The 72,089-nt window shown below is 44.7% G+C and overlaps 1 protein-coding gene across 1 annotated transcript; it reads right to left on the bottom strand.

Annotated features, from left to right (window-relative positions):
• Positions 1-40,184: 40,184 nt before the first annotated feature.
• CCNE1 (cyclin E1) lies at positions 40,185-50,352 on the bottom strand. Its single transcript, XM_079119707.1, has 12 exons — positions 50,134-50,352; positions 49,608-49,659; positions 49,411-49,498; positions 49,132-49,200; positions 45,809-45,954; positions 45,557-45,692; positions 42,778-42,924; positions 42,111-42,206; positions 41,643-41,777; positions 41,419-41,530; positions 41,164-41,321; positions 40,185-40,859 (listed from the first exon to the last, which is right to left on the bottom strand). The coding sequence occupies exons 2-12, from the start codon at positions 49,628-49,630 to the stop codon at positions 40,737-40,739; spliced, it is 1,233 nt and encodes a 410-aa protein (XP_078975833.1). The 5' UTR covers positions 49,631-49,659; positions 50,134-50,352; the 3' UTR covers positions 40,185-40,736.
• Between the last annotated feature and the right edge of the window lie 21,737 nt (positions 50,353-72,089).

Below are 72,089 nucleotides of genomic sequence, written 5' to 3'. Positions count from 1 at the left end.
CCGGCCCAAGTGCTGGAAATGATGCGCTTGGCCAAGTGTGGGTGCAGGCCCCATGAGCGGTCATGGGCACATTCTGAGCTAATTTGGGTGGATTCTGTGGAGGTCTGGGATGCAGAAAAAGAAAGCGAAAGCCAGGCTCCCACCTAGAGCAGCTGGAGATCTGACCATTTGCCATCCACAGCAATGCACTGCGGAGACAGAACTGACCTGGGGCTAGGGGAAAATGATCCTCTGAGACAGGGAACCGGGGCCGAGAAGTCAGGGGTGCCTGGGACCCTCTAACCCGACTCCATTATACAGATCGGAGAAACTGAAGCCAAGAGAAGCCACAAGCACTCTGGGAGTCCACGCAGAAGGCAGAGGCAAGCCAGAGAAAGTGAGCAAATGAGGCGGGGCAGCTTTTGCTCTAACCTTTAAGGAGTTAAAACATAAAGTGCCTCAAAGTTAGCTTACAAAAACCATTAATAAGAAGACCGCCTCAGGTCATGCCATTGAAAGCCCACCTGGCCTTGTGCACTAGTGCCCAGTTCTTGCCTCTCTTCGCTGCCCTCAGCCTGCAGTCAAGGCTGCACAGGGATCCCTTGGAAGACACCAAAGAACCATGTCCCATCAGCACCAGCAGCTGCCACATCCCACCAGACTTCAGGGCTGTCCCAGTTTGGCCCATCAGCCCAAGACCTAGAATCAGAAGCTAAGGCTTCACTGGTAGCCCATACTGGGATCCTATTGTGTGAATTCTGCAGTTAAACACATTTATTCTCTAGTCCTTAGCAAAGAATAAACAATGAAGTACAATGCAATGGGCTCTCAGTATCTTTTAGTTCATCCGTGAATTCAACCAACTGCAGGTGGAAAATATTCCCCCCCAACTTCATCTGTACTGAACCTATACTTTTTTTTCTTATCATATTCCCCTAAATAATAAGTAGAGAAACCATTTACATTGCATTTACATTGTATTTGGTATCAGAAATTATCTAGAGATGATTTAAAGTATAGGAGAGGAGGTACAAAGGTTATAGGCAGACACTGCACCATTATATAAGGAATTTGGGGAATTTATTTAAGGGATCTTGACATCCCAGGATGGTCCTGGAACCAATCCTTCACAAATACTGAAGGACCATTGTATAATGAAACAATACAAAAGACAGTGAGGTGGAGTCATCTGGCTCTGTCATTGCTCTTCTGCACTGGGTCACTTTGCCTCTCTGGGTTTCCCTGGACCACTGGTTAAACAGTAATGTTAATACACATTCACGGGACTAGGGTGGGTCTGAAAAGAGAGGAAGCAGGGTGTGGGAAGATAAAGGGCATGGGTTTTCAGAATCTCAGCCCCATTAGGGTCCTGCCCCAGGGCATGGCTGCCTTTAGCTTATATTTTTTTCAATTCACTAGCATTTTACTTTTTATTGTATTTTATTGTGCTTATTTCATTGTTTTTACTTTTTCTGAGCACCCAACCATAATTCTGACCCCCATCCTACACAGTCCTGCTCTCCCATGCCCAAATCTTGAACAGTCCTCAGTTTGTGGGACCCTGAGCCCTTGGTTCTTTCAGTCAATCTAATCTGCCCCTTGTTTCAGGAAGGACCCAAAAACTCTATCCTTACTCATTTGCTCAGCCTCACTTACAGACCTCCTTGATTAATAAACAAAGGGCCTCCCACAAAAGAAAAAGAAAATGCCCAATAGAAAAAAAAAAACAAAAAACGGGGGGCCTAGATAGGACCAGAAATTCATAGAAGGTGAGCTGCAGATGTCCTATAAGTATGTGAAAAAACCCTTGACATCTCTAAGTGTCAGGAATATTCAAATGAAGACAGCACCCACAACTATAATAAAAATTCAAAAGAGCAAGGATGTTTGGGGCTAGTGGGGTTATAGGGAAGTAGACAGTTACCCCAGTCATTGTTGATAGGAAGGTAAATCGTTTCATATTTCGCACAGTAACTGCATGTTACTTATTATAATTAAAAAACATGATAGGGGACAGCTGGGGTTGTAGCTCAGTGGTACAGCACTTGCCTAGCATATGTGAGGCACTGTGTTTGATCCTCATCATCACATATAAATAAATAAGGCAAAGGTATTGTGTCCATCTACAACTAAAAATATTAAAAAAAAAATGGCAGGAGAATTTTGCATGTTAACTCAGGTTTTCTTTTCCCCCACCTGTTATTTTCCCATCCCCATTCTCTCTTACTCTCCCCAAATGCAGGCAGGTAGGTCATTTCTTGATCATCATCTCAGGAAAGAAGCCAGAGGGGGAAGGTATATTACTCAGGGTTCTCTAGAGGAACAGAATCAACAGGAAGTATGATCATAAAAAGGGGATTTATTAGATTGGCTTACATGACCAGAAAGAAGCTGGATAGTCCATAACAGCCATCTGCAGGCTGGAGAGCTGGAGGAACAAGTAGCTGTGCAGTCTAAGAGGCAGAAGCCCCAGAATAATAGTGCTACCCTAGGGTGAGACCAAGGCTTCTGGAAACTATCTGGAGAATCACTGGCAGAGTCCACTTTGGAAGAGTGAAGAAGTGAGAATCCGATATCCTCAGACAATTGAAGCAGCAATCAAGAACCCATTCAAGAAGAGTGGAACTTATATTTGTATCTGCTTCTTTGTTCTTCCAACTTTAATTCCATCCAAGCCACCATCCTGTTGGGTGGTGCTGCCCATGCTTAGGGGGCTCTCCGCTTCATTCACTATCCCACATTCCAATCATTCCTGGACACGCCCGCATGGACACACCCAGAATCCTCTTGATCATTGGCATCTCTTAATCCAATCAAGTTGATAATTCAAATTAACCATTACAGAAGGCTGCAAGTATTTTTCTAGCTTTAGAAAATCCAAGCCCTTAAGTGAAGAGAGAAAATGATTTGGGGAAACTTTATTTTTTTTAATTTAGTTTATTTCTATTTAAAACTTTTTTTTTTTTTTTAGTTTTAGGTGGACACAATACCTTTATTTTATTTATATGCGGTGCTGAGGATTGAACTCGGAGCCTCACAGGTATTAGGCAAGCGCTCTACTGCTGAGGCACAATCCCATCCCTGGGGAAACTTTAGACAAGCAGGAAGAGATTTAAGGAGAAGGAAGCTCCCTTCCTACCCTTCAGAGATTTCCCTGACCTGGGATCTAGATGAGATGCTTGCAGGGGGAGAGAGAAATGCCATAGGACGTGTCAGGGGCCATGACACTGGCCCAGCGTGAGCAGAGAAGTGATGCTGGGTGCCTGTGCCTTTCTGTAGTGGCATTATCTCTCCCTGAAATGCTGGGCTATGGCTGCGGGGTGGCAAGAAGGCCTCTGGACCATCTCCCTAACCAGGCTCCCAAACCTCTTCATTCCTGCATCACACAGAGCCAGGAGCCAGCTGTACTGCTGAAGTCCAAAGGACCCGTGATGGAGAACCACACATTCCCTCCTACACTGCAAAGCCTGGGCATTTTTGAGGACCTGAGGTTAGACTTAATGCAGAAGAACAGAAACCCTAAACTAATTTTGGTTAGCTAATTAAAATTAATCATTTATGAAATTGAAATAAAGTTTGATTGGAAAGATATTTTTCTCTTTTGTGCACCTGAGGGTCCCAGCCACAGCACCGATCATGCCCTGACCCAATAATTTCACTTTCCAGACTCCATTGAAAGTATCAGCTTACAAAAATATTGATGGAAGAATATTTCCTGAAGAAGTATGTGTCTGGAACCAACTACTTAAACATCAATATGAGAAAATAAATTAAGGCTCTGTGAAGCTACAGAGAATTATCTTTGCATGTAGATGCTACAGGTAAAACAAATGAACAACACACAAAGTCCCCACAAAACTGTTAAATACAAAGAAATTTTGATAAAGTTCTTACGTTCTAGCTATAACCAGGCCCAAATCAATGACTTTTCTCAATGTCCACAATAAATGACTAGAAATGGAAATGAAGAAAAATCCAAGCACAATGTTCACAAAATCTAGAAAACTGTAAAGAATTAATTTAGGGGATAGGGATATGGCTCAGTTGGTAGAGTGCTTGCCTTGCAAGCACAAGGCCCTGGGTTCCAATCCCCAGCACTGCAAAAAAAAAAAAAAAAAAAAAAAAAAATTAATTTAATAAGAAGAGCTTGGCATTTAAAAGGAGACCAGTGTTAGATTTTATTAAAGAAAATCAGAGGCATTGTTTTCAAGATAAAACATATTTCTGGCTAGGAAGACTTACTATAATAAAATATCAATTCTTCCCAAAATTATATTCAGAGTGATTGGAATCCTATTTGTCTCCTCCTTTTTAAACATAAAGCCACGTTTCATTTTCTTCTCTTATTGCATTAGCAGGTTTTCTGAAACAATGTGGAATAAGCCATCCTTCTAAAGGGCAGGTTAACTCTTCTATGGTACTTGATCTGTTAACACATGTTTCTGCCTATTATTGAGTCAACCTGTGTAATGTGTATTTTTCTAGAAATTATCCTTTTTCTTTTTTGGTTCTGAGGATTGAACCAGGGTCTTGCACTTCCTAAGCACATGCGCTACCACTGATCTACAACCCCAGCCCCTGTAGCTACTGTCTTATTTCTAATAATGTTTTTGCTTTTTTCCTTTTCTTTAAAAAAAAAAAAAAAAAAAAATCACCCTTGAGAGGAGTCCATGTAATTTTTTTTTTTTTAAAGCACCATATTTGGGTTCATTTATATTTTGTTTTCTGTCTCATTATTTGCAACATTTATCAATTCCCTCCTACTGTGTGTGTACTTTTGTATTATACTATTTCTAATTTCCAAAATACATAAGTGGGCTTTTCCCATTTTTTTTAATGACAATATAATTTATGTACTGTAAATATTCCTCTGATTCCAGCTTTACCTATGTTCCTTAGGTTTTGATCTGGAATGTTCTCCTTAATTCATTTTGTGATTTAATGTTAAGAAAGAGGTTGTTTAACTTCATAGTACTATAGAAATGTTTCCTTAATGATTTGAGGGAAGATTGTTTTTCAAAAACTGTTGCCTTCTGTTTTTGCTGGGATATGATAGGAGAATGTGACATGTAAAATCTTGATTTCACTGAGATCATGTAAGGTTTTGCTTGTGGACAAGAACATGCTTGATGTCTGGGAACATAAGAGAAGAATGGATATTCTCTGTTTACAGAATAAAACCTATAACAATTAAACTAAGCTCCTAACTCTACTGTTCAAATTTTGTCTACTAAGATCTTCTATTTTCTGGGAGTTATAGGACATCATCATTATCCAAGAACACTTGTACTAGAAGAAAAAAAAAAAAAAAACATTATAATGAATCCACTGAGGGAAGGGCAAAATTTCATTCATAATGCAAAAAGGCTTTATTTGTATTATATGCTGAGTAGCAAAACTAAATATTATAAAAAGCAATTATTCAATATTACTGAAATTCAGTATAAATGTAAAAATGTAACAATTTTTAAAACAAATATAAATTCAGTATACTTTCCCATATGTAGGTCATACTTTTTATTTTTAAGTTTTTACTTTGCATAAAAGCAATAAATCTCAGCTGGAAACAGTGGTAAACACCTGTAAGCCCAGCAACTCAGGAGCCTGAGGCAGGAGGATAACAAGTTCAAGGCCAAACTCAGTAACTCAGTGAGGCCCTAAACAATTTAGCAAGACCCTGTCTCAAAGTAAAAATAAAAAGGGTTGGGGATGTGGCTCAGTGGTTACATGCCCCTGGGTTCAGTCCCCAGTATCAAAGACAACAACAACAACAACAAAACAATAAACCTCATACTGACTTTCTGAAGTATAATGTATCTTATAAAATTATATGATAACATGACAACCCTCAGTTCACATTTGACTTTTGCAACACTATTATGTTTTGCAAAACAGAATTTATGGTTTTAGCTATTGTCTTAAGGGCCTCTCAATCCTTTGCAGTCAGGATTGCATTTGACAGAAACCCAATTTAGAAACTTAAACAAGATAAGAGCTTATTTTTCACATATGACAAAAAAAAATTTGAAAGCAAACAGATGAGCCAGTGCTGTTGCTTATGGAAAGAATTACAAATTCAGCTCCTCTGGGTCCTGGCTCTGTTCTCCTCACCTTCTCAAGATGGCTGCTGTACCTCCAGACATCATATCCACATTCTGATTCAAAGAAGCAGGCAGGACCCCAGAAAAAAAAAGTTCAATCCAGCTTAGCCTCCCCCTCACTTATTATGCTAAGTGAAATAAGCCAATTCCAAAAACAAAGACCGAATGATGAATGATTTCTCTAATAAGTGGTTGATGATACCTAATGGGGGTGGGGGAAGGTAAGGGAAGAATGGAAGAAGGATGTTGTGTAGATGGAAATGAGGGGTGGGGAGGCAGCGGGGGAAGGAAAGATAATAGAATGAGTCAAACATCATTACCCTATGTACATGTATGAAGACGCAAATGGTATGATTCTACTTCATGTACAACCAGAGAAACCAACGTTACACTGTTTGTGTACAATGATCAAAATAAAAATTAGAAAAAGAAAAAAAAAAAAAAAAGAAAGAAAGCCATAAGTTTCACAGACGCCCCACAGTAGACTTTTAAATCTATCTCATTGGTCAAAACATGTCCCATGGCTATCCTAACTGCAAAGGAGTTTGGGAGGTGAGAATTTTTAACTGAGCACATCATCACCCTGAGCAAAAATGGGTTCTAGTCGGAAAGAAGAGAATGAATTTTGGATAGTAATTACAACTTCTGTCATAATAATAAAGCCATTTAAAAATATTCCCTTTATATTTCTGGTAAGAATTCTCTGTTGTTTACTAATCTCTCTTGATCAGTAGTTTTGCATGTGACCTAGCGATTCTCCAATATATCTCTTTAAAACATCCTAAAATACTATTTTCAAATTTCATGGTTTCATTTGCAATTAACTTAGATTATTATACATTATGTTGTTATTTCTATAACCTATGAGGGACTGGCTGATCATCAAAAGTATCGATGCATTTGCTTGGGATAGACAAGTAACCTGGAGGGATGTTTGAGCAGACAATAGTTTTGTAAAAGATCAGTTTATTGGTACCTGGATTCAGACTATGGCTAAACCTCTTACTAGCTCTGAAAATTCAATTTTCAACCTTTCTATGTCTGTCTGTTTCTTCATTTGCAAAATGGGAGGAGGGCTTGTCAGTCCTCTATTTCTGCAAAAGAAACCACTCCCAAAATTTTAAACAACCACTACTTTATTTTCTTATGATTTTATGACTCAACAATTTGGACTGAGCTCTGCTAGTCTCCATGCAGTCACAGTGGTCTGGAACTCAACCAGGGCTGGCTGGTCTAAGATGGCTCACTCACCCATGACTGATGTTTGGTCACAAGTCTTCAAAAGGCTGATCCCACCTTCTTCACATGATGGTGGAAATTTTTAAGTGTTCTAAGCAAGAATGCAAGCTGCAAAGTCCCTTGAGACCTAGCTCAGAAGTCACAAAAAGTAGCTTCTACTACATTCCATCATCAAAGCAAGTCTCAAAGCAAGACAAGATTCACAGGATGGAAAAATAGATTTCTCCTCTTAAGAGGATAAGTGGTCAAGTCACATTGCAAAGGGTAGTGTGCGCAAGGATGGAAAGAATGATGATTATAGTCATTTTGTCGGAGACGGTAACAATCATGACACATAGTTTGTGGCAAGGACTGCAAGAATTAATACATGTAAAGTGCTTAGAACCTTGATGGGCACATTCTAAGTGCACAATGTTTGTTATCCTTTATTATCATTGTCATTGCCATTGTTATTGTACTAGTTTTGCTTTATGTGTTTGCTTACAAAATTGTTTGGTACATACCTGTTTATGAAGGATTTTACTTTCTCTATGAATTGTCCTTCCAAGTTTTACAATTTCCCTCTTTGTCCTGTTCAGTACTTCACCCCTTGGATTCCATATTGACTGATAAACTGCCACCACACTTGCTTTTTGACTGCTTTTTTCTGGTATCTCTTTGCTCGACAATTAATTTTCAACCTTTTTTGTATCTTTGTTTTTGATGCATCTTCTGTAAACACAATCTACTTGAATTTTCTTTTTCTAATTTGATAGAAGAATTTATAATTTTATTTATTTATCTATTTCACTACTGGAGATTGAACCCAGGGGCACTCTACCACTGAGCTCCACCCCTTTTGATTTTTTTATTTTGAGACAGGGTTTCACTAAGTTGCTGAGGTGGCCTCAAACTTGGAATCTTCCTGCCTTAGCCTCCATAGTTGCTGTGTTACTGGCATATGCCACCATGCCAGTCAGAAGATGCTCAATTTATTATGGTAGATGACATATATTAGGTTAAACTACATTAATCTTATTTTATGTTTACTAATTTTAGTATATATTTTCTATATTATGTTTACTAAATTATTTTATTAGTTTTTTCTTTTCCATTTACCTCCCTCTGTTGGCTGCCTCGGGTTTCTTGCTACTCTTTGCTTTTATTTATTTAAAAATCTCATTATACTTTCACTCCCAAAATAGTTACCTTTCTATCCCTAACAAGTGTAGAAAGCTCTATTTCTTTACAGATCATATTATCTATTTCTTTTTAAAAAATTTTTTATTTGGTCTTTTTAGTTATACATGACAGGAGAACGTATTTTGACATATTATAGATACATGGAGTATAACTTCCCATTCTTGTGGTCGTACATTATGTGGACTTACAGTGGTCGTATATTCATATATGAACATAGGAAAGGTATGTCCAATTCATCCTGTCTCTCCCATTCCCATCCCCTTTCTTCCCTTCCCCTTTGTCTAATCCAATGAACTTCTATTCTTCCCTCCACCCCCGCCCCCAACCCCTGCCCATTGTGAGTCAGTATCTGCATATCAGAGAGAAATTCCGGGTCTTTGAGGATGGCTTATTTCACTTAGCATGGCAGTCTCCAGTTCCATCCATTTACCTGCAAATGCTATAATTTCATTCTTCTTTATGGCTGAGTACCTATTTTCTATTTCTGTGTAACATATTATCCCAAAACTTTCTAATAAAAGTTTTGGTGTCCCAGAGCAGCTCACCTGAGTACTCCTGGCTCAGGGTCTCCCATTGGTCTACAATCAAGTGTCCCCCAAAGCTGTGGCCATCAGAGGCTTGACTGGGACTGCAGGGTCCTTTTCTGAGCTCACTCAAGTAGCTGTTGGCAAGAGGCTACTGTTCCTTGTCCCATGGACCTCCCTCCACAGGGCTGCATAGAGCACGGATCAAGTGACGAGGGAGAAAGAAGAGAGAGGTCTTGGTGACTCATGCCTACTCTTGTTCACACTCCATTACCCTCTTAGATTCTCTTGGTTAGAAGTGGGTTCCTAGGTCCACCTCACACTCCTAAGAAAGGGAAATTAAGGTCCATCTCCTGTAGAGAAGACCATCAAAGAATTTGGGGACCTATTTCTTAAACCATCACATAGATATACAGATTTCAAATAGCTGCCCTCCCATCTGGATGCTTTTCATGCCTTTCGCCAAGACAGCAGCCCTCCTGCCTCTCTTCCCTGCTCTCTTCCCGACACCGTGCTCTGCCCATCCTTCACTCCCAGTATCTGCATCACTCCAGGTTCCGCCTCCAGGTCATTACTTGGTTTCTCTTATTGCGCCCCGATTCAACTGGGTTTTGGCTATGGCATTTCTCCAGTCTTTTCCTCAGAAATGATAGAAGACTTTGCCTGCTCTGAAATCCCTTGCCATTGCCCTGATATGTAAATGATAACCTGTGTGGAAATAGGATTCTGGGGTCACTGTCCTTGTCCTTCCAGATTTTAAAACCACTGTCCACTCTCAGGTCTTCCATTTTCCAATACAGGAGACAAGAAAGTCAATACTAACCTGATTTTTTTTTTTTTCCTTTATAAGGAACTTCCTTTTTGTCTGGAAGTTTATAATTCAGGAATTACACCAGGGTCTGTCTATGTCTTTTTTTAATTAATCCTTCCTGGAACTCTATCAGCCTCTTTAATCAAGGCTTTCTTCAGCTCAGAAAATGTTCTTTAATTAATTGTTCAATTATTGTTTTCCCTTTTATATGTTCTTCTTCTTCTTCTTCTTTTTTTTTTTTTTTTTTTTTCTTTTTTCTTTTTCTAAACGCCCTCTCCTTTGAATGCTAGATCCCTGGATTTGTCCTCCAAATCTCTTTCTGGTTTTGCACTGTGGTGAGATTTTTCTTCCACTTTAATTCTCAGGGCATCGACTTATTTCCTGCTGTGATCATTCTCTTTCTGAGTTCATTGGCTAAACTTTTTAAATTGAGAAAAGCTTTTTCAGGTTCTGACAATCCTCTCCCACCACCAGTTCATCTCCCTGAGAATTCTTTTTTGCTAAAGTTCTCTTCGCTCCTCAGTAGTGCCCACTCTTCTGGCTTTTCAGCTTGGACTTCCTCCCTCAGGTTCCCGGGTTCTCAGATGGGATGCTAGTTACCTGGCTGGGGATTACCTGGACAACCTTGCAGGGTAGGCTGCAGGTATTCCCTGGGCAGTGACAAACCAGTATGCCGTTTCAGGCAGTTTGAGCCCTTATTGGCTGAGCAGTGAGCAAACTGGTAAACGTCCCCCTTCTGCTGAGGGCTAGTGGTATCCTGAGATTTCCCAAGGCCAGCAGTGATCCACTGACTGCCAAGTTTCTTTTTCCAGGAGGGAGAGGCACAGGACAGAGAGAGGACCCTGCATGGTAGGAGCCATGAGGAAAGCCTGCTCCTTCTCCAGCACTCACTGCAAGTTGGTCTCACTGCACTTTGCAGGCAGAGGGCCATTTAGGAGAGGAAATCAAGGGAAGGGCTGTGGCCTGCACTTCAGGATGTGCGAGGGTGGAGCCACGAGCAGACCAGGAATTCTTCAGGGGCTGGAAATCTGAACCAGAAGGCTTTGGGGCATATTAGAATTGCCTGCGAGCTTCTAAAATAGATTAAACACAGGCCACATTCCAGACCAATTAAGTCGGAATCTCTGGAGATGGCGCTTCAGCATCAGCATTTTAAAAGCTCTATGACAGGTGGATTCTACTGGACAGCTCGAATAGAACCACTGGTGTAAGATTGTTTGAACCAGTCTTACCTAAATCTTGAAGGTGGTGTGTTCCACCCCCTCCCAATTTGCTGATTGTATTTACCAGTTGCCATGGTTTTTAAGATGGTTTGTCTCCACCAAAAAACTCACATTGAGACTTAATTCCTCAGTGCAACGGGGTTAGAATGTGGGGCCTCATGAAAGGCGTTTGGGTGGTGGGGACAGAACCCTCATGACTAGATTAAATCCCTCAGGTGAGAGTGATATCTTGCTTTTGTGGAACTGGAACGGTTACCTCAAGAGCAGATTGTTGTAAAACAAGAGTACCCCTTAAGTTTTGGCTCTTCTGGACGGGCCTGTTTGTCCTCCCCCTTTACTGCCATGCAAGGAGCAGCACAGGTTCTCACCGGAAGCCAGCCAGATGCAAATGAACTTGGACTTCACAGCCTTCAATACAAGCCCTTTTTTTTTTTTTTTTTAATGACTCAGTTTCAGGCAGGCATTCTATTAACAGCAAGAGAAAATGGACTAAGCCACCTGTCTATGTGTCCGTGAAGGTACTATTTCTTCCTGTGTCCCAGCACCTAGCACAGTGCCTGACACATAGCATCAAATGTAAAAATGAATGAATAAATCTGTAACTTAACATGACTGTAAAACTAAATCACTAAAAATGCCCTTCCAGCCCATTCAGTCAACAAGACTCATGTACAATGTTTAGTTAGAAAAGTTTAAGCCAAGGGAGGAGGAGTCAGAATTGCCAAAGCACAGAAGCCAGGGCTAGAGGTCTCCAGGAAATTGATCTTTGCTTCTCTAATTTTTGGTCTCTTTTGTGTCTCTAGAAGGCTGTGTATATGTGCAGAGAGGTTGGAAAGCATAGTTATCACACTCCAATTCCCTCTTTACAAATTCTGTTTCATGTCTGTGTTCCAGGAATGGGTCTGAATATAAACCGAATATTGGCAAAATTAGCCTGACCCATTTAACAAATATTTACTGAATATATATCTGTGCCAGGAACTGTTCCAGTATTAACTTTGGTGATATATCAGTGACTAAGAAGAAGAAAAATCCTTACCCTTATGGGGTTACTCTAGTGGGGTGTAGTAAATGAATTCCAAAGATGGCAGTCAACAACCCTACCTCACCTACTTGTTTATGATGTTCCTTCCATCAAGAGGTGGACTCTAATTTCCTCCCCCTTGAATTTGAGCTGACTTTGAACAACGAAATATCACAGAAGTGAGGCTGTGCCAGTTTGGGGCCTATCCCTTAAGAGAACTGGTGGCTTCTGATTTGGGTCTCCTGAAGCCCAGACTGCAATATAAGGAGTATAAAACCTGCCCAGAAAGAGACCCATGCAATGATCAGTCAGTCAGTCACCCCAGTTGAGGCATCAGACACGAGAGCAATATGACCTTGATATTCCAGCTCAGCCAAGCCCCAAGTTGAATGCAGCCATCTGAATGACCTCAGCCAACATCAATGGAATGGAGCTTCCCAGAAGAGCCCAGCCATCTACGTAGTCATTAGCGATAATAAATCACTGTTGCTTTAAACCACTAACTTATGGGACAGTAGTACTAATAGGAAACTGAAACATTAGGATATTCAGACAATAATAAGCATAGTAGGTATTATTTACTATCACCCATATGATTTGTTATCAATTATCAGTGACTCCCAATTCTTTGGCTGAGATCCATGAATATTTTCCTTCCCTTCTCTTTGAGGTAAATATCCCCATACTCAGAACCTTCCCCACAAATCTCCTTCTGTGGGGGCATGGTCAAGTGTCTGAACTGTCACTCTAGGAAGTCTGCCCCAAATCTCTCAAGAGTGTGTGCCTGGTATACAGTAAGTGCTTTCTCAATAAGTTGGGCTGGTTCTATGAGAATCCCCCCCCCCCCATCACCTCAATTCAGGCCCAGACAGAAGTGGTTCCCAACAGGGGAAAAATAAATAATGATATCCCCAATGTTTCTCCAGTCTGGAACACAAGTCCAAGCTTGCCCAAAATTCCTCCTCTCCTGAGCCAGCCTCACCTCTACTTCCCTTGCTCAGAGGGTGCCCTCTGCAGGGTAAAACTTCCAGGGTAGAAAGGTTCTTACAGAGTGTCACTGTGGTCACCTGCTCCCCCTTTCTGCTCCCATCCACTCAATATCCCTCTGGGAAAAACACTGTGGCCTTTCTGGGTGGGAAAACTTCCTCGACCCGGTACAATTTACTCCACACCATCACCCCTGCAGACACACTCCTCCACTGAGTCTATTTATGTATTCCAACCATAGCCACAGTGATTGGTTCAGGAATGGCACATAACCAAAGTTCATCCAATCAGAGTTGATCCTAGAATTTCTGGGCTTCCAATAGGAAGAAAACGTCCTTCTTCCACTGGAATTTCTTTTTGTAAGGATAATGTAAACTTGAAGCTGCTGGAGCTGTAACAGAAGGAAGCTTTGTTGGAGAATGAAATCAACATAGAAAAAGCAGAGCCAAAGTTCAGACAGTGACATCATTTGAGCCCCTGGATCCAGCAGTTCCAGGAGCATGCTGATCTCATTAGCAAGAGATGTCAGGGGGACTCATTCTTTCAGGCTCAGATGCTGTCTTTATTCTGAAAGACAAAGGACATATTCAAGGACCCTAAACATACTTTACCAGCAAGTATCTAAGCTACTAACAAATATCATGTACAGTTACATAATTAAGTCGTTTTTATCAGCACATAAGCTACTTGATTGCAATGGGGGTGTGTATATTGATCAAACCTCTTTGGTTGCAAGTGACAAGAAACTGATTCAATTGGCTTAAACACACAGGGAATTTATTGACTCACCTATCCTACCATAGAAAAAAACAGGGTAATTCTATCTTTTGGAACAGCTGGATGCAGAGATCAGAGCACCATGGGACTGTCTTGGGCTTTCTCTTTTCTCTTTGCATGTCAGATTCACTATATATTAAGACTGACTTTCTCCTAGTGGCAGGAAACATGGCCTCAGGCAGTCCTAGCATACATCCTCAGAGCCAGAGAGAACAAAAATCTTACCCCTCTAACTGCAGTTACAAAAATCCTGGGGAAGGTCTCTGATTGGCCTAGACTGGGTCACACATTTACCTGTGTGACCTAAGGCCCAAATCTGTCATCACAGGCAGGAAGACCAATGCCAATCTGGCCTCCAAAGGGGCCCAGCAGCAAGTCTTACTTGTGTCTACTTGAGGAACAGAGGAAAAGAGAAAAAAAGAGAGGATAACTCTTTGGGTGGCCCCGGGTCGGGGGGGAGGGGGGAACGTGTCTACAGCACAGTCAGTCTGATGTCTAATCAAACAACAGTGTCCAGGACATGGGATATCCTGAGTCCCAGAATTCAGTTCCAGAGTGAGTTTCCTTCTTGCCATGCAGGAGGACTGATAGTACTGTTAGGAGGAGGGTGAGGAGCATAGAGAGAAGGCTGGCTTGCCTTTGAATTATGCAAAGTGGAGTGTCATGGTAGCTTTGATGGTGTTTAATTAAATATTTGGCACATTTAATTAATTAAATATTTAAACGTTAAATACAGAATCGGATGTGACTTAGTGGACATTATATCTCAATAGCCATTAGTCATTCAACAGCTCTCTGAATAGAGCCTCTGTGGCCTCAGCCTCCCTCCCCTGCATGAAGAAGGACTCTGGGAGATACTTGGGGGGCATCATTAATTAATTAATGATTGAGGCTGCACTGGGCTTTGCTGTTTTTAGAATATCATGTGTCACTCTGGCAGGGGTCTCTCCTGTTGGGTCTCAGGGCCAGGTACAGGAAGGTGGAATAGGCCAGAAGCCTATGGGTGGCAAATGAGCCCATGCCTCTGGGCTGAAAAATCTATGCCCAATTTACACATACACAAGTACAAACTGTTTCCTTGGTTCCCAGCCATGTCCCCTTCCTTGACCTGCCACCTACAAGGAGGGTTGTGGGCTCCTTAACAGTCACAAAAGGGGGAATGCTGCCCCCATGTGGGAGAACATTCTCCCTCCAAATGGTCCAGGATGAAGTAGGAAGTCTTCGACTTGCCTTTGTGTAGTGCTTCAGGATCCTCTGAGGCACCTATACCCACCAAAGCAATGGGAGTGGTTCTGCAGACACTCTCTTCTGGAAACTTCCTTGGGAATGGCTGCACTTTGCTCTCCTTGGAACTAGAGAATGTGCAGTTCCTCTCTGCCCATTTGAGGTGGGAGGCATGGATATGTCAGTGGATGGAGGATGGGGAATTGAGGTCAGTGATCTTTCCAGAGAGTAAAAAGACAACTGCCCTTAAGACAAAGTCCAGACTCCACTGAGGGAGCCCTGGTCCAGCTGCTCTCAGGAGCAACAAGAATCGTCTTGACTCACCAGTCCCTCTCCTATCCCTATTCTACATTCCAGACCTACCAGTGTCCTGTCTTGAAGGAACCAGGGTCTGGGTTCTCTGGATCCTAGTATATTCTGTTCCCTTTGACTGAAATCCTTTATCATCTTTCAGGTCTCACTTCAGATGGAACCCTGAAAGGATTCTGAAACCTGGGTCCACATGTTCCTTGTACAGATTTAAGATGCCGACTCCTTCAGGAAGCCCACCTGCCTTTAGCGCAGAAACAGGGATGGGAGGGGTAGGCGAGGCAGTCTCAGGAAGGGGCAACTACATGACCAAGAGCTTCCAGACACATCCTAGGGACTGGATGTCAGAAGCTTCCTGCAAGCACCTGAGACTCTGTGGTGGTGACTTGAAGGGATGGGGGACTTGAGAGGAAGAAGGGTGACCAAGAGGAAAGCTCAGAACTGCCACCTACTGGCCACTGAGAGAAATGGTCTGGAAATGCTCCGGAAACGGCCCACCTAAATAATTCGTGGATCCCTTCTCCCGGCTCCTACCTGGGCTCCTGTAGGGCACGGGAAAGGAGAAGCCCATCCACACTGAGGTTTCCAGGATATGTAAAAAGAGTTCAGGAAAAAAAAAAAAAAAGCCAAAACAGGGTCACAAACACCATAGCCTATTTTAAATGAACAATTTAACAGTGTTTACACCAAAATATATACAGTACAATGCAAGTAGGATTCTCATGAAATAAATGAAGGATTTAATCTAAGAAATATTTACTCATGAACCAGTACAGGTGTTTGGGAAAGGCAGTCACACCTCTAAAGTAATTGGATGGATGCCAATTACTCCCTCCTTTTCCTCTGACAATGTGTAACTCCATTTGTAGATGGCAGTCCCTTTGGGACCCTGAAAACTGAGTCCACACGCTCCTTGTATAGATTTGAAAACCAAGGCTCAGTACAGGGAAGAGCTAGCCCAAATGGGGCCTCGCAGAACAGCCTGTCCCCCGCCCCAGCAGTTCTTTCCCTCCAGGCTCCACAGAACTCTGCACCCCACTCTGAGCCTGCAACCTGGCACAAACCTGACTTTTCAGGCTACGGGGTCTGGCCACGCTGCCCACCTCCCCGGGCGCTTCACCATCCGGTGTCCTCTGCCTCATTTCCCTGCCCTTTATAAATATGCATTGGTCTGAGGGATGGGGGGAGGACTCTTTTTGAGGGAAAATTAGGCACAATGACAAACTTAGTTATTCATGCAAACCATCAGCCTGTTATCCCTGATTATGCAGGATGCAAACTGTGAGTATCTGAGTGACTGAGCGTGTTCATCAAAGGCGCCACCGGGCAGCAGGGCTGCTCCCAGCCCAGCCCACCTTGCCCGCCGCCTGCCTTTGTACTCTCTTCTCAGCCCTGGTGCAAGCCAACCGGCCGCCTCCCTCTGACAGCGCGCGTTCCTGACGCAGGGACCCCTCCGCGCTCTATTTTAAAGGATTAATTAACCTTGTGAGATTGGCGGGGAAAACTCCACCTGGCTATCTACTGCATGAAAGCATCCGCTCACTAGAGTATTTTAAGCTCACAGTGCAGACCATATGGTATTTCAAAGAACAGAAGTTGAAAGTACAGTACATATTTATTCCTTCCACAGAGAGCATTAAAGGGGTTTAAGTATTTTATTAAAGCCTATATGTGCGGGCATGTGTGTGTGCGTCTGTGTGTGTGCAAGTGTGTGCGTGTGTGTGTGTGTGTGTGTGTGTGTGCGCGCGTGCTCGCGGTGAAGCAAGCGGAAATATATTTGACGCATGGAAAAAATAAATTACACAGATTTATTTTCATCTCTCTGCCAACCCACCCCATAGCAACAGTGAAAACTTGGTCTATGTAAACTCGAGAAAACAAGAAATATTTTATCAAGTCGTCTCAACTCATGGCTATTGCCAATTTTCCCTCTTTTTTGAAACACCAGCAGTCTGCTAGTGTCAGCATGGGAGGCAGAGGGAAATAAGTGGGGGTGGCGGGTGAAAGACACTAAAAGAAGCCATGGACTGGGTCAGGTCCTTTCTTCAGGAGAAAGGAAGTTCAAACCTGGGACCACCAGACTCATGACAAGATTCTAATTTCTCTGAACCCCCAATGCCCTTATCTCAAGCAACACTGATCTCACAGGGTTCTTGTGTGAATAAAATTAGAACTATATATAAGGCGCTGAGCACAGTGCCAGACGACCTAATTCTAGAATGTACAATGATGATTGTATCCTGTCTTCCTTCTCTTGATAACAAGAGCCCCACCATTGTCCTTGAGGAAGTCCTTTTTCTGTCCAAGTGAGGGGGTTGGAACCAACTCCATCCCTAAGGGGAAAGCTATGACCACAGTTGGTCAATCAGTGCCATGTGCCTCCCTGATTGGCTCAGGGATGATCATATGATTCATGTCAGACCAATGAGGCTCAATCCTGAGACACACTGGAATTATTGAGACAGGCTTTCTCCCCAACAGACTTGCTAAGCTGGAAGTTTAGAACTCCGTATTATCCTAGTCTAGAGGGGAAAACTACCGATAGGAGAATCTAGAGCAGAAATTTTAAAGGGAAAAACAAGGTAGGGTAGGTAAGCTGGTCAGATTCAACAGCCCAGGCCCTGATGTTCTCTCCTGACAAAGTCACAGCCTGCAGAGAAAAGAGATCTGCAGAGTGCCAAGCTACTCCACCTTCCGCAGTTGGGGCTCTGCCTACAAACCCAAACACCTCTGATGGGGAAGCAGCCCAGTCAATGGGAACTGAGACCTGAGAGAGGTGGGGCCTCAGGAGCAGGCGCCTGAGGAGGGGTATACAGTTTAGAATGGAATCTCGGGCTCTGAGACTTCCTGATATACACCGCTTTTCACTCTGTCAAGGCAGAGTTTGTGGCCTCAGAAGTTCATTAAAAGCACATAGTAGCTGGGCACAATGGTGCATGCCTGTAATCCCAGCTATTCAGGAGGCCCAGGCAGAGGATCACAAGTTCAAGTTCAGAATTTGCAACTTAGCAAGACCCTGTCTCAAAATAAAACATAAAAAGTGCTGGGGATGTAGCTCAGTTGTAGAGAGCCCTGGGCTCAATTCCAGTAGAGGGGGAAAATTACAAAGGAACTTAGCAGAACTTTCTCATTTCTTTCTGCAGTTGTTTTCCAACTTTATAAAAAGGCAGACATATCAGGCGTGGTGGAACATATCTATAATCCCAACAACTCGAGAGGCTGATGCAGAAGGAATGTGATGGAGCCCAGCCTCCGCAACTTAGTGAGACCCTGTCTCAAAACAAAAAATAAAAAGGGTTGAGTATATAGCTCAGTGGTAAAAAACCCCAGGTTCAATCCCCAGTACCAAACAAAAACAAAGACCCCACATAGCACAGGCTTCAGGGCATAAACTTTGAAATCTTCTAGACCTTCCCTTCCCCTACCATTCTACTGAAGAAGAAAACAGTGGCAAGTCTCTCCCCAACCCTACACTTATCATCCTCTTTGACTTCATACAGTATAGGAGAGAAAGTATGTTCAGAACACTAGATGTAGATGGAAAATGCAATTTTCTTTATTATGCTACAACTAAAAATTGAACCTCCATTTTACATGGTGGCAGAAGTTAAACTAATCAGTTCCAGGTTTTCTCAGGCACTTTGCACTTTGTTCAGGCATGTCAGATTTAAGCTCAGTCAGGTTAGAATTTCCTTTCCACCCCTTATTCCTTCCGAGTTTCAGAGGCTTACAGCCATGGCACTGGTGACATTGGCAAGGGGGGAGTTGTTCTCAGCCATCCACTGTCATTCCTTGGAGGTCTTGCTGTAGTCATGGTCAAGTAACAAACATCTGATCAACCCTTCTGTAGATAACAACCATAAATTCTAATACCAACAGAAGGCACCTAACTGTGGATGAAAGGAAGATTCTGGGAGAGAGTCAATAACTTTTGGGGAAAGAACAACTTTAGGGCACTTTCCCTTTTTATGGGCTTAAGCCTGAGGGCAGGTTCCAGTCTACTCCACAGAGGACCCAGATAGAAAGCCTTAGTAATGAACTACAGAAATGATTCCTGAAACTAAAGTCTTCTTAGGCAGAAAACCTGAAGTAGAAAAGTCTTAATAGCTTGAAGAACTGAGGTCAGGGTAATTGCAGCACCTGAAAAGTGACTGGAGATATGCAAAAAGAGAGAAAGACATCAAAGAGGAGTTCTAAAACTTATGTAAAAAAATGCTGAAATCTCTTGCTGACCTCAGAATCTTGCATGAGTGAGGCACTCACCAAGTAGTACAGCTAAGGCTACAAGAACTTAATTGAAATTTCAACTATAGTACTCTATAGAGGAGGAGTCTACAGTTGTGAGTTCAGCCAAGTTTATTGTCTACTTAAATAAAAACCAATACTCTTCATATTTGAAAATTTCTGAGAGACTACATGTTCTTAACATACACATACAATAAATATAGATACATTGATTAGCTTGATTTAGTCTTTTTACAAAGTATACATATACCAAAACATTGTTTGATCCCCTGTAAATAAATATGATTTTTTTGTCGATTATATCTTTTTTTTTCCATTATATCTTAATAAAGCTGGGGGAGGGGAATCAGTACTCCTGAGAGGAATATAAAGAATCCAGTGTCAGCAAGGCATAGTGGTGCACACCTATAATCCCTGCAGCTTGGTAGGCTGAGGCAGGAGGATCACAAGTTCAAAACCAGCCTCAGCAACTTAGTAAGGTTCTAAGCAATTCAGTGAGACACTTGCTCTAAATAAAATATAAAAAGGGGTAGGGATGTGGTTCAGTGGTTGGGTTCAATCCCCAGTACAAAAGAAAGAATCCAGTTGTTATGGTTTGGATGTGAGTTGACCACAAAAACTCATGTGTAAGACAATGCAAGAAGGTTTAGAGGAGAAATGAATGGGTTATGGGAGCCTTAATCCAATCAGTGAATTCATCTTCTGATGGAATTAACTGAGTGGTAACTGAAGGTGGGTAGGGTGTGGCTGGAGGAGGTAGGCATCAGGGGCATGGCTTTGGGGGAATATTTTCTACCTGGTGAATAGAGTCTCTCTTTGCTTTCTGGTCATCATGTGAGCTGCTTCCCTCTACCACACTCTCCATGATGTTCTGCCTCATCTCAAGCCCTGAGGAATGGATCCTGCTGCCTATGGATTGAGACCTCTGAAACTGTGAGCTCCCCAAAAAACTTTTCCTCCTCTAGTTGTTCTGTTTGGGTCTTTTAGTCACATCAGCAAAAGCACTGATGAAAACACCAGGGTCTTTATAATGTATTATCACAACATCTAGAATAAAATCCAAAATTACCTGACACGTGAAAACAGGAAAATATGACCCAAACTCTAGACTAAAAAAAAAAAAAAAAATGGATACAAACATAAACTGACTTTAATTATGGAAGTATCCAACAATCATTTTAAGGCAGCTATTCATGATGAATACCCCTTACCTGAAATACGTGGAATCAGATATGTTTGGAATTTTAAAAAATATTTGCATATATATAATGAAGATATCTTGGAGAACCAATCCAAATCTGAACACGAAATTCATTTATGTTTCCTATACGTTATACATAGAGCTTGAATGTAATTTTACATGGTTTTTTTTTTTTTTTTTTTTTTTGGGTGCTGGGGATTGAACCCAGGGCCTTGTGCTTACAAGGCAAGCACTCTACCTACTGAGCTATTTCCCCAGCCCCTTACATGATATTTTTAATGTGTGTTTTGACTGCAAACTCTCATATGTGGTCAGGTGTGGAACTTTTCACTTGTGGCATCATGTTACTGCTCAAAAAATTTCAGATATTGGAGCATTTCAGATTTCATAATAGGCATGCTCCATCTGTATAAGTATGCATAGGAACACAAGGGAAAATCTGATTTTTATAATTTGAAAGATAAATATTCTCAGAGAAGCAGAAATGATAGGCAATTTTTAAATGATGTGACCCTTCTAGTGAAATCCACTGGTTGTTAGTGAGACATCTACACCTGCAGGTATCAGCTTCTGAGAAAGAAGAAAGATTCTCTACCCAGCTCAGAGTTATCTGGGTTAGACCACACTAGTCCCTGTTCAGTATCTTCTTTTAGAATAGGAGGAACCATACAGTCTATAAATCTTCTATTGAGAAACACTTTAACCTTCTTTTAGGCTCAGGAAAATGTGACTGCTGCCCATAAAACCTGGGCCAAAGAAGAAACCAGAGGGCTGGGTGTGGTGATGCATGCCTGTAATCTTAGCTATCCCAGAGGCTGAGGCAGAAGGGTCACAAGTTTGAGTTCAGTCTGGGCAACTTAGCGGGACCCTGTCTTAAAATAAAACTAAAAAGGGCTGGGGATGTAGCTCAGTGTCTTGGGTGCAATTTCTATTACACAAAAGAAAAATAAAAGGTGGGGGGAACGGGGAAGTATCTCATGGTAGAGTGTTTGCCTAGTGTGCACAAGCCCCTGGGTTCAATCCCCAGTACTGGAAGGCAGGTAGGTAAACTTACTGATGATGAAAGGATCATGTGATCAAGAGGATACAAGCAACAATAGGTGTTGGAGAGGATGTGGGGAAAAAGGTACACTCATACATTGCTGGTGGGGCTGCAAATTAGTGCAGCCACTCTGGAAAGCAGTGTGGAGATTCCTTAGAAAACTTGGAATGGACCCACCATTTGATCCCACTCCTCGGCCTATACCCAAAGGACTTAAAATCAGCATACCACAGAGATAACAGCCACATCAATGTTAATAGCTGCTCAATTCACAATAGCCAGACTGTGAAACCAACCTAGATGCCCTTCAATTGATGAATGGATAAAGAAACTGTGATATATATATATATATATATATATATATATATACACACACACACACATATATATATACATATATACACATACACACACACACACTGGAATATTACTCAGCTATAAAGAATAATAAAATTATGGCATTTGCAGGCAAATGGATGAAATTGGAGAATATCATGTTAAGTGAGATAAGCCAATCTCAAAAATCCAAAAGACGAATGATCTCACTGATAAGCGGATGATGACACATAATGGGGGGTGGGAGGGGGGCAAGAATGGAGGAAGGAGGGACTGTATAGAGGGAAAAGAGAGGTGGGAGGGGTGGGGGGGAAGGAAAAAAATAACAGAAATGAATCAAACATCATTACCCTATGTAAATGTATGATTATGCAAATGGTATGCTGTTACTCCATGTACAAACAGAAACAACATGTATCCCATTTGTTTACAATAAAAATAAATTTAAAAAGAGGATACAAAAATTATAATGCTTACAATACAAAAAGAGAGCATCAAAATACATGAAACCATCAAAACCAAAAAACTAAAGGAAAAGTATAAAAATCCATATTTATAGTTGGAGATCTCAATATTCCTCTCTCAGTAATTGATAGAATAAGTAGAAAGAATACAGAGCACTTGAACAAAATCACCAAATAACTCAAATTAACTGACATTTATAGAGCACTACACTGAGTAACAACAGAATAACACATTTCTTTCAATTGCATATGGAATGTGTAATAAGTCAATGTGATAGGCCATAAACCAAGGCTCAATGAATTTAAAAGGGTTGAAATCAAAAGAATATACTCACTGATTGTAATGAAATTAATTTAGAAATCACTAATAAAAACATATCTAAAAAATCTCCAAATATTTGAAAAATTAAGTAACATACTTCTAATTAAATTAAACAGACTCCTAATAGATCAATATGAAATGATAAAAGATACTGAAATATTTTGAAATGAATGGAAAGGAAAAGAAAACATATCAAAATTCATGGGATGCAGCTAAATATAGTACTTTCAAAGAATTTATGGCTTTGAATTCTCACAGAAGAAAATAAAGGTCTAAAATCAATTCTAAAAGTTGCTAGTCTGAGAAGTTAGAAAAATAAGAGAAATTTTAACCTACAGCAAGTAAAATAAGAGTGAAAATAAATAAAACAAAATAGGTAATTTATTAAATGCACAAAACTAGGCTTTTTCTTTGAATATATGAAAATATTTGGAGAAATTTCACTACCTGATTTCAAGACTTATTATAAAGTTACAATAATCAAAATAGTATGGTATTGGTGGATGGATACATATAAGATTAATGGAAAGAACAGAGTTAAAAAAAAAACCCACATGAACATGGTCAACTGATTTTTAACAAATATGCAAAGGGAAACAGATAGTCTCTTGAAAAAACGGTGTTGAAACAGTTGGAGATCCAGATGGGAAAACACTATACTCTGACTCTTAATTCAAACCATTAAAAAATTATCTTAAAGTAGTTCATAGAATAAACATTTTTAAAAAAAAAAACCATAAAACTACTAAAAGAAAATACCTGAGACCTTGGAGTAGTCAAATAATGTAAAAATAGGTCACAAAAAGCATGAACCACTAAATTAAAGAAAAAAATGATCAACTGGTTGCCAAAATTAAAAACTGCTCTTCAAAACTTATGGTTAAAAAAGAACAGGCAAACCATGGTGGAGAGAAAATAGTGTGTGTGTGTGTGTGTCTGATGAAGGACTTATATATAACTCTGACCACCAGTGAGGATGAACCTTTCTGCACAACTTGGCAGTTCTGACTTCTCTTCCTGTAAATGACCTTTATCATTACTTTTAAAATCAGAGTTCCTTTCTTTTTTGTGCTGATTTTCAGCAGTTCCTTGATTTTTCCAGATATAGTCTGTGGTTTTTTTTTTTTTTTTTAAGATATGGAAAAAAAATCTTCTCTCAGTTTATTATTTGTTAATTTTTGTCTATTGTAAAGCAACATTTTTCATTTTGTTGCCTTCAAAACTCATCATTTCTCATCTTATGGATTATGCTTTGGAGATGATGAGAAATCCTTACTTATCACATATATATTATCTGTGTTAATTTATCAGCTTTATGCTTTCAACTTTAATAACTAGATATTTAATCTATTTGAAGTATATGGTATGAGGTAGAGATCCAATTTTGCTTTTTATACATTACAGAAGGCTCCCAGAGTCATTTACTAAATAATGTGGGCTTTCTATAATGATGTGTGATTTTATCTCACATCACAATATTTATAACATCACATATATAATTGAGTTGATTCTGGATTCTCCAAACTATTCCACTTATTTATTTCTGTACTAATATCATATTATTTTAGTTACTATGCTTTTGAAATTTGTTTTTAGGCCTGTAGAGCAAGACCTTCCCTTTGTTCTTCTTTTTCAAAATTTTCTTAAAAGACTGTAGACCTTTATTCTTCCATAAATATTGTAGAACCAGTTTCTCAAGTTCCAGTACAACCGAGTTGGAATTTTTACTGGAATTGCATCGAAAACATAGATCATCTGGTGGGAAAGTTACATTCTTCCAAAGTTAAAACATTATCCCATTATTTGTCCATTCAAGTCTTTAAAAAAGCCTACATATTAGAGTTCTAGATTTTTTTCCTTACAGATCTTATGTATTTTTATGTTGAATCCATAAACACCTCCATACTATGCAGGATAGCTTATTTTTATTACATTTTCAAGGACTGTATTGGGGTTGGGGCTGAGGCTCATTTGTAGAGCTCTTGCCCAGCATGTGTGAGGCACTAGGTTCAAGGCTTAGCACCACATAAAATTAAATAAATATTGTGTCCACATATAACTAAAATAAATTTAAAAAAAAGAAATGTATTTTTATTGCAGGGGACAACTCTCTTATTAGGTTACTTAATTTGTCAATTATCTTGTTTTCTATACTGAGAAACACTTGACAATAATAATGTTGGCTTTTTGCTTCCAATCTTTACATCACTCAATTTTCTCACCTTCTTGCATTGGCCAGGACTTTCAAGTGCTTGACCCTCCATATTTGCAGGTTCCACATCTGCAGCTTCAACCAACCTAGAATCAAAAGTATTAGGGAAAAATAAAATGTCATAGGTGCTGAACAATATGTACATTTTCTTGTTACATTCTAAATAATATAGTAAAAAAGCTATACAACATTTACATTGTATTAGTAATTCCAAAGATTAAAGTATGCACGAGGATGTTCGTAAATTATAAGTAAATAATGTCATTCTCTATAAAGGACTTCAGTGTTTTCAGATTTTGGTAACTTTGGGAGGATTCTGGAATCAAGGAATGACTGTATCATGATAGCTAGAGGCCGAGCCAGAAGGCATCTTTATCTTCCTTCTGACTTAAAAGGATGAAAAGATTTGAGTTTCGGTCTAGTATTTATAAGAAAAAATGCAATCATTCAGAAATCTTTGGAAAAAAAAATCCCTGCAATTGGACAGTATAGGCTGAACTTGAGAGTGAGACACTAGGCTGAAAGATGACTCTTCTACCAGTCCAGGTAAAACATAACACACGAAACATGTAGGGTCATGGAGATGAGTGTAGCAGAGAACTTGGTGTCGGGGGAGAAACTGATAGGATTCTGGGACAGATTAGATTCGGGAAACTGAGTCAAGATTGATGCTCCATTTGAGACCTGGCTGCTAGGCTGGATGGATGGCAATGCCATTCACTGAAGAGATCAAGGGAAAAACAGTTTTGGGGGAAGGAACGTGGGTTCCACTTCACATATGTTGGCCCAGAGAAACTCATGGAACATCCAGTGAGGAATCTACAGTAGTATGAACCGAAGAACATGGAGTTCAGAGCAGGGTATCTGGGTGGGAGAATGGGGATTAGGTGTAATGAGTCCAGATGACATCAGTTAATGTTCACAAAGCACCTGGCATGAAGATACACGGGCTATCTGCCGTTAGAACTACCAGGATTATTCGCATACAGATAAGAATTAAAACAAGGGCATGGAGACCTTTCAGGAACAGCCCAGGATTCAAGGAGGATGAGGCATAAAGCATGGCTACGCTAATCCAGGCCGGGCAGAAGAGAAATAGCAGGAAGGGTGGGTGCCAACAAGTCAAGGAACGAGTAAAAGGAGTGCACGGCTCTTCAGCACAGCGAACACAGTGAAATGTGGAAGTCAATGCACCTTTCCGAGTTTTATCCGGTTCTGTCTCCTGAGAGCACCGGCTGGGCAAGGTAAACCTCGCACCTGCCTAGAGCTGCTCTGGGACGTGCCAGACATCAAAGGCGCCGGAGCGCCTGCGCACGCCCGGCCTCGCCCCTTAGCGGTGTGCAACCCGCAAGAGGACCTGAACGCCACATGACTCCGCCCCTACAGCTCCGGCCACGCCCCTTCACCGTGAGCATGGCGCAGACTCTCTGCACACTGACCAGCCGCTCCGGTCTGGGCACTGCGGAGCTCCCGCTACCAGCTTGCCCGGGAAATAAGCGACCAGCTCCAGTTTACCCGGCAGACGTCTCAGTGGCACAATTCCGTGTTCTGTACGGCAGCGCCGTACAACCGGAACGGCCAAGTTGAACTGCGCAGTCGCAGCCGACGTGGGGCGGGACGGGGGCGGGGCGGGGCCGAACCGGAGGCGGGGACTGTGGGACGGGTCTATGTCACGTGGGTAAACACACCGCACGTGGAGCGCAGCCTGAGCAAGTTGGGCGGTGCTGGCTGGCTGCTCCTGGGAGGAGGCGGGCCGGCTGCAGAGTGCGCCCGCGCTGGGAGGCCCAGGGCAGGCGGGTGGGCGGGGGCCCTGGCCGGAGCCTCAGTTCCTTCATTCTGCTGAAACCATGGCAAACACTGACTTTGGCTCAGCCGGCCCAGGCCCTACTCTAGGGAACGTAATGAACCCGGGATAACCCTATGAAGTAGGCGCTCTCCCATTTTACGTATGGGTTTAAGAAACTTGCCTAAAGCCACGTGGCTAGAAAGTGGCGCAACCAAGATCCGACCTCGGTTAGCCGGCACCTTTAGTGCTTGGACTGTTACGTTATAGGACCTCTGGGTCCTGTTCTTGCCATTATGCGCTTGTACCTCGAGGTGGTGTGTAATCTTGGGTTCCTCGGTGAAGCCTATTTCTCTGTTTGTGCAGTGGGGTAACAGAGATGCCCGTTCCAGAAGAGACTTATAAGAGGCTCTCTCCAAACCGTCGCGATAGTTTCCGTTGGGGTGTGGCGGGACGGAGTGGGCCGAGACCTCTGGCCCCACGTTGCCTCTCGCTGAACAGCCCCTCCTCCAGCACATTCCCTCCACACGGCGGTTTGCTCCCCGAGCCGAGAATGGGCAGCGCCCCCTGCAGGGGCGGCGCCCATGGCACTACTGGGCTCCTTCCAGAAGCTGACTTCTACCCTAGCCGGCCTCCTTTCTCTCCCCTCCTCCTCCTCCACCGTCCTCTCCGCGTGACCAGGGGAAGGCGCAGCACACGGAGTCGGCCGGCCTGGGGCTCAGCCAAGCTGTCAGCCCGGATTGGCGGGGGTTGCAGGAGGCCTAGGAGGGGGACAGGAGTGCTCAGGATTGGAAGGAAGAGAATGTTCCAGGCGGAAGAGCAGAGTTGCAGGCTCCAGGGGAGTTCCGAACACCTTTCCAGGCCTAGGCAGCCAAGGCCACCCTAGAGACCCCATACTCAAAAGGTGATACCTATGAGCCGGTCAATTGGACGTCTTAAATCAACCCAACTTTCCCATGCAGTGCAGTGTGGCAGGGGCCCCTGAAAACATCTTTGTGTCTCAGTTTCCCTTTCTCTTAATAGGGTCAATGTTATACCCACCCCATAGAATTGCAGGATGATTAAAATGAGTAAACAGGAGTCACGAATTGACAGCAGTGCACTACCCTTTGAGGACAACTCATTTCTAGGGAGGAGTCCCATGTGGCTGGGAACTGTGCACTTTCCTGCTGTCTCAATTCAAGCCCCTGGTCTTAGTTCTTTCCTCAAGGTTTATTTTATGATACTTCCCATACAAGCTTATTCAAACAGCAACTTGCTAATGAAGTCACTGTAACACATTAGAACGGTGACGTAAAACTGCGTGATGACCCATGAACTGAATCCTCATGTTTGACTCCTCCCAGTTCACTTAAATCCTGGCTCCCTTAGCATGGCTCTCTCTGATAATGCTCCTTTCTTTGCCCACCCCCAACCCCTGCATCCCCAGGACCATCAGCTGAACGTTTGACCTCGTATATTCCAACCTTCCTGAACTACAATGTGATATTGGGCTAGGCACCCTCACTCACTTCAAGGGGTCAAGACTACCCTGATTGGATTTCTGGGGGGGGCAACGGAAGCATGAAAAGCCTTGTCTTAGGCTTTGGCTAGTGCAGATCCTGCTGTTTCTCTCCTGAAAATTAGGTTGGGGATTTTTTGGGTACTGTCCCAAGGAAAAGGAAGGTGGAAGCCCAAACACACAGAGACTTAGGGCATGCCAGAAAAGAAAACTGGGGAACTTGGGGATAAGGCAGACCGCAATTGTGATCAGTCCCTGCTAGGACGAGTCCTCTCCTGAAGCCAGATGGTGGGCAGGCTTCCCCACAGGGTGTCCAGAACCTTCCTTATATCTCATGCCTGGCACAGAGACCAGTACTGTGGAATTAGGAAATCTAAGAGGATGAATGACAGCCACACAACTGCAGCAAGAGGAATCCTGCTGTCAGAAGCAGGGTGTTTGCAGCTGTTTCAGAGCATGCTCACATCTCTACTGTCACCCATTATTTAGGAAGGTCTTTGTTGTTGTTTCTTTATTTACTGCTTTTGCCATGCCAGCATCCCTTTCCCTTTGTGGTGGAGTCAGGTAGTTCAGATGGTCTGACTCCAGTCCTGCCCCAGAGACTGACACATGCCACCCAGAGCTCTGCATTCCTCTGTCAACAGCGATTAGTGACCCAGGCTAGACCAAAGAGAATCATCCCCAGGACTTTTGCTAGAGATCCTGGGAAAGAGGTGCTTGCTGGCAGGAATGTCAGCTTGGAGATACTAGCAAGTGTACCACATGAAGTCAGCACACGACAAAGCAGAGTTGAACAAAGTCAAGAGCCAGATTCCTGAGAGTAGCATATAAACACCAAGATCCAGCCATGCCTGAAACTAGATATACACCTTAGCTAGTCATCTGAATCCATAAGCTCATATGAATTCATAAATTCCTTTTTTTTCTCCTGGCAATTTGAATCATATTTTACTTACAACTGAACTCTTTCTTATCTGACCTTCTGTTGGACCAAAGACCACAGTCACAATTTTTGGTTGAGACTTGCAGCTCCATGTCACATGTCTCATCAGAAGTGGAATTTACCTGTAAGTGTCTCTGGTGGTGGCTTCAGCCTGCTTGGGCTATCCTCTGGGTGACTCCTCTGGCCTCCTGACTATGAAGTTTGTGGCCACCCAGCCTACGGTTGGCCTTGATTTTGTGTTCTTTGGGCATCTGCTTTCTGGGTTGGTCTTGTCCATACCTATATGCTTAGGACTTGAAATAGAGGTTCTTGGCAAACATTAGTGGGAAGAGTTCATGAGACATTGGGGCTTCTGTGACTGGTTGGGATTTGTGAAGGGTTCAAAAAATTAGAATCCCCTAGTGCTGCTTCCCCACCCCGCCACCTGCCCTTGGTATGTGCTGGTCCTAGCATCCCATCCCCTCACCTCCCACTTCTGCTGATCACGTTACCCTCTTCCAACTATTCAGCCATCTCCCAGATGACAGTATGGCCAGCCTTGGGTAGTAGAGTGAGGAATGAGTTTTCAACACTAACATACTCCTCTGGATTGCCCTACCACACTCTAAAGGCTCAGGTACTCTGGACACTTCCAAGAACACACTCCAAAAGACCACAGCTGCTACCCACCAGGAAGCCAGAAGGGGGGAATGAAAGCGCACAGGAGGAGGGAGTTTGCTGCTGGGACCCAGACGGTGCGCCTCCCAAAATGTGCAGTCGGCACATCTGCCTAGAGAAAAAGGGAGGCCCAGAATCACAAGCTTTGTTATTTTTACTTTTTGGTGAGAGGGGCCATCTGTGCAGGTTTGAGCTTGTCTGGAGGAAACTAGGATTTGTAGATGAAATTCAAATGCAGGATTACTTTGCAGGCTGTCATGCTGAGACTTTCTCCAGGAGCTGGGGTGGCAGCGCTGATATTTTTATAGCAGCAGAGCATGCCAGAGTCCAGCAGCTGTTCAGGGTAAGTGTGCACACAGGACCTGTACCAGAGTGCTGTCAGCTGCCTCAGCAATGGTCTTCTCAGTGTTGGCTCCACCAAGGATGCCCTGACCACCAGCTGTGTAAACTTGGCCCCAACTGCCTGGAAGGAGGAGGTCTGGAGGGCAGAAAATCTGGTAGTGGGAGGAGGTTGGCATTTTTCAGAGATGGGGGTTGGGAAGGCTCTGACACCCTCCATTACTACCATGGGTCCTTCCCAAACTACCTCAATGTGCATGCAATTGCAGACCCGTGCTTAGGATGTGGCCATTGCCTCATTTTCAATTATGGGTCACCCTTCTGCTCCCTGAATGGGAATTCAAGAACTGCCCTATCTGAGCTGCAGGTGGAGATGTCCAAGTTGGGGGCCCCCTCTAGCATCTTCTGACAAACCAGGCTTCCTGGGGGAAGGGAGGACATTGAAACGCAGGGCCTGGAAAGCCCATCCAATCTCCTTTTGACATCATCAGTGAGAGTCTTGACATCATTAGTGAGAGTCCTGCTTAGGGCCTCCTTGTAACAGCTGCTGCCGCCTGGGTACCAACCCACACATCACAAGCTGATGAAGTTTGTATTCAAATAATAACATAGGTGTCAGCTGTGAACACTTGTCTCTCATTTGTAGCAGAAAACATTGGATGTAGGCTGGATGCTTTCCTCAGAGCTTCTCTCCTGGGCCAGCTGTGTCACATCTCCTTAAAGTGGATACCAGGAGGAAGGGGAGAGAAGGACATGAGATTCAGCAGATTTAAGTTTAGAGACTCTTTGATGCTGTTCCTGACAACATGTCCCAGGTCCTGGGTGGGAGGGTGGTGAGAGAAGAGGGCAAATGATCTGTGACTCACCCAGTCATTGCTGTGCCCCTGAACAGTGCTGCCTTTTTCTAACTTGTCCCATTAATTCAATCTAATAATAAGCAGGGGCTGTAGGAGACTTTTTCTTTCTTCCAAAGGAACCCTTAAGTGAAGAGTGGGATTTGAAGTACATCAAGAGGGGTCTCCAGGTCAGAAATACTGCCCCAATACACGTATATACGCAACATATGTACACACACAATGTCACTCCATCCCAATGTGACAGCACCTATGTGTGGGACCACAGCAGAGCAGAGTGGAGGAAGTTGAGAGCAGGCACTAGGGACATAGTGGCAGATACTACCAGGCAGGACCTCTTTGCCAGAGAAAGCAAGGAGCTCAGATAAGGGCTTCCAAAGCCTCACTGGACTCCAGGTTATGCTGGGGCTGACTAGCTTGGGCAGACAGACTGTTTTTTTTTTTTTTTTTTTTTTTTTCACCCAACAGAAACAAAGATGAAATCATTAGCATCAATTGGGCACATTCAGTGTAGATTACTGACATGCCATTGTTATGAGGATAAAAGAAATATAATTAATGGACCCCACCCCGCCTGCCTTTTGTGCTTTCATGAATTCCGTATTGACATCTGCATCTATCTCATCCCACAGATGAGCCATCCCTTTCAGCTGGTCTGGACATTGCTAAAATGAACAGTGCCGAAAATCACTCCCGGGATCTGTAAACCCATCTTTCTAAGATGCAGTTTGTCTTCTGGCACAATTTTCTCCCTCTCAGGGACAGAAGCAAGAGAGGGTTTCCCAGCAGCACAGTGCAGGTTCCATTCCAGGAAGAACAAAGCCTGCCATGGCAGAGGAATTCTGAGGGACACCCAAATTTCTTCCCACCTAGCATTTTTCTTCAGGGCCACCCTGCAGGGCAGCTGGTGACCTTTCATGCACTAGTCTTTGGTAGGTGTTGGAATCTCACCTGCCTTACCTCTGGCCTTGACATGCCTTAGATGGAACGAGGGTTAAAGGTCACCCTGGGGATCTCTGGGAGGCCAGGGGATTTGGGGACCCACTTGCTCACCAGTTTGACTTCTGCCCTGTGTACTGTCACCCTCACCCGACTGTGGCATCTAGAGAAATGAAACCTTTGCATGAAAGGAAGCAGGGGAAGTCTCTGAAGTGTGATTGCAAACCTGAAAACACAAAACTAGTCTTGCCTCACCATCTGGAAGACAAGAGTTTGAGGAGAAACAGAAAGCAACTTTTAACCCCTGAGAGGCTGGACTTACACACTGGGAGGACATTCTGTTTCCTTCTTGCCCCTGAACCGAACTGCTGGCTGGAGGCTTGCACTCTCCCCCCGGGCTGATGAGGAGACAGAGGCCCAGAGTAGGTAAGCAACAAGCAGAATGATGTTAGAGCCAAGACACTTCAGTAAATATAGCAATCGTGAGCTCAGATGTCTTTGGAAACCAGGCAGGTGAAAGAACATGTTTCTGGACACTGAGACATTTTGTACTAAAAGTTAACCATGGCCAAATAGTCTGCTTTTCCAGGGAAAAATAGGCTTTCTCTGCCATTTGTCTTGAAATACTCCACCTTCCTGATCTATACTGTTTTCTCCCTTTTAATGGTCACAGATATATTCTATTCCAAGAAGATGTGCAGTGTGTATGTGAAGATAAACAGCAATGGAGTCAGAGACTTCAGTGTGGGGTACCGTAGGGAGTGGTGGGGACTTGGGCACATTTCAGATGACTTTATTCTGTCTATAGGGCAGCCCAGAGCTGGGGAGCCCTATCTGAATGGGAATACTCCCAAGCTTTAAATGTTGGTTTAAAGGTGATTTTAAACCCCTTAACAGCCCAAACCCAACAAAAACTCTTGGCTGCTTCTGACTGCCAGCTCTCATGTGAAGCCTCTGCATTAGCCCGGATGGCACCACAGTCTGGGGCAGAAATAGAGGATCCAGGACTTCAGAGGAGTGCTTCAGACCAAGTCACCATCTTTGCAGAGATTGAATACTCATTTCTTGTCTATAACAAGAGAACTGCTGGTTAGGGGCTTAGCAAGAGGGATGCAGAGAAGGTTCTGAATGACTCAAGTTGTGACCACTAGAATAGATTAACTTTGGACCTTGTTTCTTTTAAAAGGATAGTACCACTAGGAGAGTTCAATCACTATTCTTCCCAAATGGAGCTGGGTTCCTGTATGTCATCTCATCCTTGCAGTTTTCTGGGATTGGGGCAGGGACTTGACTCATTCCTGTAAATGTCTTGCTTTTCAATCTTAATTTTGGTCCTTTGGAAGTAGAGGACAGTCTGTATTCTTCTGGCCATGAAAAAGTAAGAAGTATACCAAAAGTGGCTATCTGTGTAAGAATCCATTCATCTATTCATTCATTCCTGGAATAAATATTTAATGAGCACCCATTTTGTACCCCATGTGAGGCAATGAAATCAATTGGTAGGCAATCACTGAAAAATAAAAACAAAGGGAGTGACTTTGCGTGTGCATTTTCTTTTACTTATTTTTTATTCAAGTGGGATCTCTATTGCCCAAGGTAGCCTTGAATATCTGAGCTCAGGCAATCCTGCCTCAGCCTCCAAGTAGCTGAGGCTACAGGTGTCCTGCACCATATCCTAACCCTAATCCTAAACTACTTAGAGATGATACAATGAAAAGAAACAGTTGGGGAAAAAAGCAAATCGTTTTATTTATTTATATCTAAGTGTAAAAAAAAATTCTGGAGCAAGGTACACGTTTTTAATACCAATATTGTTAAAAATGGCATCTCTGGGGAATTTTTGCTTACTATGTGGTATGAGTTTGTAGTATTCTAACTTATTATAACAAGCTTTACTTTCATAACCAGAGTAAAACCAATAAAGTTAAATAATAGCAATTTTAATGGGAAGAAAAGTCAGCAACACTGAGTGTTGAACAGATGTGAGGAGCTGGGAACTCTCACCCTCCCTGGCTCAGAGTGTAAATTGGTGCAATTTGGGAGAGGAGATGATTACCTTTAGAAAGATGCAAAGGCACATGCCCTTTGACATGGCAATTCCATGTCTAGCAATGTGCCCTGGAGGAATTCACATGGGTGGTACACATGTGCACAAGATGTCAATTGTTACACCATTTGTGATGGTGAAAAAAAAATGGAAATCTATTTGTGGACCAGGATGGGAGGGAATATAAATATCTACCACAGTGACTCTACTGGTATCAACATGGACAAAGTTAAAAGTAATGTGGAAAAAAATAGCAAGTGACATGATATGAAGGGTTTGGTTTCATTGATGTAATTTTTTAAAAACCCAGAGTGGTGTTTGCTGTATTTATTGCTAATGAAACCACATGTAAATGATAAAAATCTAAACATAAATGGAGAAATCATACATGTCCACCCCTGGTAGTTGTTTCCTCTGAGAGGAAAAAACCATGAGACTGGGGAGGGACACCAGGGAAACTTCACTTGTGCCTGTCATATTGTATTTATTTTAAAAAAGGATGTGGCCCACACACTGGTGCGTGCTTGCAATCACAGCTACTCAAGAGGCTAAGGTAAAAGGATCACAAGTTTGAGGCAAGTCTGGGCAACTTAGCGAGACCCTGTCTCAAAATACAGAACAAAAAGGGCTGGGGATATAACTCAGTGGTAAAGTGCCCCTGGGTTCAATCTGCAGTACTTAAAAAAAAAAAAAGAAAGAAAGAAAGAAAGAAAGAAAGGAGAAGCAGCAGCTAACATCGCAAATCTGGGTGATGGGTCCACAAGATGTCATTTGTATTATTCTCTGCACTTTAAAATCTTTGCCAATCTGATGGTGTGAACTGATCTTGTTTTATTTTGCATTTCTCTGATCACTTGTGCTTTGAGCAGTTTTCTTGGGCTTATGTGTATTGCCAGGTCCCATTTTTCACAATAATATTCACAGTGAATGGTCAAGTGAGTGTTGCTGTGGTGAGAGGGAAGGTGGAAGTAACTTTTGGACAGGTGGCCATTCAGGTTTAAGTCAGGTGGAGCCTGGTTGGGGTGGAGATGCAAAGGGAGGTGTCATAAGTTTTGGAGTGGTGAACTTGCCCAGGGACAGAGTGTCAAGGGGTAGTGGTGACCCAGAAGGGCCCTATGGCTCCTTCAATTTTTGTTGGAACAGAGAGAGGGACCTGGGAGGAATGGTACCAGGCATGTGGTTGGAAGGTACACAGCCACAGAAGCTGAAGAAAGATGGAGAATTTCTAAGGGGAAGGTGAAGTCAGCAAAGCTAAGTGTGGCAGAGATGAGGCTGAAAAGCACTGTGAAATTTGTCACGTGGATATTATGTTAGCTTTCTATTACTATAATACCTGAAATGATTAGTATATAAAGAGGAGAGGTTTGGTTTGATTCACAGTTTTGGAGTTTCAAGTCCATGCTTAAATGGGCACATTGCTTTTAGGTCTGTGGTGGAGCGTAGCACATAATGGCAGTAGCATGGGCAGAGCAGAACTACTGCACTCATGGCCGTGTAGTAAAGAAAAGGAAGATGAAGGGGCTGGGGTCCTACTGTCCCCTTCACAGGCATGCCCCTAATGATTCAAAACCTCACACTGGAATCTGTCTTCTCAATAGTGTCAAGCTGAGGCCCAAACCTTTAACACATGAGCCTTTGGGGGACATTCCAGATCCAAACTATAGCAGGGGTCTTAGATGGCTGCATATGTCCAGCTGGAGGGTGCTGCAGGTGGAGTGACAGTGGGTATAGCTAACACTTTCAAGGGGGCTGCTTAGGAAGGGAGGAGGGAGGTAGGGATGATGTCTGAGGAAGAGGAGGCAGGCTGGAGGGAGGAGACTAATTGCTAAGAACACATCAGAGCAAACTGCCAGGTATTTCTGGGGCCCCCTCTTCTCTCAAGGGAGCTGTGTGGGGCACACAGAAAATCCAAACCATCCCACCCTCAGCACTGTCTCCCAGGGATGCAGGGCGAGGACATGTCCTCAGTTCTAAAGCATTCACAGCAGTTTTTATGAATCGGAGATCATATAACACCACCACATCCAGCAGTGGCAGAATCAGGGATGGCAACCACCATTTATTATTTCTCTTTAATGTGCTATGCACTAGGATAAACATTTCCTATGCATTCTCTCCTTTCATTTCCCCTCAGTTCTATGGGATAAAAACCATTGTTGTCATCCTTAATCCTTATTTCATAACTAAGGGACACTGAACTCAGAGAGGTTAAGCCCAGTTCACCATAGGAAGTGGCAGAGCTGAGTCCCAGTTCAAGGTGACTGCCTCCAGAGTCCAATAAAGAAATGACGCCAGTGGGGGTCAAAGACAGGGCCGACTCACTGAGGAAGTGAGGTTCAAGCTGGCCTTGGGCAGGTTGGCAGGCAGATGCCTGCACAGAGGTGCAGGGCAGAAATGACTGTGGCCTGAGGGAGTTGGGGGCAGTCATTTAGAAATTAGTGTTGATGCAGATGACTTTTACAGATGTTCCCATTGCCTCCCTGCTTGCAGCACAGTCACTTTCTTATGGTGCAAAGAGGCGTAACTCTGGGTTGTTTCCTTCACCTCTGCCTCCAGACTGGCTCTGAGCATGTCACTCTCACCCCTTTCCTCCTTATCAAACCCAACTTCCTGCTGCTGGGGAGACGACACCCACCTTCTATTTGATGTGCAAAAGTTCCTTGTGACATGGTCTCTGTCACCTCTTCTGCCTCATTTTCTTCTTCCTCCTGTTATACCTCTATCCTCTAATTCTCATTTGTGCCCACTTGTGAGTGCTTTTTGCAAACTGTACCTCTGAAACAGAGCAGAAGTGCTGTTCCTGCCTTCCACTCCCAGAGGCTACCTGCTCAAACCAGGACCCTTATGAGATTGTTTACATGTCTCACCTGCAAGCTCACCTGAGTTCCTTGACCATGCTCTCTGTATTTTTGTGTCCCATATTGGTAGTGCTCAGTACACAGTAGGGGATCAGTAGGTGGGCAACTCATACATCGAGCTGGGAAAAGTCAGTATTAGACTTAACTTTTCCGGTGAAGATGCTACAGTTTTTGGAATGGCTTTGATCAAGACAATGATTTAAAGCAGTGGGGATGGGGTGGGGGAGTGTTTACTTAATAAAGAATAGCATTGTACTTCCATCTGAGGCTCCTGGGAAATAGTACCTGGTAAAGCCAGTGAAACTGAGCACATTAGAGTCTTCTGGAGTTAAATTTGGAATTAGGACGAGGTAGGAAAAATCTATGCTCATTGAATACAAAATGCAATTGTCTGTCAGTGCAGGAACTGAAGTATCTGCAGCAAATTATATTTAAGACTCTATTGTCACAGGCAGATTAGCTAATGCTTGATTTTAAGTATAGGCTTCTAATGCTATTACTCCTGGTTAACTCTGCCTGGCAGGTAACCTTGTGGAACAAATGACTGCATTGCTTGAATAACATATTTGATCAAATAGGACAATTCTTTCAAAAATTGAGTTCTCTGTGGCAATTTGAGACCTGTAATCAGCAAATTAGATGATTACAGCAGGGATAAAAATAGTCTTCTAACAATGTCCAAGGTATAAATGTGATTTGAATTTCAAAATGTTGAACATGTGGTAGGAAAATGCACGGTTGGGTAAATATGACTAGACATTATCAGATTTGATTTCTCTTTCCATCCCTGCTCTGAGCTAGAGCCTATTTTGCCGGTATAAACTCCAATCTCGTTTGTGTGGAGTTAAGAGGATAGAGGTATATCGGGCACTAGGTCCCAAATCTTCAAGGGCTCCCCAGCTTTTCCTATCTGCTGCAGGTACTTGCCATCCATGTGAATATTAGCACCATTTATTTACCCACTTGATGTGGAATGGCCTCCATGAAACAATTAGCTGTCCAAGTTCCATTCAGGGAAGATGGCACTGGAAAACCTGCAACCCTTAACCCCCCTGCCCCTGGACCAGTGTTTTTTCCTTGGGCACAGAGGGCAGAGGAATGAAGCAATTCTGGTGAGGTCTAGCAAGTGAGTGTGGGAGAAATATGAGAGCGTGGTATTTTCTGCCACAATCCAGTCTTCAAGGTAGATCAATAGGTTACTTTCTCTAACACAGAAGTATGTTAGTTTTCTGTCACTGTGACAAAATGTCTGAGATAATCAACTTATAAGGAGTAAAGTTTTATTTTGGCTCCCAGTTTCAGAGGTTCCAATTCAGTTGCTTAGAACCATTGCCATGGTCCTGCAGTGAGGCAGAACATCAGAATGGGAGGCACTTGGAGGAGTGCTCACCTCATGGCAGCTGGGAAACAGAGAACCTGCTTTTATAAGAGCCTCTCCCTCAATACCCTTTAAAGCATGAATCCATAAGTGAGCTAATCCATCCATGTGGTCAGTTCTCATGATCCCATCGCCTCCCCAAGGGTCCATCTCTGAATAGTGTTGCAAGCCTTTGACCCACGAGCTTCCAAGAGACATTTAAGACCCAAACTATAAAATGTCAGACCAAGTGTCCTACATCATCTCTTCTTTGGTCCTTCCTGTGCCACATCTTTCGGGTTGGCCTGCCATTTCACCTCTGATGTGTCTTTGGCATCCCCTCACCTCAGATGGTTTTAGCTGAATAGCAGAACAGAAATGACCTGGCAAATAAGTATATATAGCCAACCAGCAAAAGCTCAGAGGTAGCCATCAACTGATTACCAGCAAATGGAAGCACTTCTCAGAAGGGAGACTTGATTTTTACTTACTGGTGGTTTTAGGGTTTCCGACAGAACTTCAGTAATTGGTCACTATGGATTTTATTTACCCATCTGGGACTTAACCTCTATGTAATGGCTTGCTATATGAACTATGAATTAAAATTTTCCTTGTGTGATTTCAGATCCATGTTATTTCACACTTGTCAAGCTCTTGTATTTATAATAAAACTTTGCAAATAGAAACATGTTTCAGTGCCAGGTTTACACAGAAAATGCCAAACTAAGTAACCACTTTTAGGATTTTGCCAGTCACAAGTGATCACAATTCAAAGCTCACTTCTTTTAAGACAAAAGTACCTGTCTGGGATGAAGACATAACTAGCAAGGGGTGGTATTGTTTGACTAGATACCATTAGATTTCTAATGTACTTGTTAAGAAAACTATTAAAACTTGCCAGAACCACATCAATGTCAAAAAGTAGGGTCTCTTTCCAACTTGGAATAAATTGGTAGATTTAAAATGGCCATTTTTCTTTCTACTTTAGATTTTTGCAAAATAAGATAAAACAAGTTGAAAGGAAGTAGTATTTATTTGCTCATTCACCTTTCCTTATGTGCATGCCTCTCCCCCCAACACATTGAAGCATGGTTAGAAAGTGAAACAAGACTGAGAATATTCAACAAGTGACACAAGTGGCACACATTAGGCCTTCAGGTGGACAGTGACCGTCAGCAAGGCACTTGGTGAGTCCATCAGTCAGGCAGCTATTTTATGCTAACATCCTGGCCTTGAGCCACATATTATTATACTTTGCATTTTCTTCTTAGAAGCAGTTTCAGGCTACTATGTTAAGTTCTCCAAATAAAATTCATCTATTCTTCAGGTTAAGATCTGGGTAAGGGTATCGTATTAATCACAGATTTCTTTAAAACCTTTGAACAGTCCCAGGGAGGAAATTATACTTATGAATTTTCTAGATGTGGAAATGACTTTACCTCCATTGCCACTGATGGCTAATGAACCTGACAGTGAGTGGCCACCTGTGCAGGAAACTGCAGAAGTGGCAAATCGAAGTCTCACTCCCAGCTCCAGGGGCCTCAGGAGGCAGACAAGGCTATGCTTGAAGCTTATTCCCTATTTAAAATGTTTTCTCTAGAAACACTCAAGCTTCAACAGCATGAAGTCAAAAAAGAGAACCTGACATAGTGACACTGAGTTGACTTCTAACTTAAATTACCAGACACTGCTCATAAAACCAGCTGTCTCAAAGACAGTATTATCTTTATTAAAAACGGATAGACATAGCAGCACTTACAAAACAAGAGTTCATAAGAGGCATGGTACACTGTCAACTGATAGTGTGTAAAGGGCAGGCCCCCAGCCCTGCTGGTTGTAGGCTGTGCATCACAATGCTTGCTCACAACCACCTGTTCCACCGAACACGAGGCAACCCAGAACACCTGAGGGGAGACCAACAGCAACAGCGGCACTCCTCAACTTCAAGCCTTTGTTATTTGTGTGAACAGTCAATCAAGTCAAGTATCACCCTCCTTAGCAGCATCTGGAGCACTCATTGGTGTTCTGGAGGTGGCTGGTGTACTTGACCCACTTATTTAAAAAAAATCTAGGTATTCAATAAAAAACACTTCTCCCTGTCCAATCCCATCCACAGAAACACTTCTGTTGCAGAAGAGAGACACTCTTCACTTAAATATCTGTAAAAGCTAACACACGCCTCCACTGCAGTAGACAGGAGAGAACTATGAGCAGGCACTTCCGCACAACTGTCTTTGGTGGAGAATGCTGGTGTGGTCACACTATTTCCTGCTCATTGCTCTGCTTCTTACTGCTCTGTGGTGGGGTAAGGACCCCTGAGGGGGGAGGAGAAATCCTGTTTTGTTCGGACAATATGGCTTTCTTTGCTTGGGCTTTGTCCTGTTGATAAGAAGAAAAGAGAAAAACTTTTAAGGTGGAAGGACATATCCTTTGTCTCACTTACCATATGTTATTGGTATGGAGGTGAGTGAAGGGGAAAAACAGCAAAAAACACCTAAAAGTCTATGGTCTACTTGATACTGACATATAGCATCTATCAACTAGAAATTTTCTTCAAGGAATTAAGAGAATTGGGAGTTTTTCTAGGATGTCTGAAGGCTGCATGAAGAGAAGTGAATAGGTTATCCAGGCAGTTTTAAAGTTCTCTCTGGTCAAGAAGGATTAAAGCAAGAACAGTACTGACCAGCAAATCCAAGCTGTTGATGTGGGTCTGTATGTTATGGGCGTCTTCAGCAGGAACCCCCCTGAAGTGCTTTAGTTTGGAACTTCCTGTCTCTCTTATAATCATGGCAAATGGAACCATCCACTTGACACACTTCTCTATATCACACCACTGGTACCCTGTGATGAAAAGAAACCATAGGCTCAACCAGAGGTTAACAATTGGTGTCTAAGTTTAATACACTTTCTTTGTGAATTCACTAGAAAACCAACATACCTGAAACCTTTTGCATCAATTCAGATGAAGAGAAATGATACAAGGCAGAAGCAGCAAGTACACCGTAGGGAAATTCTAAGCAGCCAACATCTAGGACGCAGAGATCTAAAAGCTATGGAGATGAAAGGAATGCTCAAACTGATGTTCACACACATCACTTCTAGAGTTCCTCACTCTAGCTGTGGGGTCAGGGGCCCCCAGAAGCAATGGAGCTGCTTACTTACCTCTGCAATCTGTATAAAGATTTGCTGGGGATACTGTGGCAGTAGCACTTCATATACGTCATTTAGATATGCAACCTGCATGTATACATTCAGCCAGGACACAATGGTCAGGGGACTTAAACGCCATTTAAGGGCCTAAGGAAAATAGGAAAGAAGCCAATGGTTGTGAAAAGAAGTTCAAGATGTAGCCATATGGGGTGGGATTGTAGATCAGTGGTGGAGCACTTGACTAGCATGTGTGAGGCACTGGGTTCAATCCTCAGAACCACATAAAAAAATAAATAAGTAAAATAAAGGTATTGTGTTCATCTAGAACAAATTTAAAATATTAAAAAAAAAAAAAGATGTAGCCATGTTCCACGTCACAATGTTGGCCCAGCTAAAGACCTAGCAGATGTGCACACACTTCATGTGAGAAATACTTATGTGTGTGTTTTAAAAATAACTGAAAATTAACTTGTTACCTACCTTCATAATCACTAATTCCATAGTAAGAATTTCATCACCCGAACAAGCGCCATCTGTAACATAAGCAAACTGGTGCAACTTTGGAGGATAGATTTCCTAAAAGTGAATAAGACTGAGTTAGCAACCAGTTACTCTCATAAGAGTTTTAACTTATAATGTGCATCTGAAATTATTTTTTAGTACCTGGCATAAAGAAATGATAGGTTGATGTGACTAGTACAGGAGCTACTTTAATAGTTAAACAGGTGTAGTTATAAAAGGAATGAAACTCTTACCCCCACTAAATAAATGAGTGAATATATATATTGATAAATAGAACTTTACTCATTGTATTTTTAAAATTTTCACCTTCTCAATATCTTTAACATGTTTGGAAGTTGGGCTCAAACATTCTTCTACTATCACACCAAAATTTTAATCTTCTTAGTTCAAGGTTCAATTTTTGCTTAAAGTAACTATATTAACCTAAATATTTTATACATTATAGATTTATTCCTTCCCTGTCTTCATTAGTCCTTAGTCTTTTCTACATGTCTTAACTTTAGAAGACTTCAAATTAGAAAAATTAAGGATATGTATTATAGACAAATAGCTGACCTGTTCCCCTAATCTTAATAGAACTCAAGAAATAACACACATTATATAACAAATATTTTAAATTATTCACCTCAAGTTTGGCAGCAATAAATAAAGATGAAATCCCAATAAGCTGTAAAAGTGTTTTTACAATATTTTCTTGTGTTGCCATATACCGATCAAAGAAATCTTGTGCCAAGTAAAATGTCTCCCTGTGAAGTTTATAGACTTCACACACCTGAAAAAATATTTAGTAAATTTTACAACAGTTACTCAAGGGGAAAAAAAAATCTTGTCCTGAGTTTTCGTGAAAGACAACATAATTAAATGAAGAGAGATAAGGATTACTTTGCTTTTCTGAAAGGATGGTCACCCTAAGCACATGTATAAAGACAAACATGGACTCAGATATAAGGATTTAGTTTCTTTGATTTAATAGAGAGTTTTACTCCAGAGAAGGAAGAAAGGTTTAAAGCCTGGTGAGAGCAGCGTATTTTTCTTCTTTTTTGCAGTACTAGGGATTAAACCCAAGGGTGCTCTACCACTGAGCCATATCCCCAGCCCTTTTTTTGAGACAGGGTCTTACTAAGTTGACCAGGCTGGCCTCGAACTTGCAATCCTTCTGTTTCACTGGGATTACAGGTGTGTACCACCATACCTGGCTGAAAACAGAATTCTCATGAAATAAGACAAAAAATCAAATCTGAATTCCCTCAAAAATGCTGTCCCCTTTTATAAGTTTCAATGATAAGTCAATTTAAGGAAAGAATTGATATGGTTCTGATACCAATAAAAAAGTTTAAAAGTCAGAACCCAAATTTATTTAAAGGCTACAACATACCCAAAACACTATAAATCATAAGAGGCAAAAACTTTGTTAAAAAGCATTAAAAAGATTCAGAGACCTAGGTTGTAGTTTAGGCTCTCTACCTTAGACAAACACAGTTATTTCACTATAAAATTAGGACAATACTGTCCTACCTACTTCTCAGAATTACTATAGGATCTGGTGAAACAGTATACAAGATGGGGTTGAAAAGAGACCAAGAAAATATTATTCCTCAACTCATTACCAACACCAAATGTAGTTATGCACATAAAACTCCAACACCACCACTACCACTCACCAACAGGCTGTCTCCTTAAGTGCAACTCTTGGGCTGAACACATAGAAAGATGCCAGAGAAAAACACAAAATTCTGCTAGAAAATTAATCAATCACCATAGCTTATTTCTAAAGTCCAGAATAAGCCATATATAGCTATTTATAAAAACATTCCTTCAAAACATAATGGCATTAATCACATTAAAAAAAGAGAACCTCTTGGTCAAATTTTTTGTTGTGGTGATGGGGACTGAACCCAGGGCTTCACACATGTCAGGCAAGTACTCTACCACTGAGCTATTTCCCCAGTCCTCTTTTATAATGGGTTTTATAACACTTTTATAATGAATTATAGCCTACAAGATTAAGACTTAATATATCCAACACTTTCAGAAAATATAAAATGTTATATAAAAGGCACAGGAGGGCTTTGTGACAAGGGTTATGTGACATGGTAAGTCCATGGTGGGCAAGTGCAAGACCTGTACTTTAAAAAAAGTAGGCCTTTAAAGAATCTAGTACAATGAACTGTTGACATTTTTAGGGGACAATGAAGAAACAAAAATTAAGAATGATAAAAAAAATTTATATACATCATTTCTAGTCTGCACAAACTCTGCAAGGAAAATATTGCTAAAAAATATTACAGATGAGAAAACCAAGACTCAGGTGACTTGATGGACTTCAGCACCTACATGGTAAGTGGTGGCAGGGAATTTCATTCTAGGACTAACACAACTATGGTATGCATACCCCAGAGAATGCTGACCTTCCACAGGATATACAGTATGATTGTTTATACATTTATAGTGAATATAGGTAGACACTCATGTACTCTTTCATAAAGATCTGCCTGAAAGGGTCCTACCACTTCTCAGAAGAAAAACACTTCTCACCCATCCAAGTATTTGGGTATCCATCAAGCCTCCCTCAAGCAAGGGAGTTATTCACAGTGCATCCCAATAAGAGGTACATTGCCAATAAAATTTCACTTTTTATATTAAACAATTATCCTGCTGATTTGTAATACTTAAGCTTTTGATCAGTTGTTGCAGAAGTATGACAGTGTGATCAATGAAATTAGAACAGTATGGTCTGTTAGGAAATTGTTCTAAAGGAAAAGAAAAATGGACTCCAGGAATTTAAAAGGGAACAATGTGAGATTTGACTATTAAAGATAAGCTTGTTCATATATTTTTATAAGTTATGATAGTGGCTATCAAATAGCTGATACCTGCATTCCAGTGGATACATTTAAAAGCAATTTAATGAAGAAAGCTGAAATATCAATATTTACAATTTATTGGAAAATATAATCTTTGCAACTATTTAACTTTGATGGAAAAAATGAGATGTCAGCTTTAAAATACCTAAGGGATAAAGAGATCTTAGAAATTCTTTTAAGAATGCAAGTAAAGTTGGTGCACACCTATAATCCCACCAACTTGGGAGGCTGAGAGAGGAGGATCACAAGTTCAAAGCCAGCCTCAGCAACTTAGTGAGACCCTAAGCAACTTAGCAAGACCCTGTCTCTATAATATATAAAAAATGGCTGGGGACGTGGCTCGGTGGTTAAGTGTCCCTGAGTTCAATCCTGGTACAAAAAAAAAAGAAAAAAAAAAGAAATAGAAGAAAAAGCAAGTAAAAAATTTAGCTTCTGAGATAGAGAATATGTTGATGGAATCAAGCACATACAGCAACTTAATAGCACAGAAGGATCCAGAAATGGCCAGTGAGTCCAGTGAATGGGAAGACATGAGCTCACCTCCATTAACCAATCCAGAAGAATTGCTCGCATTTTAGGCTGCAGAAGAGGGTGTCGCTGCAAAAAGTGCTTATCCCTTAAGTACATCTTCTCCTTGTTTAGCATGATTTTCCAAACCTCCTCTCTATTTGCCCAGCTAAGAAGAAAAGGAACAAAACAAAACCCCACACAAGTGTCAATTTGCATCCACACTAAGGAGGACTAAGAAGCGGAGTAAGAGGTTGGAAGTCACACAGCAAAGTCAGCACTTACTTCAGTAGAGGCAGTGGTGAGGCTCTGGTTGGTGTGGGTCTTTGAGGCCCAAATGTGGAATTTGGGTATACCAGCTCATCCTCCTCTTTGTCAGGTGTGGGGATCAAGGAGCAGGGGTTTGCACATACTGTATTATTGTCCCAAGGCTGTAAATGGAAGACACATTTTAAAATTTTTTTATGTAAACCAGTTGTTTTTATATTCACTGATTTGTAGATTAACCAGTACTTCACAAAACATCACCACACTGAAGAATGATATCCAAGACTAAATATTTTGATCTAAGTTAAGATGAAGATGGCATGGATAAGTAAAAGAGGGTAAACTTCCATTTCATTTCATTTCTGTCACTAGATTAGGAATCTATGCAGTGAATTACTAAGAAAACTAAGAAATCAGTAGCATTTTATATTCCACACTATCACCTTGGCTGAGATGCTTGAGCAGCAAAATGGACATGGAAGAGGTAAGATACCTAGACCTTTGAATCCAACCCCCAGATCCTTGCAGTCAGATTCAAGTATCTGATGAATGAAGTATCATTAAGAACCAAAATAGTATGCTTTCATTTGAAAGATTTTAGAAATTTCAGTATTTGGAAAAGACTAAGATCATATTGTCATTTAGAATATTTAAGTTACTATTTACCATCCTACTGTAAAAAGAAATCTTTTAATTTTTAAAGTTATAAAATAGTAACTAAAGATATTAGGCAGGTAACAATCCTGCTAGCATGGAAGCACTGTCTGAGCCACTTGTCATTTTTTTAAGCAGAGACCATTATATTGACTATAGAAGAAACAGACAATTGGAATAACTGTAAATAAACATGGAAATTCTAAGTGCTCCCTTGAAGACTCAGTATACAGTGGCTGCCACAGCAACATACCACCTTCACAGCAAACCCAAATGCTTTGTCTAGTAAGAAGGGCAAAGCTGGATAAAGCTCTTCTACACTCAATGTAGAAAGAATTGGGCATGCAAATTATCCATGACAGCTCATGCCAACAGCTGCGAAAGAAAGGCAACTTCCTTTCAGTTCTAGTATCATATGTTGGTAGCATTTCCTTGAATTAAGGTTCATATTACAACTGCTCAAGAAAAATGAATTCTAGTTTTGAAGGCACAAGCTGGGTGTCACCCTCATAGGCCAGATGGCTGGCACATCTGAGTGCAGGCCTATGCAGATAAAACTAACTGGTAGCAGTTCCCAACCTGCAGTTCATAAACAAATTAGGTGAACCACAAGCAGACAAATGGCTCCCAAAGTTGGCCTTTTTAGGAGCCAGTGGATGAGTCAGAATAATTAAGTCAATGTCCTTCACCTTGAGTGTATACCAAGTTTCAAAGGAAGCAAGATTAGTCTGACTTTAGTTAGGAAAGAATGGGACAATAGCAACTGTGACTATTGCTAACTACCTGACTCCTTAGGCCACTTTTTTTATTTCTGCAAAATTTTCTGAGAAATAACTGGTAGTCCAGGATTCCGTTTCAAATAAAAAGGTTGGGTCTCTTATGAAAATTAAACAAAATGGATATGTGAAGTAGATTTTAGGTAAAAGAGTACTCTATTCATTAAGAAAGGCCTAAGGTAAGAATCGCCAAAAATTCCATGTGGTCTTGAGGAAGTAGTAACGTTGAATTTGGCACAATGGCTCCCACTAGCTCAAATTTGTATAGCAGGCTGAATTGCCGAGAAAAATTCTGTTAATAGGCAAAAAAGCTGTTGAATCCCCAAATTTTAACTCCATGAATCTTTACAGAGAAAAAGCAAAAACTGCTCCATAAATAGGTAGATAACTTTCAAGATACCACCTATTCTATAAAATGTGCAGAAACCTGTTGATATTAATGAAAATTCCTCCCTGGGAGAAATGACATGGTTATTCATGCATCACAGTCATCACCTCTCAGCCATCCAGATACAATGCCACAGTCCTATCTGAGGCACTTAAGCAATGTTCAAGTTATTGTTGAGAAAAGCCAATGAGAACAGAAACTCCAAGCCAATATATGGATGGCTTTGCTTGGAAGTTTATACTCAGAAACACAGCTGGGAAAAAGAAACAATCTTGAATTTTACAAAGCAGGGATTCATTTTATAATATAATACAAAAAATCAACCTGCTTGATTTGAAGCCTCTTTTATTTTAAGGGGACAAAAAGAAGAAATGACTTTGGATGACTATCTTACTTCCTTTCTTGCAGAGAAGTATTTCTTCTAACAAAGAAGGTAATCAACTCCTTGTTCAATATTCAGTGGTCTTCCGCAGAGATGCTTATGACTAGGGTATTATATATAGTGACAAGTGTTATTACAACATAGCCCGTCACATTGAAACACTTCACTCTTTTAGACCAGCTACCATGGCTGTTGTTCACTGCTTTACCAAGTGATGTGTGTCCACTGCAAACCTTATTGGGACTACTGCCACACTCAGGTCAAGTACTGTTCCTGCTCAGCTTTTATCTGTGATAGAGGCAAAGCCCTGACTAGCTAGTTTGGAGATAGGCTGCTTCCCCCATTGGAGCCCTAACTGCAGACTCCAGCCATTTCTGGAGGTAAAGAGATAATACAAGCTCTTTCTGCAAGGAACTTCTGATGTTTATAATGATATCACACTGTATGCAGGAAATTTGGCAGGAACTCCATAAGGAGGGGCAAGAAAAATGGAGTAGTCAATAAAAAAAATGTGTTGACACACAGACCATTACACAGAACGTTCCACTAATACCCTTGCTGAGGCCAGGTTAAGCCCAGATAGAAGTGATCCATGTGGGGGACTGCTGAATAGACTGGAGGAACTTTCAGGGCCACAAAGGGGGTGAAACTTTGAAACTTGATCTAAAGGAGATGGGAACTTCTTATGCACACCATAACAACAACCAAAGGAAAAAAGAAAAACCCCACAGGTGTGGATGGGGAGGAAGCGGACAACATACAGGAGTCCAACCCCACCCAGTCCACTAGCCATTAGAGACAAGGGTATAGGCCCAACTCTGCTTCTCACTTGCTTATAGACTCTGGGTTGCTTTCTTTCTCTAACTGAATCCAAAGTCTCCTCATGGGCAAAAGGAATTATATGATGTGCACTCTGGTTCTTCTAGGTGTTAGCACATATCTGCAACCTCAGAGGGTAGCCTGAAATCTCAAGGCTAGGAAAGGCAAGTGTGCACTGACAGTACAGGACTCAGCCATGTGGCTCTAGCTAGAGAAACCAACTCTAAACGAGGGTCTTCAACAGGAGGCAAGAAAGTATAAAACCCAGTTGGACCCAGGAGAGCTGGAGGCCCTCCATGAGACCTAACAGGAGGCCACCTACCTGACTGCCACACTGGTCTCTCACAGTCTTGTCAATTTTGGCAATTTCTTCATCTGGATCCTGCAAAAACTAACGTAAAACAATCCCCAACCCCCAAAGAAACACCGAACAACCAAAGACAAAAAGAGAGAAGGGGGCGATTAGATTATGAGTACCATTTCTGCCAGTGACACCCCCCACTAATTCCCATCAATAGATACGTGCGCAGACCCAAGTCTGGTACCCAGGTAAGATGCGGGGGAGGGGGGGTCCTCTCCAATCTGTCCCCTTTGTACTCACAACGGCTACATTTGCCTTCCTTTTCCTGGAGCGAACAGAGAAGTCAGTGCCACCTTCTTCTTTCATGGTGCCCCGTTCCTTCCCATCTCTGCAAAGCCACGATGGCACAGAAGTTGAGGTGAGTTCTCCCCAAATCTCAACCAGCCCCTCCCCCACGGCTGCACACCCTTCCTCCCCGCAGCAGCCAGGCTACTCACCTCTCCTTCCTTTCCCTTGGCATGGCGCAGGGCTCCGGCTACGACCTCAGACCTGGGGGCCACGAAGCGGGCAGCGGGTGAGGACCGCGGGTGGAGGGGGCCAGGTCCCGCGGGCCTGCCCCGGGCACCCCTCCCCCCTCCCGCGCGGACGGCGGCGGGAGCCTCCCGGGCCGGTCGGGAAAATGGCCGATGGGCCCGGGGTGGCCTGTCACCCGCGGCGCCACGGGCAGTCCGAGATCTCGGGTCCGAACCTGGAGTGGAGGTGGGGGTCCAGACGCCCCCCCGAAACCTTTCAGTCCCATCGTCTCCGCTGGGGCCGGGGTTGCCTCAGTCTCTCCTTCAACACCTCTCCTACCGTTTCTGAGCCACCCTACCCGGGGCACCCCGCTCTGACGCCTCCGGGACCCGAAGACCCGGCGACCCGGCCTCGCCCCACCCCCACTCCCGGCCCGACCCGGCCGGACCCGGGTGCTCTGGGAGTCCTCGCCCGCCGCGCCTGTCCCGGCAGTCCGCAGCGGGGCCTTACCCGAAGCCGTCTCCGCGGTAGGCAGGCGCGCACGAGCCGAGGCAGGAGGCCGGAGGCGAGCGGGAAGCCGGGAGGCGGGAGGCAGCAGGCGGCGGCGGGCCGAGCGCGCGGCGGTGGCGGGATCCGCGCCTGCCCCCTACACCGCTTTGGCTGCCGAGCCGGCTGCTCCTGCGCCCGGCTTAGAGCGGGACATTTAAAAATCCCTGCGCGCGGAACCGGCCCCGGCCCGCCCTCGCGCCTCCCCGCCACCTCCGCCCCACCCCGCCCGGGCTCGGAGCCCCTCAGCGGCCGCCCCAGGGCCAGGGCCCGCCCAGCCACCGCCCTCAGGACCGCCCCCGCCTAGGCGCAGGCCAGCGAAGAGCTCCAGGCTGCTGGGGGCGGGGCCAGCTCCGGGGCGGAGTCTCTGGGGGCGGGGTCCTACGGCGGAACCCGCGCAGGGGCGGGGTTAAGTGACAGGGCCTGCGCGCCTAAGGGACAGGACGCGGGACGTGGTGGGCGGGATCACAGGGCTGTGGCGGGGCCTGCGCGGGGCGGGACGCGGGAGAGCGGGCAGGCGGGCAGCGGGCGCGCGCGGTGGAGGGGCGGAGCCGTGCCGGGGCCGGACGCGGGAGAAGTCTGGCGGGAGCGGCGCGGAGGGGTGGGCCGAGGGGCCCAGGGGCGGAGCCCACTGGTGCTGGGGCTGCAAAGAGCCGCGTGGCCCGCGCGGGTGGAATGTAAACACCGCCTGCTGAGAGGGTTCGGGGCTCGGCTGGGTGGGCTGACCGGACCGATGCATGAGAGGGGCCGGGCGCAGAGAACCGGTCGTTCCTCGCAGAGAACCGTCTTCCTCGCGTATGCGCGACTGCCCTCCTAGCACGTCCTCCCCGCCCCTGAGACGCAGAGTTCCGGGCCTAGGGTGCGGGGCATGGATGTCCCCAAGGTCACAGTGTCAGGTGCCTGGGCTTCAGGCCGCTGAGTCTGGGACCTTCTGTGGGCCATGTGTTATTCCTGTCTGCGGGTCCATTCATCTTATTAGTGCATTCATTCATCTTTCAAACTGTTCATATTCTTCCTTTACATGCCTCTTCTCCGCAACCACTCCCTTAAGCATCAAAAGACCTTTCTGACACTGGGATCCCCGTGCGGCCATCTCTAGCTTAAAACCTTCCAGTTGTTTTTCATCAACCTTAAGATCAAATCCACATTCACCATCCTGGGCTACAAGGCTTCATGGATACTGGTCCTCACTGGCCTTAGACCAGGTTTTGAACCCTGCCCCCACCTTCTGTTTTCCTCACCTCTGGGCCTTGGAGCTTGTCAGTTCCTCTGACCCACTTGAGTTGCTCATTCTTCCTGTGAACTTCAAAGTCTTTAGTGACCACTTCATCTGAAACACCACTCTCCCCAGGAGTTCCTTCCCATATCACTGCCCTATTGTGGTCTCTTCACAGCACTTGCCACCATGCTTCTCACTACTTGATTTCCTGTCTCTCTGCCTGCCTCGCCTGTCTAGTTCACTGCCGTATTCCTCAGATATTGGCATCATGTCAGGAGGAAGGGGAACACTACAATCGTATTTGTTTTTTGTTTTGGTACCAGCAAGTGAACACAGAGGTGCTTAACTACTGAGCCACATCCCCAGCCCTTTTTATTTTATTTTTTTTATTTTGAGACAGGTTCTTGCTAAATTGCTTAGGTCCTTGCTAAGTTGCTGAGTCTCGGAGAACTTGGGATCCTCTTGCCTCAGCCTCCTGAGCCTCTGGGATTACAGACAGGAATAGTCCACCACAACCAACTACAAAGGTATTTGTGAATGAGTGATTGAAAACACACTGACTATGGCTTGTTGAACTTTAGAGGCTAGTGACAAACAGGTATTGAACAATCATCATTTGCAAGTACCTTCTGTATTCAAATTCTAGAGAAAGTATGTAACAGGGTTTTGAAAACCTCCAAGGCCCCTCCTCATTAATAGTCTTGGTTTTGTCTCCTTCAATGACTGTCTTTTTGAATAAGACAGTCATTGCTTGGGTCTTATTAAAGCATAGCTTTTGTGATTCCCAGAGATCCTGAATAGCATGTCAGTTCAGTTGTAAGCTCTCTGAGGCCAAGGCTGCAAAGATGACCTGCTTAAGACATCTTATATAGGCATGGAACCCAAGATCCTGAACCCCCAACCCTGTGCTCCTCGGTAGTATCAATAACTGGTATTGATAGCATTTCCAAAATGGCAGCTTTGGATTAAGCCCTTCAAAGTGTCATCTCAGTTAAACTTCATAATAATCATATTATATCAATACTGTGATTACCCTATCTCACAGATGGCAACTATCTACTTCCTAATCACTATGAAGATTAAGTGAGATAAAGAAGATGAATTAGTGCAGCACCTGGCCCACAATAAATACTCAACAAAATGAGTTATTGTAACAATGATAGAAAAGAGAGTTTTCTTTAGTAGTTGTAGCAATGTATACTCTCATCAGCAGAGTGAGAGTTCCAGATACCCTAGATCCTAGCTGACATGTCTATCAATAATAAAATGGATAAATAAAATTTTGTTGTATTCATTTAGTGGAATATTCTACAACAATAAAACCACAAACCACTGAAACACAAATGAATCTCATGAATATAATGTTGAGCACAAGAAGCCAGGCACATGTAGATGAAGTTTCCATTTATTTGAAGTTTTTGAAAAGGAAAATTGGGCTGGGGATGTGTCTCAGTGGCAGAACAAATGCTTAGCATGCACAAGAACCTGAGTTCAACCCCCATCACCCTGGTAAAGAGAGAGGAAGAGAAACAACAACAACAACAAAGGAAAATTATGGTGACTGGTCATTGGAACAGTAGTCGCTTCTGGAGCAAAGTGGTAATAACAAGGAGGGGAACAAGGGAAACTTCTGGTCATGAAACATGTTTTATGTTTTTCATTTGAGTGGTGGTTTCTTCCTAGTAACTATGAGGATTAAGGGAGATAATGCAGATGAATTAGTGCAGTAAAAAGTAAATGTATTAATACCCACAGTGCACTTGCAACAGTATCTGGCACATACTTAAGTGCTCAATAAGTATTCATTATTATTCATATAGGAAATTGGGGCCCTTCACTTAGCTTCATATGTGATCCAAAGCCAGATGATGGTGGAGGAATAAGGATGCAAGTAAAAGGTCATGGAGAAGTAAGACCATGAGGATTTCATGGGGGAAGTTCTTCCCAAATAGGATTCCCTAACATGTGGCTTCAGGGACCCAGAAAACTGCCTGCAGACAGTGTATGCACTTTACTGGGCATACTTGTATAACTTTTTCCCAGCTCTTTAAGGGCATCTTAACAGAAAGTTAAAAGCTCTGTTGCAGAGAATGCTGAGCATAGGAGGGACCATGTCTGATAGTGGGCCTGAGAGGTTTCGCTCTTGGGCAGCCTGAATGAGCCAAAGGAGGGGCACCTTGCAAAGCTACACGTGAGAAAACTTAAAGAGGAGCCAATGAGAGCCACTATGATGGGAGCAGGATGAACAGGACCAGGTTGTCAAACAGAGTAGCTGCAGCCCAGTGCTGGGGAACCTGAGTGTGGGAAAGCCCCAGAGGCTTGGCTCCTGTCCTCTCTCAACCCGGGAAATCTGTCTGCACAAGCCTACCAGGCCAGCCAGAGTGAAGGGCCCAAATACATGCTCTCCAGGGCTTGGTTATTGCTCATATCGTGCTCACTGCTGTGTGTGGGCTCTGGGGCAGGGAGACTTAAGACCAATGTGTGGTTATAGCTCAGGTCTAAATCCCTCTTATAGTGGGGAGCAATCCCAGCCAACATTTCTTTATTGTGAATGCTGTGATCAATAAAAAATGCTAGTGAAAATTAAAATTGGCCTCTAAATTTGGTATTTGATAGAACAACAATGGCAGCTGACATTTATGAATTCTGTGCTAAATTCAGGGTTGCCTGGAACAGAGACTAATTTGAAGACATTTCTAGAAGTAGGGTGTGTGACCAGGTCAGGGGTATTGATGGGGCCAGATCTGCAGCAGCAAGCTGCTCCCTCAGTATGGGCAAAGGCACAAGAGTGCTTTGTTTTTTGTTCGACCACCATATCCCCAGCTCTAATTTAAATCTCCTCATTTTGGGTTTCTGAAGACAGGCACAGCTGCAAAACAGAGGAGGGGCTTGGAGGGAGAAGGCTCTGGCATCTCCCTTCTGGTCAGGGATCAACATTTTTCTCTAAGCAACACCCTCTGCACTTTGATGGGAGAGAGGGACTTGGCCAATCAGAGCTCCACATTCCTGGCTATATGATTGGTTTAGGCACAGGCATATGGTCCAAGCCAGGCCAATGACAATCCTCAGGAGTTGCTAGGCTGACTGGAAGTGGGCCTGGAGCCATGAGGCCATCTTGCCACATAAGTTGACCTGCTTTAGAGGGAAGTTCTTCCTGGAGAGCAGAGCCAGAGGTGCTGGGAGGCAGGCTTCTGATCTGTTGAGGCCCTGTATCCAATCAGGCCTAAGACTAGATTACTAGGAACTTTCTGAATACTGGAACCAATGAATTATTTTCATGTATTGATTTATCCAGATGAGGTTGGGTTTCTCATAACTTGCAACCAAGAATCCTAGATATCATGAGTGAGTCAAAAGTTGAGAAACTGTCAAACTTTGTCTAGCCTGGGGCAGGCCCATTTGTGCTTACCAGTGAACCTCTTAGTGACCCCCCCCAGGCTGACATATGCCCTTGGCTACAAGGTCTGTAAAGTCAACCACACATGGTTGTGTGGATGCCAGGCCTAGGTGTGGGAGTGAACATTAGGCTCCTTGTCTCAATGCCCCAGGAATTCTGATTTCCCTGGAAGCAGCCCTCAGTCACTCATGTATGTCAATCACATAGGAATCCACTTATGAATTGGCCTGGTAGCCTCAGGAGCACCATGTGACTGCCCAGGGTTAAGCACCAGTGGTCAGGGTGGACCTGCCTGGTCCTGCCCTACAGGGAATTTGAGGAACACCTCCCATGAATTGGGGGCAAATTGGACACTAAATGAGCAGGATTTACCCAAAATACCACTGGGCAGAAGTTGCAAATGGACACTGGCAGCCCTCAGAGAATTAGCAAAAATTTAAATTCCTGTACACAGGAGGGTTTCTGGCTCATTGAACAGTGGTATAATTTGGCAAAGTTGAGCCCACATCTGTGCACGGCACCAGCAGGAGGCTGCCTTGTGGGTGAAGCAGCTTCACCCCTTGTCTGTACTAGGTAACAACTTGACCACTGTGGTAATGTGGCCAATGGGAGTTCAGGGCTGACTCAGTGCCTGCAAAGAAGGGTCCTGGATGAGGGAGAGTCAGGATGAAAGGAACAAGAAGGAAAGAAGGAAGGTCTGAGGTCTGAAGAGGGGTCAGATTGGAAGTATCCAAGGCCTAGCAGCCAGAGCATTCCCAGAGCAAAGCCCAGGTTCTGGAAAGCCAGATTTGCTAAGTAAATAAATGGATGGATGAATGGATAGGGGCAAAGGTGAGAACTACAGAAAACCTTTTCCAGGCGGTGGTGATAGGAAGCCAAGGAATCCGGGTACATGGAGCTGAGCCCAGGGCACATTCTTTTGCTGGTATTAGGGACATAAAGGAGATTCCACACTCAGGGCCAGGGCTTCCCTGCCTCCCACCACCACCCTCCCTTCTCTTCTGCTCTAAAGGCCTCTCCACCTTCGACCTTTCACTACAAATTATATTTCCCATTTCTATACATTTGTTCTATCCATTTGTTTCCCTAAATGGAAAACCAGCATTAACTAGCCCCAAGGAGAAGGAAAGTATCAAGATGTTTACATCTAAAGACAGAACAATGTGAGGCAGAGACTGCTGCCTGCCCCAGCCATGAGCCTGAGGCCTGATATCTTTCTGTTTAAAACAGAAGTTGACTGTATGATCCCATTTATGCAAGGTACCTGGAGCAGTCAGAAAATTGAGACAGAAAATTGTGTGAAGGTTGCTTGGATCAGAGGAGGGGAGAGTGGGGAATCACTATTTGATGACTTCCAAGTTTCAGTTGTGCAAGATGAAACGAGTTCTTTGGATGAGTAGAGGTGGTGAACATCATGAACATCCTGAATGTACAATTAAATATGGTGAAGAGAGCCTGGCATGGTGGCACACACCTGTAATTCTAGCTTCTCAGGAGGCTGAGTCAGGAGAATCTCGATTCAAGGCCAGCCTGGGCAACTTAGACCCTTAAAATAAAATTTTTAAAAAGGGCGAGGGATGTAGCTCAGTGTAAAGTGTTTGCCTGGTATATGCAAGGTCCTGGGTTAGACCCCTGGGCTGTACCACAAACAAAACAAAACAAAATAGAATAACAAAAAACCCCAAATGGTGAAGATGGCAAATTTTATGTTCTGTATATTTTATGATGAATTATTTTTTTTAAAGATAAACAGAGAGGTGTTAAAGACTTCTGAGCTTCAAACCGAAACTTTCTCCTTGATCAAGCTGAATATTTGAGAATTGAAAAACAACGTAGCTACTCATTCACAGTGTGATGTGATATCACCTAAAACTGAGGTATTAAAGTGGGTTTGGTGTAAGGAAAAAAACCAGTAATCAGCAGGGGTGTGGGAAGGCGGGAGGAGGGATCACAGGTCTGAAAGGAGGACTTTCAGGAGGGAGTCCTGCAGGAGGAGTCCATGGGTGGAAGGTACCCACCAACAACCCCCCGATGCTGAAGAGAAGTGCCCTACAACACAAGAGTCTCCTGTGACCTTGGGGAGTCTCTTCGCCTCTGGGTATCTATCTATCCCTTCTGGCCAGAAGGAGAACAAAAAGGCTCCCTGTGAGGCTGAAGTGAGGTCCCCTGCGGAGTCTGGGAAGCACTGGTGAGTTCAGGGCTCCTGGCCTGGGTTAGAGCGCACCCCTGCTTCTCACAAGGAGTTCCTTCCTAAGTTGCTCTGATCAACTTTTGGTGGGGGAGATCAGTGAGTTCAGTTCCTGTGTTTGGGGACATTTGATCACATTTCCTGCCTTCATGACCTTTTTTCAGGGCCAGGCATCGGATGGCTTTTATTTCTGCAAATGTCTTCACAACCTTCTTGATGCTGGATAACAGAGGGGAGCTGGTAACTGCGCCATTAAAAGGGACTCACGCTCTGCCTCGCATACTGTTGGTGAGTTCTGTTTTGGGCGTGAAAGCTGGCAGGTGCCCTCATGATGCTCGCCAGTGGAGGGGCAAAGGAGCCTGCCTGTCAGAACAAAGCAGCAAGAGGAGTGCAGAGGAGGGCTTCTAGCAGTGGGTTCGTGGTCCTTCAGGGAGCAGAATGGGGCACAAAGTGGTCACTGAAACTGACTTCATCAAAGTCGCTGCTGTGTTCTCTGTGTGTTCCCCAAAATTTGTATTTGAGAACCCCCAAGGTGATGGTGGAAGGAGGGGAGACCTTTACCAGGTGATTAGTTCCCTTATGAAAGAGGCCTGAGAGAGTTTCCTTGTCGCTTCCACCACGTGGGGTCACAGCGAAAAGTTGGTCTATAAACCAGGAAGTGAGCCCTTACTAAGACGATGGACCTTCCAGCACCTTGAACCTGGACGATTCAACCTCAAAAACTGTGAGAATTAAGTTTTCGGATGTTTACAAACCACTCAGTTTGTGGCATTTTGTGATAGCAGCAAGAGGACAGACTAAGACAGGCACCAACACCCTCCATCTTGCCAACTCCAAAAGGCTTTTTCCAGGCTTGGACTTGGTGACCTACCTCCTTTTCTTAAGAACACTGCTGCCCTTGGCTCCAGCAGCAAGACACCTGCCTGGTTGCTTCTACACTGTGTCTTTGCTCCTCCTGTCTATTTAAATGATGAAGTTCCTCACTGGGAGCCTTCTTCTCCATAAACTTCCTCCCCAAGAGCTCCTGCCATCCCCAGTCCACACCTCTGCCTTGCCTACAGGACATCTCCACTTGTTTGCCTGCCAAGCAATTGCAATATAAGATGCTCCAAGATGAACTCTGGATTCCCTACCTGCTTCTCCCTTGCCTCAAAAAAATGGAACCACCATTCGTTCTCTCAGTTGCTCAAACCCCAAATCTGATATTTATCCAGGATTTCCCCTTTCCTTGCCTCTATATTACATATATTAGCAAGCCTCCGTGTTTTCAGTTGGCCCCCAAATGTTTCCAATCTGTTCCTTCCCTCTTTCTCTGCTGCCAGCCTAGACCAAGCCACTGTCCAGTGCCTGGATGCCGTACTGTCTCCTGAATGGGTCTCTTCCCTGCTAAAATGCCTTTGTCACTGAACAGAGCCATCCGTTTTAGAAGTAAATTCCATCAGATCTGCCCAGTCTTAAAACCAGATGACAGCTTCCCACTGATTATAGAATAACGTCACGTCTCTCAGTGGGGAGTACAAGGCCCTGCCTGGCTTGGCCCCTGCCCCAGCCAGCCTCATCCTGGGCCTCTCTCTCACGGCTCCTTCTGCTCCATCCTCTCTGGCTCACTCCCCCTCTCTCTGACACGCCAAGCCTTTTGCTGCTTTGACGTGTTTGCACCTGTTCTTCGCCCCCACCCCCTTGTTCTTCTCTAGCTTTCTCAGAGACTGACTCCTTCAGTGTCAATATCCTCTCCTCATGGGGGCCTTTCCCAGTCACACTCTCTAAATTTAGTCATCTCTGTCTCAGGACTGTTATTTTCTATCTCACCTCTCACCAGTCTTCTCCCAGCATCCTGTTTCATGTTTGATGCTTTTAATGCGAACAAATTCAAACATACACACGAATAGAAAGATGATATAGTACAGTGAGTCCTCGTGTGCTTATCCTGTATGTTTCATAATTAACATTTTGTCATACCCACTTCATTGAGCCAGGGTTCTTTTTTATTTTTCTTGGCTGAAATATTTTAAGGCAAATTCCAAACATGATGTCATATCACTTTTGCATACTAGAGCAGGCGTTGCTACAAATGTTTTCCCACATAACCCTAACACACCAGTAAGACACCTAAACAGAAGGAACGATAGTTCTTAGCATCATTTAATACTCAGACTAACATCAAATTTCCCCGTTGTCTCAAATATGTCTTTTAGAATCAGAGTCCAAACTGGATCCACATCCTACATCTGTTTATTGTCTCCTTTGGTCTTTTTCACCCTGAAGGAGCCCCTTCTTTCCCATCTTTGCTGTAGAAACCAGGTCAGACTCCTGTAGAATCATTTCACATTCTGGATTTGTCTGTTTGCTCATTCGTGGAGTCATTTAACTCCTTCCTCTCTTCCCCGTCTTTCCTGTAGATGGGAACAAGTTCTAGAAGCTAAGTTAGATTCACGTCCATGGGTGATGCTACGTGTTCTGGGATCATCACCTCTAGGGCCCGACCGTCCCCCTCAGGATGCTAGGATTGGCTGGAGGGGTCAGGTGGCAACAGCCCCATCCTTCGTGGTAAAGTTCTCCATCAGCTTCTCAAGTCACAAAAAATAATTGTTTTTCAAATCAGTTACTTGATCAGGGTTTTCTAAATAATATGCATCTTCTATTCCTTTCATTTTTTTTCTTTTTTTTCAAATTAGAGGCATATCCCAGGGGACAGGGTGTGGGGAATGGCCACCCTGATGCGGTCAAGGGATCATGTGCACAGTCTAGAGAACCTAGACACAATCATAAAATGGACTAAGAGTCCTCTGCTTTTTATCATTTCTGTGCCCTTGTGATTCTGAACTACGTTAGTCATGAAACACTCCTCCCCGCGGCAGCAGAGTGCCCCTGTTCCCACCCCCACCTGGACACACTACTGTTTATTCACTAAAGTCTTCTGGAAAGAAATTTTCCAGGCTAGTTGGTTGCCTTGAAGTACAGCTCATATGGTGGAATAAATGCTTCATTCTTTTAATTAAGCTCCATATTTTTATTCTTCATCGCACTTGAGACATTTTGTAATTAGACGTTTGTTTACTTGTTTGGGGCCCCTTTCCTGTCAGAAGGAAGCTGCCCACAGGCATATGGGAGGCACTCCATATTTCAAACATTCGAGTGAAAAATAAGCGAACGAAGTCCAGGAAGGGTGAGCGGGCAGGGTCCGAGGTGGGGGTGGGTGTAGGTGTAGACAGCATTCCTGGGAGAAGACCCAGAGCAGGTGATGGCTCTCAGGTGGGTCTGGTTCCAACCTGAGGTAGGAGGGGAGATGACTGAGGCTGAGGGAGCCCCCAGAGCCACCCTGCAACTGTGAGGAGCTGGACCCTTTCCTGGGGGGCAGAAGGCTCACCTCCCACCACTGCCTTCTAAGATATGACCTCCTGTCTGGAGCTGCTCCCCAGGAAGCACACTCTGTACCTGAGCAGAGAGTTGGCCAGCTCTCAGCCAGCATTCCCCTTGCTCCCCCGCCTCTCTCTCTAATTGCTCTGTTTTCCTTCCACTTCACAAGTGGGTTGGCTAGTCACACTGAAGTCTGTTTTATATACATATAGAGAGTTAGCAAACACAAAATATGTGGTAAGCTGTGTTCCATCTTTATGTTATTAACACACAAAAGCAAGAAGCTCCAAGTTAGAGTATCTTGCCACCAGCCATACGGTGCGAACGTGAAGCGGAAGACAGCAGAAGCTCACCAACCTGCCTCAGCAGAGAACTGGGGCCACAGGCTCCTCCCACCCTGCTGTCCTGGCCGAGCTGGCCAACCTCCATTAGCCCATTCATTCATTCATTCACTGAACTCCTGTCACATGCCTCAGACTGTTCCCCCACCAGGGAGAGAGGGGATCAAGATAGATAGAGGCCTGTCTCCAAGGTGGGAGAGGGGTCAAGTCATAAGTAAGTCAATCAACACATGAAACAGAGATGTTTCCTGTAGTCATATGAAACCTCAAGAAAATAGCTGGGCAGTGTGATAGAGAGTAAACAAAGCCAGGGCAGACAGCCTCAGATAAGGTGGCTCAGGAAGGACTTTCACAAGAGGATACATTTGACATGCAACCTGAGGCACGAGAAAAATCCAGCAAGAAGAGTTATGGGAAAAATATCCCAGGCATAGAGAATAGCATGTGCAAAGGCCCAGAGGTGGGAATTACTTGAGTGATTAGAGGATCAGCAGGCAGGCTGGAGTTGAAGTGAGTGAGGGACAGTAGGGAGGTGAGGCAGGGGTGGTGATGGGGGGATAGGGGCAGGTGGGGTCTCATGTCTGAGTGAGTTTGAATTTTAGTCTGTTGCTTCTAGATGCCCTTGGAGGCTTTTAAGTTGGAAAGTGACTCATCTGCTTTACATGTTTAAAGGTCACTCTGCTATGGAAGCTTGGACTGTGGGACACAAGGGAGATTAGAAGCAGGGAGGCCAGTGGTCCAAGACAGGCAAGATGGTGGCTAGGTCAAAGTTGCAGCATGTGGATGGACACAGGGACAGATAGATTTGTAATAGGAGGCAGGCTGCCCATTGCTAGCAGACTTGGGTCCTTCCAAGAAACTCTGGATTGGATCCTTCTCCAGGGCTGCAGAACTTGGGTGTTCACTGCTCCTGACCAGGTAAGGCTAGAACAAGCAAGTATTTATCCTGGCGGGGATGTGGTCACCCCCTGCCCAGGGACCCAAGTCCCCCAGCCCATTCCTGCACCCACCCTATACTTCTGAGGAGCCAGCTGACTCTGGAAACTCTAGTTTCCTTCTTCCTTCCTTCCTTCTGTTCCCACCTGCCCCCCCCCTGGTTGGTGCATCTGTCCATCTTTATCTGTCACCATTAGGTTCAAGGCCCAACTCCTCTAGGGAGGCTTCCTCCCTGTTCCCTCTTCTGAATGTAATGGTGTATCTCCCTTAGACACTGACCTAGTGCTCTCTGTCTAGGTGACCTGATTCCCAACTTCTTGTCCTAGATATGCAAGGGTTCTCCTAAAGGACAGGATCCAAGTCCTGCTTACCCTGCTTTCTTCATGGATTTTGTAAGAATTTTCATTGTCATTAACAGAATCTTAGTTCAAACTGTTATAAGGAACAAGAGAATTTACTGGTACATTTTATTGAATATCTGAGGGTTTCAGGTGCAGCTGGGGCCAGGGCCCCAGTCATCAGAACTGTGTCCACCTCTTGGTCCTGCTGTCTTACAGGTTCTTTTCAGGTGGTGTCATGAATGGTCAGTTCTGCTCTCCCTACAGAAGCCCTGGACTTGATGCCCATTAGTCCAGGTGGATCATGTGTCCACCTCTGTCTTAATGCTTACCCTAGGAGTAACCTGTTCTGATTGGTCAGGATTAAATCATGTGCTCACTTGAGCACTTAGGGTGTAGTCATGGTCCAAGAGTCAGGGAGGAGGTGCTTCCCAAGGGAAATCCTGGACACTGATCAGGTAAAACCACAAGAGTCTCCCTGGAGATGGTGCCTCTGGACTCCTTCCTCCCTTGCAGTCCCCTTTCAGGGGCCTACAGGTTTTATCTTTCTCTCTCTTTGTTCTCATACTTGTCCTTAATGTTCTAGGGGGACATCCTTTATCACCAGAGCACAATGACAGCTTCATGGTTCTTGACCCCAAACCTCCACTGTCCATCTTCCTTGCAGCAGCCCATCATGCCCTTCCTAAAACATAAGAGGATCATAGCCTGCTCAAAGCCGTTGATGGGTCTCCATTGCCCCCTTGAATGAAGTTCGTTTTTATGAAAGCATGTCTATCCCATGGTGATCTGGCCTTGTTCTTCCTCCAGGTCCTCCAGTCTCTGCTCCTTTCTCCTTCTGGAACTTATGCTCCCTCCTTAAGCCAACTCAAGCTGACCCATGCCTTGGCCTAGAGTGCCCTTTCCCGGCTTGTCTGACTGGCAAACTTCCTCTTCAACACCTGGTTCCAGCCTCATTCCTCCAGGAAGGCCTCAGACTTCTCACACAGTTAAGAACGATCTCTGTTAGGTGTGGGCCCGTTTGCCTGCTGAGCTGGACCTACTCTGGGGATCATACTCTCTGGCCCCAGTTTGCCCTTCAGGTACCCATGCTTTTCCCCGTCCACCTTACAATTGCTTAGAAGGTGTCAGGTTCAGCAGTGGCACCGGGGCAGTGTCTGTTGACAGATCTTGCCTTGGGTGGGCACTGCCTGCCCTGGGAAGTCTGTTGCAAATCTCCTGCCTGGGCCTCTTTGGCCCTTAGGTTAGTTGCCTCCTCCGTGCACCTCTCCCTGACTACCCTTGTTCTCAGTCGCCTTCTCATATCACTAGTTTCATTTTATTCATAGTTTTTAGCCCAGGTGTTATTGTCCCTGCTTGTTCACTTAGTGACTGTGTCTCAACAGCCTACACCCACCACACTGTTGGCTCTGTAAGAGCAGAGTTCAGTTCTTGCCATAGCCCAGTGCTTGGCATGGTGCCTCAAAACCGAAGAGGCCAATAAATAATGGTTCAGTGAATGAACTCCAGGACTGTCCCCATTTGACCCACCTTTGGGATGAATTGACAAAGTTCCCAGAGGGCAGGTACTGGGGTGGGGGAGGATCAGTGGTCCTCTCTGTATCAGGGCCCCGTCTATCCTAGGGCCCTGGATTTTAGGCAGCAGAGGCTGTTCTTGAGAGACAAGAAATAGTTCATTTCATACTGGACATCTCAAGACCTAGTTCTCAGTGAAATACCAATAACCCCAAAGCCAAAGAATCTGCAGGTGGTAGTGGAGAGAGCTGGGCCTTCCACCCTGTGCTCCCTTCTACTCTCGCTTGCTTTCTTCCTTCATTCCTTTCTTTCTCTCTGCCGCTAGGGATTGAACCCAGGGCCTCGCACCTGCTATGCAAGCTTTCTACCCCAGTCTCTTTTTTAAATGAATTTCTAGGCACATAATCCTGTCTGTTCAGCCTTGAACCTCATCTTTTATTTCTCTTCCCCTTTCCCTTCTCTTCTTTCTTTCTCTTTTCTTTCTCCCATGGTTGTCTTCATCTACTGCACAGCGTGTGGCACAGGGTAGATGCATAAATCTGTTGGCTGACTTGATCTATAACCCCTTCCTCTTATTGGTAAAGAGGAGAACTCCCTCACTCCAATTCTCCCTCATCCTCTTCTTCTATTTCCAAGTTTCCTCGTGCACAGTAACTTGATACCTGGTTATCATTCAACCCTTTCTATTTCATTTGGTTCATCCATCCACCCATCTACTCATTCGTCTATCCATCTACCCGTTTATCTCTCCATCAGTCTACTTGTCCATCTATCCATCTTTCTATCTACTCATCTATCTCTCCATCTATTCACCCACCCATCCCCTAGTCCTTCTATTCATCTATTTATCTACTTATTCAACTGTTCATCTTCCCATCTATCTGTCCATTCATCTATTCATCAATCATTCTGCTCTTCCATCTGTCCATCTACCTATTTGTCCATCCATCAAACTATTTATCTACTTATCCATCTTTCAATCTTCCCATCCATCTCTCCATTTATCCATCTACTTGTCTACCCATCCAGCCACCCAACTGTTCATCCACTGGGTATGGACTGGCCCTGAAGGAATGTCACAGAATAGACAATGGTGGAACAAAATGAATGCATAGCTAGCTGCACTGTGAAGTGGGGCCTACAAACCAAGGTGCTGGCTGAAAGCAAAACATACTGGGCATAGGACCGCAAAGCATGGTGCCTGCATCTGTATGGAACCTCTTAATCCACCAGGCTAACAGCAAAATACTTCCTCCACCTGCTTATGGCCTGCTGGTTCCACGTTGATTCCTACCTGGATCTACTAGTAGAACAACATTATGGTGTGTCTTTATTGTAAGAACAACCTATATGTTACATATAAGACAAAAACTTCCCTCCTACCATCAGCTCCAAACCCATTTCTCACCCTAGTGGTGAGCACAGTTGATGGTGTGGAGGGTTTCCATCCACAGCACTCTCTATACATTTCTCATATTTGCATATGGATGGGTGTGTATGTGTGTGCATTTGCATGGAGATGCGCCCAATTGTGATGATGGAATTGTTTTCTAAGATTTAAACAAAAACTAAGTGGAGGCTGGGTGCAGTGGCACACCCCTGTAATCCCAGGGACTCAGAAGGCAGGAGGATCGCAAGTTCAAGGTCAGCCTCAGCAACTTAGAGAGGCCCCAAGAAAGTCAGTGAAACCCTGTCTCAAAATAAAAAAAAGGAGTGAGGATGTTGCTTAGTGGTAAAGCACCCCTGGGTTCAATCCTCAGTACCAAAAAAAAAAGTGGGCTCACATTTTGTGTAGGGGTGGACACATGTAACTAATTTTATTTTATACTTTCTTTGTCAAGAGCCATGCTTCCTGTAGCTTCCTCTACTTGAGAACATGCCTCATTCTTCCTCATTGCTGCTGTTGTAGGCTGAGGTTGCATGGTTTACCTGGCCATCATGCTACTGCTGTCAGTTTAGGATATCCCTAAGTATTTGTTCCCAAAGAGAGCTCTGGTGAATGTCCTCTTGTCCACTCACCTCTTCATGTCCTGGGGCATTGCTGGATCATAGACTGACATGACTATCGCTTTCCTCCTGTTCCACCTGTTCTGAGCCTCAGTGGCTGTAAGGCCCAGAAAGTAAAGGCCCTGGGGAAGCAGGGGCCTCCTTTGGCTAAGGGCTAATGAGGAGGGCCCTGTCCCCAGAGCTGGGTCCTCTGATGGGTCAAGACTCAGTCTGGATGTGCTACCCCAGAACCTACTGTGAACCAGACCTGGGACAAGGCACTGAGGCCTGCTGGCAGCCTCAGTGCTGCCTCGTGGGGCTCCCGGTCCATGTGGACCACATAAAACAAGCTGCCCACCACCTGTTCATGTCAGTGCTGGGCTGGAAGCCTGAGGCGAGGACTGAGTGGGGTGGCTGCCAACTGGGGCGTAGAATGAATGATTCTGCTGGAACACGAGACCAGGCGTGTGAGGGGGACTGAGTGAGGTCTGCGTGCTCCAGATCCATCGCCCCTACAGCTCAAGGCTTGGCTCTCACAACCCTAGGATAGGCCCAAGAGGCCCCACCAGAGCCCTCTGCACCTCCTCTGTCCTCTGCCCCACCCGCTACATCATGCACCAGAAAGCATCTCTAATTCCAGTGGGCACCAGTCTGCAGCTCCTCGGGCATGCTCGGCACAGGTGCCAACTGTTATTTCACTCTCCCAGCTTCCATTTCCACAGCTCGGCACCTGCAAAGCCCCCCATTAGAGTCATGCCAACGAGAGGGGGTTGTGGCTGTGTGTGCGTGTGCGTGCCCGCGCGCAGGACCATGTGCCCGTCTGCCGGTGCCTGCAGGAAGCCGCGAGGGAAATTTCCAGCACAAAGACCGTATGCCTGAGAGAGAGGGGAATTGCTCAGCAAACTTCAGAAGCGATCAAAATGTCCTTTCCATAAAGTCCCAGCTTAAAAAATGTGAGCAGGTGCGTATACAATAGCGAGTCAGTTGGGATGGATTACTATAGAATACCATTTCCGCTCATTCCAGATTATGAATTCAAAGCATAATTTTCTGTAAATTGTCATTCTTGTCTGGTAAGGAAAGCTAATTTTTTTCTTGCATATGGGGGAGTGGGACACCACTCTACTGGGTGGAACAGCACCTGCTGGAGCTTCCACATCACTCGGGGACAGCCGAGATGGACTGGGGCTGGCTCTCCCAGAGCACTGTGACCAGAAACATCAACAAAAGGTCAGATGCATTCCCAGAGTGTGAGAGAGGACAGGAAGTTCTCTCATGGGTGCTGGGCCTTTAAGAAGGGTGACTGGGGTGGGCTTTGTGTGTTGGTGTGGTGCAGAGGGCCTGGAGAGGTAGGTTCATCGGCGAAGCATTCAAGGCAGTATCCACTGTTAATACATTCACTCCACCGGTGTTTACTGGGCATGCACTATGACAGGCCCTCTTCTGTGCACTGAGGTCACTGCAGTGCCGACATTTTCCTTTCCCTCGGAGAGAAGCAGGACCAAAGAGGGGAAAAAAAAAAAAAAAACCAGCAAAGGAAGCAAGTGCTACTCAAGAAAGGGCCTGATGTAGGTAGGTGACTTTGGGGCTGAGCCTGGAGGAGGAGGAGGAGCCAGCTTGGAACCAATGGCATTTTGCATTCATGCACTCCAAGTGTTAGGGCTACTGAAGATCAAGCCAGCCTTGTTCTGCGATGAGAGAAGAGACCAGCGAGGAGCAGAGAGGCCAGGCTGGGGCCACATACAATCAAAATGCATGAAAAGTCAGTGGAAGGTTTTGAGCGAGGGAGAGATACCACGGGTTTCTGATGGAAGCTCCCTCACACCGCGGAGTGGAAAATTGACAGCAGGAGGTGCAATGGTGGGTGAGGGGTTCCCAGGCTGGGAGAGCCAGAGTGGAACTGAGTCTTCCCACCACTGTGGATCTACCCAACCCCACCCTGTCCCTCCTTGATACCAGGGTACTCTCCCTGGTGTGTGGTGGCTCAGTGCCAGCTGCCACCCCTCCTCCCAATTGAACTAAGCGAGGGCAGCCCCTCCAGAGGTGTCAGAGCTGCTCTTGCCATTACAATGTCAGGAGACTCTTCTAGACGGGAAAGTTAGAATCTACTCCAGTTTGGAACCCATATTTATGATGACTCATTCAGACTCCAGTGAGAGAAACTGGAACCCATAGGCTCAAGTGAAGCCTGAAATAAAAACAAATGATTGGCTCTTACTATTCAAAAGTCTGGGGACTTCAGGCATGGGTGGATCTAGGGGTTCAAATAATATTTACAAGAATCTTCACTTGCCTCTGCTTTCCTGTATTGACTTCATTTTTAGGCAGGCAGTCCTCGAGTGGTGGTAAGGATGTCATTGGCAACTCCAGACTTAACCTCCTGTCAGCCACAAAGAGTCCTTTGCTCAAATGAGATACTTCCTGTAGGTCCAAAAGGTAAAACAAACCAGTAGGAGTTGTTTGACTGAAATAGAGAGATATACCTGCCCCTTGCACTTCCCCCTTGACCACAGTGGGTAGCCCCTGAGGGGGCTCTGTGGAAACCCTGTGCCATGTGTGCATCCCTACCTCTCCAGTATTGCACCTGTCTGTTCTGGCCCCCTCAGTGACAATGAGCAGACAGCCTCTGGGTGCTACACTTGCTCCCTGCACAGAGCCCCCCCTCCAGAGGTGATCCTGGAAACAGGACACACTCCCACCCCATTGGGGACAAGATCTCAGCAAGACTGTCACACTACACAGGATACACCCAGAGCCCCCATCCCGCTCCCACCCTTGAGATGCAAAGAAGTCACTGTGCTCTCCCAAGCCAGACCAATGCACTCCTCAGGAACACACGCTCTGGGGGAGACAGTCTGAGTTGCTAGCTGTGTTGTCTTAGCCAAGTCCCTTAATCTCTCTTTGCTCCATCTCCTTGTCTATAAATTGGGTGGTAATAGTACTAAGGCTCTTATGAGGACTAAGTGAAGTCAGGTATAAAGTGTCTGGCCCTTAGTAGCTGCTCATCATCATCAAGTATAACTGGTCATGGGGCCCTGGCAGTCAGGGATTTGTCTGCACCTGATGGGAACCAACTCCAGCCATCTTGAGCCAAAAGGGCACCACCGTGGCCATTGAGGTCTCGTTGAGTTACTGAGAGACTGAAGAAATCCCAGACGCACGCTCTCTTCCTCAACATATCTCATGCTCACGACTTGCAGTCCTGGGAGCAGGCATCTGATTGACTGAGCCTGGCCCTCATCCTGCCACGTGGGTATTTCAGGGGGTGGCTAGGGTCAGGTTTGCATCCCTGGTTCTGCAACATGAAGGGCAACGAGAGGCAAGCGAAGGAGGTTGCCCTCGCACCACACGGAGGCTATAGCCATGAGGGCGGCCCCCAGGAGCCCCAGCCCCACACATGCTCAGTCTGGGCATCTTTTCATCCAGTGCTCAGCTCCGACCGACGCTCATGTTTTGAGCTTTTGAGAACAAGGCAAGGAGACCTGAGGCTTGGGTCCTCCAGGTGCTGGCCAGGGGTTAGGGTTGACACTGGGCTCCCAGAATCTCATCTGTAAAACGTGCAAGTTGGGACAAACCTTCAAAGCAGCTGGATTGTCTGACGTCGGGTATCTAATCAAAGTCACACTGGTGTCCTGGTTCCATCCCACCCCCACTGCTGAGCTTCTTAAGTGACAGCAGTGGAGTGATGAGATTGAAAGGAAAGAGGAGCAGGAGGCTGCCTCTCAGGAGGGAGCAGCTGCCACCTTTTTCCTGGAGCCTGTGGACTCTGGGCGAGGTGGTGCTCAGGCCAGTCGAGTGAGCCACTGGTTCCTTCCCGTCTGTGAAATGGGAATAGGACACTGCTCTCTCCCTAGCCATTGCGATGTTGCTGGGGATCCTCTGTCATGTGCCCTGAGTACAGTTGGAAAAGGCACCAGGGACAGCTAAGGTGTTATTACTATTACTATTGACCATAAAATCCTTGACAAATGATTGCAGAGTCTGCAGGCAAGGAGGAGTCTTCATTTCTCGGGAGAGATTTTAGGGCTGTTTTGAGAGTCTTTTGGAGCCACAAACCCCAGCAGAGGAGCCGACTCTATGGAAGCCTTCAGGAACAAAGATGCTTGGGGCTGGGAAGTCTTTGATTACCTTACATCTGTTTTTATGGAAACTTCTGGGAGCAGCCGAGGGGAAACGGAACTGTAAACAGCGCAGCCGGTGTGGCCTCCTCACCAGATTGTTAATGGGGAATCGCCAGCGTGGCTCCCCTGCGCCTCGCGCAGATTTGGCCCTTGGTCTGCGGCAGGAGTTATTAAATGATATGAGCACACAGAGAGAAGGATCAAGCCACAAAAGAGAAATCAGGGTTTTATGCCCCTCGGTTCTGTGCAGTAAAAGAAAATATCCCTGTTAAGTGCGAATTAATTGGCTCCCGTAATTGGCGCGTGGCGCTGCCTCTGGCCTCTTGGTGGGCTGGAGAGGAGAACTGGAGGCCTGTCCACGGGGCTGCAGAAGCCCTGTGGCTCAGGAGCAGGGTGGGAGTCCACACAGGCTGGCTCTGCTGATGAATTGCTTCCTGCTGTCTTGCAGGGAGCCTGCTAGGAGGAGGGCTCGCTCCTGGTAGGTATGCAGGTCAAGAATGTGACAGGCATGCGGAGCTGCCTGCTGGCTCTCAGCCTCTTGCCCATCAGCTGGGGGCTGTCACCCTTGGTCCCATTTGTATCTTGTTGCAAGAGGCTGGGTCCCAGTCAGACACTGTGAGGCACGTGAAGACACACACACACACACACACACACACACACACACACATAATTTGGTTTCAAAAAGAGGCCTTATATCTGCCCAGAATCTTGGTCTGAGACCATGCACAGCTGTGAATGTTGTGCACTCCACAAGAGCCTTTGGCCAAACCCCAATCTGCACTGCACTTGCAATGTCATGTACCTTTGGAACCATGCTAACCCAGAGGATGTCTTTCCCTAAGCTACCTAGCAGACACCTGGTTCTGGTGTCCCAGTCCCCTATACACCTCCCTACACTCTATTATCTCCCTGTTCCAAACACCACAGGGCCCATGTCCTCACATTCCTTTGTGAATCCGAGTAATGCACGTCCTTCATGATCCATGCCCATGTCACCTCCTCCACAAAGCTCTTCCTAGTGAGTGAAGTCCTGCACTCGGCCTGTTGTCCCCTGCCTTCCTTCTGCAAGCAGTGCCCCCCACGATTGTTCAGGGAATTACTCCTCTTCCACCCCCGGCCACTTGGGGCTGGATGAGGCTGATGGGTTTAACTCCCCCCACCCACCCCTGTAACGGCTGACCTGTCCCAGGTAAGCTCAGGACTCCAGCCAGGACACTCAGCGTTATCCCTGTGCTATTCTGAAATTGCAGCTCCAATAAGAGGTTTTGCCCTGTTGTGAGAAATAAGGGGGTGAGAGCCACGAGGGGACCTTGCTTCCCTCCCATATGGAGGCCAGCTTTGGAGAGTTAAGGCCCTGTGTAGATAAGGCAGTCCTAGTCCCTCAGGCTGGTCTCTGGCCTAGAAGCGTCTCCTCCCCCGGAACCCTGTTATTAGAAGCATACCTGGGTTAAGCAACGCCCTGTCATGGCTTAGCAGGTTGTGCTTATCTGAGGCTGGTGGTCAGCCCTGGGGACCCTGAGAAGGGTCTAAGTGGAGTCTGGCCCTAGAAACACGGTCACCTCCTGTCCCACCAGGACAGTCCATAGGAACCAGTCCTTCCCTGCTGCCCCTTCACAGGAAAGGGCCCACAGGAATCTCACTGGAAGGGGCCTACAGGAATCTCAAGAATTCCCAAGAATTCTTGAGAATTCCCAGGGCCTGTTCTCAGCCTTTGCTTAGCCATGGATCCAAGCTGGCTGGGGGGAGGTAAGTGGACAGAGACTGGCTGGCCCCAAGCTGAGCACCCTTAAGGTTTGTCCTTGAGCCCCCGGGGAGGTGTAGGGGCTGCTCCTGATGTGTCTGACCAGTGAGTCCTCCGCCCCTGGTCCGTTTCTGGGGAGGGAGCAGCAGAAGCAGAGTTCAGGGTCATACTTGCATCAGCGATGCCACTGTTGAGGTTTCCAGGGGATGCTCAGGAAGCACGAGGCTCTGTGGCTTAATGCAGGATCAAGCAGTGCCACTGCCGTGCTGCCCAAGCCTCCTGTCCCCGTCATGCCCAGACACTGGCGTCAAGGTGAGACGGGCTAACCTGGGAGGTGCCAGCCCCTGGCACACGCCCGCCCTTCTGGAGTGTGAAGTTATTCCCAAAGCTTTCAGCCCAGTCCCCTCCAGACAAGCCCTCCAATCTGAAGTGCCCCAGGCCCAGAGAGGTGGAACCACCTGAGTTATTAGGCAGACGGCTGCTCCTCAGGAAAGTCAGGAAACTTCTTTGAAACTGGGCACCCCAACCCTGCCACAGACCCACAGGAAAATGAAGTGGTATCTTCCTTCTCTATTTGGCTCTCAGAGCCATAGAGCCATCCGCCAGCACTTCACAGGCTGAGTGGAATGGATTCTTGGAAATGACAGGCTGCGGGTAGCTTGAAAAGTGTCCATTTGTGTCTACAATGTAGCATAATGTCTCCATTACCCCTAGCAGAAGTGGTGTGGGAAGTTCTTCCTCTGCAGAGGCAGTAGCTTGTGAGGTGTTTTGAATGCTGCCC

This window comes from Sciurus vulgaris, assembly GCF_902686455.1.
Source record: "Sciurus vulgaris genome assembly, chromosome: 17".
Taxonomy (NCBI): Eukaryota; Metazoa; Chordata; class Mammalia; order Rodentia; family Sciuridae; genus Sciurus; species Sciurus vulgaris.
This window is presented reverse-complemented; position numbering and strand designations above follow the sequence as displayed.

Coding starts and splice junctions, on each gene's coding strand:
- CCNE1 (XM_079119707.1), bottom strand. CDS start 49,630: ATGCCAAGGGAAAGGAAGGAGAG. Junction 45,955..49,131: donor GAGACCAGTGTGGCAGTCAG/GTAGGTGGCCTC, acceptor TTCCATTTACAG/CCTTGGGACAATAATACAGT. Junction 41,778..42,110: donor TGGAATTAGTGATTATGAAG/GTAGGTAACAAG, acceptor TATTTTCCTTAG/GCCCTTAAATGGCGTTTAAG.